The 72,089-nt window shown below is 36.2% G+C and overlaps 1 long non-coding RNA gene, 1 other non-coding gene and 1 pseudogene across 3 annotated transcripts; all 3 read left to right on the top strand.

Moving 5' to 3' along the window:
* Positions 1-29,793: 29,793 nt before the first annotated feature.
* LOC150032262 (U5 spliceosomal RNA) lies at positions 29,794-29,911 on the top strand. The gene has a single exon (XR_016525652.1). It is a non-coding gene; the product is annotated as a U5 spliceosomal RNA (small nuclear RNA).
* A 28,531-nt stretch (positions 29,912-58,442) lies between these two features.
* LOC150032261 (U5 spliceosomal RNA) lies at positions 58,443-58,573 on the top strand (annotated as a pseudogene).
* Positions 58,574-58,767: 194 nt separating this feature from the next.
* LOC150032260 (uncharacterized) lies at positions 58,768-62,481 on the top strand. Of its 2 annotated transcripts, XR_016525132.1 has the most exons (3): positions 58,768-58,987; positions 61,654-61,743; positions 62,177-62,481. It is a non-coding gene; the product is annotated as an uncharacterized LOC150032260 (long non-coding RNA). The 2 variants fall into 2 exon arrangements; XR_016525131.1 differs by lacking the exon at positions 62,177-62,481 and having other exon boundaries at positions 58,815-58,987; positions 61,654-61,918.
* Positions 62,482-72,089: the final 9,608 nt, after the last annotated feature.

The following is a 72,089-nucleotide window of genomic DNA, read 5'->3' as shown; positions in this document are numbered from 1 at the left end:
ATGGTATTGAGGATCCATTGTCTTATAAGCAAGTAATGGAAAATGTTGACAAAGATGAATGGATTAAAGACATGAATCAAGAAATGGAGTCCATGTACTTCAATTCTATAGGTGTAAATAGTTCTATAAGAGGAAAAGAGGTGTAGATGGAAAGGTACAGACTTTAAAACCAGATTTGTGGCAAAGGGTTATACCTAGGTTGAGGGAGTGGACTATGAAGAAACTTTCTCACCTGTTGTCATGTTAAAGTTTATCAGGATTCTCTTGTCCATAGCCACATATTATGACTATGAGATATGGCAAATGGACGTCAATACTACCTTTTTGAATGGTAATCTTGAAGAAACTATCTACAAGATTTAGCCAGAAGGATTCATTGAGCAAGATTAAAAGAAAAAGGTTTACAAGCTTAATTGATCCATTTATGGACTGAAACAAGCATCTCGATCTTGGAATATAAGATTTGATACTGCGATCAAATCTTATGGCTTTGATCAGAATGTTGATGAGCCTTGTGTTTACAAGAAAATGATCAATAGCTCAGTAACTTTCCTCGTGTTGTATGTGGATGATATCCTACTCATTGGGAATGATGTAGGTTTTTTTACTGATGTTAAAAAATGGCTAGCTGTCTAATTCAAAATGAAAGATTTGGAAGAGGTGCAATTTGTTCTAGGGATTCAAATTATAAAGGATCATAAGAACAAAATGTTGGTCTTGTCTTAGGCATCATATATTAACAAGATGCTTATCAGATATTCGATGCATAATTCCAAGAAGGGTTTATTACGTTTCAAGTATAGAATTGTATTGTCTAAGGAACAGTGTCTTAAGACTCCTCAAAAGGTTGAGGAAATGAGATGGATTCCCTATGCATCGGCTATTGGTAGCCTTATGTATGCAATGTTATGTACTACACCTGACATTTGCTATACAGTAGGGATTGTCAATCGATATCAAGCCAACCCAGGATTAGATCACTAGACGGAGGTCAAAACAATCCTCAAGTATCTTCGGAGAACGAGGAACTATATGCTCGTGTATGGAGATAAGGATTTTATCCTTACAGGATATACAGACTCTGACTTTCAAACTGATTCGGATTCTCAGAAATCCACATCAGAGTCAGTGTTCATTCTAAATGGAGGAGCTATAGTATGGCGAAGTATCAAGCAAGGATGCATCGCAGACTCCACTATAGAAGCGGAATACGTAGCTACTTGTGAAGCTGCTAAAGAGGTTGTTTGGCTTAAGAAGTTCCCTACTGATTTGGAAGTTGTTCCATATATGTCTTTGCCCATCACACTTTATTGTGATAACAATAGTGTTGTGGCAAATTCTAAAGAACCTAGGAATCACCAAAGAGGCAAGCACATAGAACGAAAATATCATTTGATCCGGGAGATTGTGCATCAAGGTGATGTGATTATCACAAAGATCGCATCAAAGTAAAACGATGTTGATTCGTTTACAAAGGCTCTCATGGCTAAAGTGTTCGAGGGTCATCAAGAATGTCTGGGTCTATGGGATATGCGACACATTGTCTAGGGCAAAAGAGAGATGTTACTGAGGTATAATGTATGCCCTGGTTTATTGTATTTTGTATTTTATTTGTATTATACATTAACCTCTCTAAGCTTTAGGACAAGTGGAAGATTGTTGGGAATGGTGTCCTAAATCTTCTTGTAATCTCGTAGTTTGTAAACGCTATAAACATATTGTTGTTAATAAAATAGGTGTTATTTTATAAGTATATACTCAATCCAATAAACTAAGATCCAAGGTTATTTCATGTAATTTAAACAAGTATGTAGAGACATACAAGTGGATCTTGTTTAAATAATAACCTAAATGGTCTGTAGTGGATAGATAAGGTTGGGTACCTTATCCTTGTGACACTACGGATACCGCCTGCTTTGTAGGTGTTACAAGTGTTGTAAAGTGCTACAAATGATCTGATCTTGATCATTCATGTGAAAACATGGGAGCAGGGGTATCCTATACAAAGAGTTTGTATAAGATCAAACCACGAAATGATTAGTCTCTTTATATAACGCTGTTAATAAAGGTGGTCATTTGATTTATATGTGAACTCCTGCTCATGAAGGCGGTCCTTTGATTTATATGGGTGAGAGTGGCCAGATTGCCAACTCAACAAGCCTACCATTTTGGGGATGAAGGATCTCTTACCGAAGAGTTCCATGAGCGCGTTTGGATTGCTCAATTTCACAGTGACCGAAATACATAAAAAAACATTCAAACGCACAGTTATGCAAACGTACAATCAATTAAAGGCATGCTTTGGACAAAAATAAACAAGGGAGAGAGTTGCCATACTAGTTGAAGACGTTCTTCAAACTTCGGAACTCAACGTAGTTGAAACCTCTACCCGAGCAACCAACGACCAGCAGATGCGTCGACTGACGCAGCACGAACAATCGCAAACTCAGGAACGCAATGGGGACGACACCACCAGAAAAGATCCCCAAGTATTCTCGGAGTGAGAACCCAAAGCGTGGTCTTTGGTGAATTTGGTAGAGGAAGGAGGAAGAACAGATCGTGTAGGCGATAAGCAAGTTGGAGGGAAAAAGACGCTATTGTATAGAAAGATACTTATTGTTTAGGAGAAACTACACGATCGTGTAGATTTTACTGAACGGTCGTTTAGGAAAAGGTATACGATCGTTTAGGTAACATGGCACACTATATGATCGTTTAAAGAAGCTATCCGATCATTTAGGACTTAGTGTGCAATCGTTTAGGTGCGAGATGGATGATCGTTTAGGCGTAGAGCGACTATCGTATAGGCTCTCGAAATTTGGGGGTGGGGAAGGTCTGAGTAGATGGGATCAAGATTATGCAGTATTAAAGAAAATGCGTCCATTTTCATAAAAATAAAAAAAAAATATTGCAAAACTCCAATGTCAGCAAAAGGGAAAACCTTAAAACTGTCCCAACCTGATAGGAGTTTAGTTGTGAAAGGAGCTTGCTCGTAGTTGGATGTTCGTATGACACCCGTAGGAGCAAGCCAAAACGAAGGTGGGTTTCCAAAAACAACGCAGTATGGAAAAAAAATAGAATGCAAGAGACAACTCCTCTAAATGTCATGAGTTAAAGTTGAAATTGGCACACAACCGTAGTTGGATGTCCGCATGACACCCGTGGGGATACACCAAAACAAAGAGTGTAACCATGACCAACAGTCTCTAAATAAATAAATGACGCAAAGTTTTGCTCACCGTATATAGATACATCAAGTTGTTTTGACAAAGAAGAGATAAACATTCTATTTTGAAAACTAAAAAAGCATTTTTTGAGCAGAATTTTGTCATATAGAAGAATAAAGTAGAGCTTGCTAAGAATTAGCAAGAATAGAAGAAAATTGCGATGTCAAGTAATGTGCCTAAGTGTAACATTCGGAGCAACCAATCGTCGCAAAAATATAGGATAGGAATTGAGCATGATTGCCTTAGTAGAAGATATGCTTGAGGACAAACAATATCTAAATTTGGGGGTGTGATAACTTGTAGAAGTACAAGTTATTCATGTCACCTTATCTAGATATTGTGGCCAAAAGTTAGTGAATATGCGCCAATTGTATGAAAATTAGCTTAGAATTACAATAATTACACCATAAGAATGGAAGACAAGCCGAGTTTTACTCTGTTTTGCAGGAAACCAAGTCACCGCTTACGCTCAAGGCTCACGAGAAGCTGATCAACGCATCTCTGTCACATTGCGCCCGTCAATCAATGAAGAGACGATTACTGCAATGATGGCGCAATGCTACAGTCGATCCAGAGCTGACTTTCAACCGCATGCGGTAATAAAAATAACATCGCATGCGAACTCAAGATCGAAAGATGCAACTGAGCAATGCAAAAGTGGAGGATTGAGACACATGTACAACTAACGGTTGTGCAGACCTGACAATCTGATTGCATAACAGAAGGAATAATATCCCTCCATCTTTGGAATTACCATAACAATTAGTGGGGACCACAAGGTCGGAGTCAAAGACCTGCACCTATAAATACCCCATATATTTCATGGAAAACTTATGCTACTTGATACGGGGCAAATTGTTACTAAAGTGTTGAGAGAAAAGGCTGAGCTGAATGCTTAATTGAAGAAATTCGGGAAGAAGACGAGACACGGCCGAGAGGTAAGCCTCAGATCTAATCTCCCGAATACCTGATTGGAAGCTCTGTGTAAATACCCCTGCTACCGGTGGAGCAAGCCTGAGAGGGAAGCTCTTCCTACCATCAGATCCATACTAACTGGCAAGCAGATCTCCATCGAATCGATGCATAGACGTTGGCGCTTGTTTGTAGTTGTTCTATTTCTTTCATCGTTGTATTTCACTTTCTCTTTATCTCCTCATTCACACACCATGTATCAAACGCTTGATAGACATATTAAATATTTCGATAGCTTTCATATACCATTCTCTGTCCATTTCCATTCCTCCATTAATCACTTTCTCTATGATGTCTTTTTAATCTCCTGATAGTTAATATGAATCAAATAAGTACTTAATCTGTGTTAAAGGTATAAAATTTGTTTAGCTAAGGCATGTTAGACGGCATCTTCACCTTTGAGAGCAAAAGTGAAGATGCCATTCTGATCTATCAAGAGAGGGTTAGAAGAATGCGTTAACTAAAGCGAGTAGTACTTCCAGACATGGAAGCAACCTTGAGTTCATTACACTAGTCTCTGTCTCACCACAGACATGTGGGAGCGTAGTCGATCGTTGAAAGGTGTACGCGAAGGGAAGAGCAGAACCATATTTATAGCTTCAGCTCAATTAAGGACTAGCGTTGTTTATATTATTTATCTTTCTCTTTCTATTTTGTTCATAAGACTCGTCGCCGCATCCCAGTTCTTTTCATAACCTTCGCAGCCAGCCTTGACCCCAGCAACTTGTATCATCTAGCTTAGGTTTATTGTATTTCATTTTACTATCGCATTTTTACTACTTTCATTTACTTTACCGCAATTTTATATAATTGTACAAACCACACTTTTAAAGATTGAAAAATTGGTCGCATATATCACGAACATACCACAATAACTTCAAACAGTCCTTGTGTTCGACCTCGGATCACACTGAGAAACTTGCGGTGGAGTTACACTTGGTTCCATCGTAAGGAAACTTGTGACAACGCACGGAATACTACGTAAACATCCATAATTAAAGGATATCTTGCAATAGTATCGCATAGAACATCATCAATCATACACATCAGCATTTTTCCACATCAATTGCGTCATATGCATCCATGCGTTGTGTGACTAAGATCAATTTTTGCGTAACAATGAACCATAGTTTTTTTTTCTATTTTATGGTACTTAATGTAAATCATATTTACATTAAACCTCCACTTGATGTATCTCATACATCACACCAATTATATCATATATAAGCAAATTTTCTCTTGTCAGTTTGAACACTTCAAACTAACACCAAAAACTAATTCTCAACTTGAATCTATTGAGCTACCAAGGGTACCTTATGGACCTGTAGCTTGAAGCTCCAACGGTATGTGAATAACTTATTAAAATCTTTAGTCACAGGATCCACCATCCTTTAACTTTTAGGTGCTCTACCAAAGATCGATAACTACACTCTCCTTACTATAGATATATTTTGTGTCCATATCAACCAATCAACAGTGCAATAACCCTTCACAGATCACTCATAAGTACAGTTGGGCCAATTTACTGTTATGCCCCTGTTGTTACATCTAACTCTTTAAGTACCACTGATTCCTCTAATGAATATAAATCATAGTCCTACATAGTACTATGATAACTGAGTCCTCTCTTCCAAAAAGAAGTTGTGGCCACTATATTCAAGACCTGAAATTAGCCCTTAAGGAGCAATCTATCTACTTACCCCTACTTTGGGGAAGGAGTGAATTTCATCTTATGTAACTGAGTTCCCAGCTCCTAAATATGACAAATCTCCAAAAAGGTAGGCTTATTGAGTTGGCAAACTGGCCACTCTCACCCATACTAATCAAAGGACAACCCTCAAAGGCAGGAGTTTCCAAAAACACTCAGGATTGAGGTCATGTCACCTATGGTCATTTAAGTGAGATTTAAGTCTCAAGTATCAATGACGTTATATAAAGAGACTAGTCATCTTGTGGTCCGGTCTTATACAAACTCTTTGTATAGGACACTCCCACTCGCATGTCTCCACATGAATGGTGAGGATCAACCATCTGTAATAGTTCACAACATTTGTAAACCTCTACAAAGTGGGTCGTATCCGTAGTGTCACCAGGATCAGGTATTCAGGTATCCTTCCTTAATCCTTATACTACAGTTCTTTTTAGGTTATCACTTAAGGCATGATCACTTGTATATCTCATATACAAGCTTAAGTTTACATACAATAACCATGGAGCTTTGTTTAATGGATATGAGTAAATGCAAAATAAAATAACTCTTATTTTATTCATAACTATGTGTACAGTTTACAAACTACGAGACTCCGAGAGAATTAGGACACCAATCCCAACAATCTCCCACTTGTCCTAATGCCTTTGGCGACTTATGTACAATACATGAAAAATACAAGTATAATATATAATAAACTAGGGCATACTCTGTACCCCAGTATCTAGGGTATATTCTATACCTCAGTATCATCTCCCACTTACCCTAGACAAGATGCACCATGTCTCATAGACCCAGACTCTCAAACACTTTAGCCGTGAGAGCCTTTGTAAACGGATCAGCAACGTTGTGCTCCGATGCAATCTTTGTGACAATCATATCACCGTGATGCACAATCTCCCTGATCAAATGATATTTTTGTTCTATATGCTTGCCTCTATGATGACTCCAAGGTTCCTTCAAATTTCCCACAGGCCCGCTGTTATCACAATAAAGAGTGTTCGGCAAAGACATATTTGGAACAACTTCCGAATCTGTAAGGAATTTCCTCAACCAAACAGCCTCCTTAGTTGCTTCACAAGCGACTACGTATTCGACTTCCATAGTGGAGTCAGTGATGAAGGAAATCAGACATGAGGATTTCCATGAGCAGCAATGATCGTTCCAAATTCCATTCGAAATTGAACATTAACAATTACAGTCACAAAACGAAAACCAACAGGTCATGCACAACTCGAAATTACAACATGCTTATAAGATAATCAAGGGAAAGATACATACCTTTGAAGATTCATTCTTCAAACTCCCTAGATTATGAATGCTTGTTCAGTCTTCAAGACAGTAATACACGAACGCTCGAACACAACGACCGCAACACAACATGATCAACAGCAACCACCACACGAACAATGCAAACATACAACGAACGGCCTCTAAAACCTCGAACTCAATCGAGTTGAGTGAGGACACCACCAAAATGGTTACCTTGGTATCCACAATGGACTTGGATAGAGGAAGAGACTGAAGGAACAACAATCGTGTAGACGATTGAGCAATTGGGAGATAGAAAGTGTCTATCGTATAGACAATCGTTTAGTGAAACAATTTCACTTGACAGCCTATCGTATAGACAATCGTGTAGAAGAAGGCAGCCTATCGTATAGACAATGCCCTATAATCATTTAGCTACGACTAGCTGAATGAACTATGATATAGTGACACTCCATGATCATTTAGTCTCTTTATGTGCTATCATTTAGTGAAACAATTTCACTTGACAGCATCTCCGTGAGTTTCTTTCCGAATATAACTACTAATTTTAGGAAAACATTTTTCCTTTTATCTCACGGTTACCATAAAACCACCAATAACCTCCCACTCAAATGGTTATTAGAGAAAAAGAGATAATTATCAAATAATTAATATTATTATAAATAAATATGATAACCAACTTACCATATTATATTTATAACCTATAGTTTTAATATTTCATCTCATGAAAAATATAAACCATAGTTCTTTTTCTTTCTTATGATACTTAATGTGAATCATATTTACATTAATCCTCCACTTGATGTATCTCATACATCACACCAATTATATCACATATAATTGAATTTTCTCCTATTAATTTGAACATTTCAAATCAACCCCAAGAACTAATTCTCAACTTGAATCCATTGAGCTACCAAGGGTACCTTATGGACCTGTAACTTGAAGCTCCAACGATACGTAAATAACTGACTAAACTCTTTAGTCACGGGATCCACCATCCATTAACTGCCAGATACTCCACTAAAGACCGACAGCTACACTCTCCTCACTACAGATATATTTTGTGTCTATATAAACCAATCAATAGTACGAGAATCCTTCACAGATTGCTCATAAGTACAGCTAGGCCAATTTACCGTTTTGCCCCTGTAGTTACATCTAACTCCTTAAATACCACTGATCCCTCTAATGAACATAAGTCATGTCCTATTATGACTGAGTCCTCTTTTCCAAAGAGAGGTTATGGCCAATATGTTCAAGACCCGGAATCAGCCCTTAAGGGAGCAATCTATCTACTTACCCCTGCTCTAGAGAATGAGTGAATTCCATATTGTGTAACTGAGTTCCCAGCTCCCAAATCAGACAAATCCCCAAAACGGTAGACTTGTTGAGTTGGCAATCTAGCCACTCTCACTTGGACTAATCAAAGGACCGCCCTCAAAGGCAGAAGTTCCTAAAACACTCAGGATTAAGGTCATGTCACCTATGGTCGTTTAGGTGAGATGTAAGTCTCAAGTATCAACAATGTTATATAAAGAGACAAATCATCTTGTGGTCTGATCTTATATAAGCTCTTTGTATAGGACAACCCCGCTCGCATGTCTCCACATGAATGGTCAGAATCAACCATCTATAGTAATTCACAACACTTGCAAACCTTGTAAAGCGGGTCGTATCCATAGTGTCACCAGGATCAGGTATCCCTCCTTAATCCTTATACTACAGACCTTTTTAGGTTATCACTTATGGCATGATCCACTTATATATCCCACATACATGCTTAAGTTTACATACAATCACCATGGAGCTTTGTTTATTGGATATGAGTAAATGCAAAATAAAATAACTCTTATTTTATTCATAACAATGTGTACAGTTTACAAACTACGAGACTCCAGGAGAATTAGGACACCAATCCCAACAACCGATGCATCCTTGCTTAATGCTTCGCCACACTACAGCCCCTCCATCATAGTGAACACTGACCCTGATGTTGATTTCCGAAAATCTCTATCATTCTGGAAGTCAGAGTCTATATATTCTGTAAGGATCAAATTCTTATCTCCATACACGTGCATGTAGTCCCTCATTCTCCGAAGATATATGAGGATCGTTTTGACCATTGTCCAGTGATCTAATTCTGGGTTGGACTGATAACGAATGACAATCCCTACGACATAGCAAATGTCAGTTCTAGTACACAACATTGCATACATTATGCTTCCAACAACTGAAGCATAGGGAATCCGTCTCATTTCCTCAACCTCTTGAGGTGTCTTAGGACATTAATCCTTAAACAAAACGATTCCATGCTTGAAGGGTAACAAACCCCTCTTGGAATCCTACATCCTATACCTGATCAACATTTTATCGATGTACGATGCTTGAGACAAGGCTAAACTCTTGTTCTTATGATCCCGAATGATCTAGATCCTTAGAATATACTGTGTCTCACCCAAATCTTTCATTTGGAACTAGGCAGCTAGCCACTTTTTAATGTCAGTTAGAAACCCTACATCATTTCCAATGAGTAGGATATCATCCACATACAGTACTAGGAAAGCTACTGAGTTGGTGATGATTTTTTTGAAAACACAAGGCTCATCAACGTTTTGATCAAAGCCAAATGGTTTGACCGCACTGTCAAATCTAATGTTCCACGATCTAGACACTTGTTCCGGCCCGCAAATGGACCTATTAAGCTTGCAAACTCTTTTTTCTTGATCTGGAACAATGAACCCCTCTGGTTGAGCCATGTAAATGGTCTTCTCAAGATTACCATTAAGAAAGGTAGTCTTGACGTCCATTTGTCATATCTCATTATCATAAAATGTGGCTATGGACAGGACTGATAGACTTCAGCATGACAACAGGTGAAAAAGTTACCTCATAGTCCACTCCCTTAACCTGGGTATAACCCTTTGCCACGAGTCTAGCCTTAAAGGTTTGCATCTTTCCATCTGCACCTCGTTTTCGCTTGTAGATCCACTTACACCCTATAGGTTTTACCCCATCAAGCTGATCCACAAGTTTCCATACGTTATTGAAGTACATAGACCCTATTTCTTGTTTCATGGCCTTAATCCATTCATCTTTGTTAACATCCTCCATTACTTGCTTAAAAGACAATGGATCCTCAACCCCATCATCAGAAAGATGTTCTGGGCTTCAGTCAAACCCATGTAGCATTCTGGTGGGTTCATTACCCTCCAACTACATCGAGGCAGTCTCAACTCTTAAGCTGGTTGACTAGATGTACCAACATCAACAACTCTTGTTGATCTATCGATCTGTTCAACAACTTTTGTTGAACCCTCAGTAGTCTCACTAGAAATCTCACATAAAACAAGCTTACTTCATGGTTTATGATCCCAGATGTGGCCTTCTTACAAGAAGATAGCATTTGTAGAAACAAACACTTTGTTCTCACTAGGATCATAGAAGTACCCACCCCTCGTTTCCCTGGGGCAGCCTACAAAGAGGCAAACTTTCGAACGTGGTTCCAACGTCTTCGGGTTAGTCACAAACACATGGGCTGGACACCTCCAAATCCTGAAGTGGCGTAAACTACCTTTACGACCTCTTCACAACTCAAAAGGTGTTTCAGAAACACTTTTCAAGGGAACATTGTTCAGAATATAACACGCAGTCTCCGCTGCAAAACCCAAAACGAGTCTAGAAGATGAGCATAACTTATCATAGACCGAACCATGTTCAACAAGGTTCTGTTTCTCCTTTCTGATACACCATTATACTGAGGTGTACCCGAGGCCGAGAGTTGGGACGTAATTCCATGTTCTATCATATAGTTTTAGAATTGAGGGTTCATATACTCTCCACCACGATAAGATCGTAGTGTTTTTATTTTCTTACCTAACAAGCTTTCAACATCAGCTTTATACTCCTTGAACTTGTCAAGAGTTTCAGAATTACGTTGTATTAAGTAGAGATACCCGTACCTTGAATAATCATCTATGAAAGAAATGAAATATTCATACCCACCTTGAGCTCTAACACTCATCGGACCACAGAGGTCTGAATGTACGAGCTCCAAGGCTTCATTGGCTTTGTAACCTTTTCCAGTGAAAGGTCATTTGCTCATATTGCCTTCGAGGCATGATTCACACACCAGAAATAGAAGTTCATGTTTCACCAACTGCTTAATCCTATTGAGGTTGATGTGACCTAACCTTATATGCCAAAGATGGGTACTTTCCTTAGGAGAAACCTTTGGTCTTTAGTTGTTGTCACTGTACTGAACATTTCAGTATTAAACAAGGCTTTTATGACTAACGACCTTAGTACATATAAATTATTCTCTATTGAACCAAAACCAATCTCCATACCATTCTTGAAAATAAACACTTTACTCTCAGAAAAGGAGACGATATAACCTTGTTCAATGAGACAAGAAACCGAGATTAAGTTCGTTTTAATATGAGGAACTACAAAAACATTATCTAGTAACAGATAACGTTTCTTGTCCAAAAATAACTTCAGCCTGCTTACAACAACAGCTGAAACAACCTCACCAGTACCGACTCGAAGAGTCATCTCTCCCTGTGGCAACGTTTTCTAGGAATTAAATCCTTGATAAGAGGAACTGACGTGGTTAGTAGCACCCGATCCAAGCAGAATCATCATTCTCTACCAAACACGTCTCTAAGACCAATAATCATATTTACTGCCTTTAGACATCCTCCTTTTTTGAAGAGTAGTGGGATCAGCATCAGAATCTAAATAAGCTCAAGTTCCATTTCAGAGAACACTTCTCATCGAAGAACTTTAACAAAGTCAACAACATTTGCTTTCTCTTCCTGGATGTTATCTTAGTAACTAATACTATTGGTATTTTCATCCATCCCTTTGTGCTTAAAAAGTAAGAACTAACGTTCAAAAAATTCTTACAACGAGTCCATGATCTCACGAGTAAAGACCATGTTCTCAACCCTTTTGGCCAAAGCATCAGGTATGCTAGCCAATATGTGAATTCGGGCCAATGAATTAGCCTTCATTCATACCTCATATTCAATACAAACACTTCGCGATGCATCAAGGGTCGGAACTTGAGGACATTCCTCAACCATGACAAACTTGAGGTCCTTTACCATGAAATAAGTTTTAACGGACTCTTTCCACTATATGAAATCGGTCAAACTAGAGGCATTGAATGAAAAATCAAATATGTTGCTGAAAAAACAAACACATTGACCTATATTAGGTTTTAAGTAAATACTCGTTGAAAAACATACAACATCTAATATGATTTAGCAAAACTAACATGAACCTCGTGTGACATCTAGTTTCGCAATGACACTTCCAAGGTTTAGGACAAAAGCCGCTGAAGGGTGGTCAATTTATCCCTCCTATGAATTGAGACATTCTTAACCAGCCATTAATATCAGAATAACTCTTGTTCCTATAATGACTAGACGTCATTGATTTGGTTAAGAAATCATTAACTTACTTAACAATTTCCCATAAGTGTGGCCTGCCATTTTAGGCCCTAGAGTTCCCCCAAGCAGCTAATCCGAAGGGAAAAATCCAATTGGGGATAAAACTAAAATGACCCTATCCATTTCAAGATTTCACCTTGATATTGACCAATTGCATAAAACCCATCTAAAGGGGGACGCTCCCAAGGCGCCACGAGGGAGTGCAAGAATGATCTCACGGTGCGAACCAATGAAGGAGACCATAGGACGTGTTGACACACACCCTTCACCCACTTACTATAAACACTCTCTCCGTCCACCTTGATATTGACTTATCCAAACACCATCCGAAGGGGGATGCTCCCAGGGCACCATGAGGCCAAGCATGAATCTCAAGCATGAACATTCAGGGAGAAATGTGAGTGGAATCATTGACATATATATCTCTTCCTCCCACTGAGTATTTTATAACCTAGGGTTAGTTTACTTAGAAAAAAACACGGCTATGAATTTTAACTAAGTGACTTTTTAGGTTTGCCTAAGAGTAACATTTACCTTGGAAAGTTGAACAACTTTTGATCATCATCCATTAAACCCTTTAATGGAGTCTTTGATCAATTGTAGCATGCTTGCAGAAAAATCTATCTAATTCACCTTTCCAGGTTGGTTCCCAAGTAGGGGTATTCCATTTCTGTCAGCTTAAGTACCCCAGCCTAGATAGAACCCGCCTTAGACAAAAGGTCCCTTATAGATAAATTTAATACAATTTTAATCTTTTATGCCAATCAATTTATTCCTATTAAACCGATTTAAAAAGATTAAACTTAGGTTGCTAATCCCATTAGAACCTTGAACTTAGGTCTATCTCAATCCAATTTTAAAACCCTTTTAAAACATGAGTTTGCCTAAGTTCGCATGCAACTCTTTCTTATCGATTTTAGTTCTAATTTCCATTATAACGCTTATAACAAAAACAACCAAAACCATCCACAACGTGAAGCAAACACATACAAGGCATTCACAATGCTTACAAATTAGCCTAAGTTCATGCTCCATGCATTGTTCATTCATTTCTAATTTTATATAACACTTATAAAACCAAGAAATGAACCAAGAAAACATGCTTCCATTCACCCTTAAACTATAATGCTTATAATATAAAGATGATATATGAATATACTTACTGCATGCATAAATATAACTCTTACATTTCATGATGCATGCACATGCTTTCTTGTAATTTCATCATGCCATATTATAACACTTATAATACATGATGCATGAATAATTGCACAATCTAAGGTGGGTTTCAAATCTACATGTCATACACTATGCCATATAAACCACATACATCTCATGTATATTAAGAAAAAGTTGATGAATCGGGATAATTAGCCTCAAATCCAAAATCCAAAGCTAACTATTACAAAAAGCAAAGAGTCTTCGATTCAAACAGGCGAACTGTATCTTGAACTGTCCGAGCGAAGGAACATGTCTCCACTGATCATGTACCAAACTCCTTGTGATCGCCTACATGAAAGATAAACGCTTTACTCGATCATTTACCAATGCTTCCTGAGCCAAACGATCATGTACCTTTACTATGCGATGAAGCATGAGGCACACGATCGTGCAGCGCGTAATGTACAACGAAAGCTTTAAACGATCATCTAAATGACAACGATGCGGTGAAGCATAATTGTCTAAACGATCGCTGAGCAAGCACGAGGTATTGCATGGGTGATCGTGTAGTCAATAACTATGCGATGAAGCATACTAACTATATGATTGTTTAGTGTGCGCGCCATTTATGAAACGATGAGCATCAAATGCTCCCACTCGATCATTTACCTCCAGCGTCTACGCGATCAGGCAACCAACCTTGCATGATAGAGTAAACGCTTTAGCCCATCGTTTAGCATTAGCTAAACGATCGTTTAGTAAATACTGCACGATTGCATAGAAAATTCTACGCGATCGTTTAGCCAAATCCTAACGATCGTTTACCTTAGGCTACACGATACGACAACTTTTGGTCTTCTTCCTCACTGAGAACCACATGCTTCAAAATTTATCACGAATGACTTAACAAACTCAAATACTTTGAATTACATACTTGATTGCTTGTTAATTATGTCTAAATACACAGGGGCCCTTACAAATTAACATTTTATAATCGACCAGAAAGCTTTACAAAGAAGTAATTAACCTGTAAACATTCATCAACACCATCCACAAATGCATTTAACATTTAAACGCAATGCAGAGTACCCACCACGTCTGTAAAAAAAGTTCAAACAGAAATGAAATTTGGAATATTAGAACAACTAGGCTCTGATACCAATTGAAGGAAATTAGACATAAGGATTTCCATGAGCAGCGAAAGGATCATTCCAAATTCTATTTGAAATTGAACATAAACAATTGCAGTCACAAAACAAAAACCAACAGGTCATGTACAATACGAAATTACAACTTGCTTGATGAAAAGATCAAGGGATAGAGAATCATAACTTTGAAGACTCATTCTTCAAACTCCCTCGATCACAATGCTCGGAAAGTCTCCAAGACAATAATGCACGAGCACTTGAACACAACGATCGCAACACAACACGATCAACATCAAACACCACATGAACAACACGAACCTACCGAACGGCCTCCCGAACCTCGAACTCAATAGAGTTGAGTGAGGACACTGCCACAATGGTTACCTTGGTATTCTCGATGTGAGAATCCAGGAGTTGTGGACTCTGTATGATCTTGGTTAGAGGAAGAGACTGGAGGAACAACAATCGTGTAAACAATTGAGCAAGTAGGAGATGACACAGTCTATCATATAGAAAATGTGCTCAATCGTGTTGAAGATGGCAGCCTATCGTATAGACAATGCCCTACGATCGTTTAGCTATAACCAACTGAATGAACTATCGTATAGTGACACTCCACGATCGTTTAGTCTCTTTATGAGCTATCGCTTAGTCAAAAATTTTCACTTGATAGCATTCCGTGAGTTCCTTTCCGAATTGAGTAACCTCTTATTTTAGGAAAACATTTTTCCTTTTTATCTCACGGTTACCATAAAACTACCAATAACCTCCTACTCAATTGGTTACTAGAGAAAAAGATAATTATCAAATAATTAATATTATTATAAATATATATGATAACCAACTTACCATATTATATTTATAACCTATAGTTTTGATATTTCATCTCATGAAACATAGAAACCATAGTTCTTTTTTCTGTTTTTTGGTACTTAATGTAAATTATATTTACATTAAACCTCCACTTGATGTATCTCATACATCACACCAATTATATCATAAATAATCGAATTTTCTCTTGTCAATTTGAATGCTTCAAACTAACACCAAGTACTGATTCTCAACTTGAATCCATTAAGCTACCAAGGAGACCTTATGGACCTGTAGCTTGAAGCTCCAACGGTACGTGAATAACTGACTAAACTCTTTAGTCAAGGGATCCACCATCCGTTAACTGCCAGGCACTTCACTAAAGATTGACAACTGCACTCTGCTCACTACAGATATATTTTGTGTCCATATCAACCAATCAATAATGCGATAACCCTTCACAAATCGCTCATAAGTACAGTTGGGCCAATTTACCGTTATGTCCATGTAGTTACATCTAACTCCTTAAGTACCACTGATCCCTCTAATGAACATAAGTCATAGTCCTATTATGAATAAGCCCTCTCTTCCAAAGAGAAGTTGTGGCCACTATATTCAGGACCCAAAATCAGTCATTAAGGGAGCAATCTATCTACTTACCCCTGCTTCGGGGAAGGGGTGAATTTCATCTGGTGTAACTGAGTTTCCAGCTCTCGAATCAGACAAATCCCCAAAAAGGTAGTCTTGTTGAGTTGGCAATCTGGCCACTTTCACCCATACTAATCGAAGGACTACTCTCAAAGACAGAAGTTCCCAAAAACACTCAGGATTGAGGTCATGTCACCTATGGTCGTTTAGGTGAGATGTAAGTCTCAAGTATCAATGTCGTTATATTAAGAGACTAGTCATCTTGTGATCTGGTCTTATACAAACTCTTTGTATAGGACACCCTTGGTTGCATGTCTCCACATGAATGGTCAGGATCAACCATCTGTAGTAGTTCACAATACTTGCAATCCTTTACAAAGCAGGCCGCATCCGTAGTGTCACCAGGATTAGGTATCCCTCCTTAATCCTTATACTACATACCTTTTTAGGTTTTCCCTTAAGGCATGATCCACTTGTATATCTCATATACATGCTTAAGTTTACATACAATAACCATGGAGCTTTGTTTATTGTATAAATGAAAAATAAAATAACTCTTATTTTATTCATAAGAATGTGTATGATTTACAAACTACGAGACTCTTGGAGAATTAGGATACCAAACCCAACAATCTCCCACTTGTCTTAATGCCTCGAGAGACTTATGTACAGTACATAAAAAATACAAGTACAATATACAATAAACTAGGGCATACTCTATACCCCAGTATCATCTCTCACTTGCCCTAGACAAGATGTCTCATGTCCCGTAGATCCAGACTCTCCAGATAACTCTCAAAACTTTAGTCGTGAGAACCTTTGTAAACATATTAGCAACGTTGTGCTCCAACGCGATCTTCGTGACTATCACATCACCGCGATGCACAATCTTCCTGATCAAGTGACATTTTCATTAAATATGCTTGCTTTGCAATGACTCCAAGGTTCCTTCGAATTTGCCACAGCCCCGCTGTTATCACAATAAAGATTGATCGACAAAGACATATTTGGAACAACTTCCAAATCTGTAAGGAATTTCCTCAGCCAAACAGCCTCCTTAGCTGCTTCACAAGCGGCTACGTATTCGGCTTCCATAGTGGAGTCAGCGATGAAGGAAATCAGAGTTGCCTACTTTCTCTCAATATGCTTTCCTCATTTGACTGCGAGGTTCTTTAGAGTTGCCTACTGCACCACCGTTGTAACAATATAAGGTGATGGGTAAGTCCATATTTGGAACCACTTCCAAATCGCTTAGGAACTTCGTGAGCCAAACTGCTTCCTTTGTTGCTTCATAAGCAACTACATACTCAGCTTCCATAGTGGAATCTATAATTCATCCTTGCTTAATGCTACACCATACTACAACTCCCCCGTTCTGGGTAAACACTAATCTTGACGTGGATTTTCTATCATCCTTGTCAGTTTTGAAATCAGAGCTGGTGTATCCTACAAGGATCAAATTCTTAACTCCATACATTAGCTTATAGTTCTTCGTTCTCCTAAGAAACTTGAGGATGTTCTTAACTGCAGTCCATAGGTCTAACCCTATATTAGACTGGTACTTACTAACTATTACCACTGCATAACAAATGTCTGACCTAGTGTGGAGCATAGCATACATTAAGCTGCCCACAGCTGAGGTATAAATAATACGTCTCATATCCTCAACTTCTTGAGGTGTCTTAGGACACTATTCCTTAGACAAGTGAATCCTATGCCTGAAAGATAATAAACACTTCATAGAGTTCTGCATCGAATATCGAGTCAATATTTTGTCGATATAAGTTGCTTGAGACAAAGCTAGCGTTCTGTTCTTGCGATCTCTAATAATTTGGATCCCAAGTACATACTACGCCTCTCCCAAATCTTTCATTTGAAGTTTGGTTGCCAGACATTCCTTAATGTCAATAAGGTACCCTATGTCATTCTTAATTAGTAGGATAGTCCACATAAAGTGTTAATAAAGCTACTTTATCATTGATGATTTTCTTGTAGATATAATATTCATCGATGTTTTGATCAAGACCAAAGGATTTGGTCGTTGTATCAAATATAATGTTCCAAGATTTGAATGCCTGTTTAAACCCATAAATGGATGGATTCAACTTGCAAATATTTTTCTTCTGACTTTGGGCTATGAACCCCTTGGGCTGAGACATAAAGATATATTATGCAAGATTGCCATTCAGAAAAGAAGTCTTGACATCCCTTTGTTATATCTTTTAGCCATAATATATGGCTATGGACAAGAGAATTATTATAGACTTAAGCATAGCAATAGGGGAGAAAATTTCCTCATTGTCAACCCTTTCCCTCTAAGTATAACCCTTGCTACAAGTCTAGCTTTGAAGGTCTGTACCTTTCCAGCTACATTTCTCTTTGTTTTATAGATCTATTTACACCCTATGGGTTTAACCCTTTCAGTTGGATCTACAAGCTCCCATACTTAATTGGAGTACATAGACTTCATTTCAACACCATCATATTGTATGACAACCTGAGTTTCAGTTAAACCCAAGTAACGGTCAGATTGTATCAACACCTCCCACTGTGCCAAAGTACTCTCAATGATTGAGAAAGACGAGACTACCTAAAGTGTTGGCTTTTCAGTACCTCTTGATCAAAGACTAACTACATCAACAACCCTTGTTGTCCTTCAGTAGCTTCACTTAATACTATTTTGCTTCATGGTTTATGGTCTCTCATGTGCTATTCCTCTAAAAATGTAGCATTTCTTGATACAAACATCTAATTTTCTTGAGGGTCATAGAATAGATCACCTCTCGTTTCCTTAGGGTAACCAACAAATTGGCATAATCTTGAACGAAGTTCCAACTTCTTAAGATTTGTCAGTAACACATGTGCAGAACAACCGCAGATTCTGAAGTAATGTAAACTCGGTTTACGCCCCCTCCATAACTCAAAAGGTGTTTCAAAAACACTCTTCGAGGGAACATTGTTCAAGATATGAACTATAGTCTCTACTACATACCCCCAAAATGAGTTAGGAAATTGAGCATAGTTCATCATAAAACGAACCATGTCTAATAAGGTTCTATTTCTCCTCTCTGATATACCATTTTGTTGAGGTGTACTAGGTGCTGAAAGTTGGGATTGAATTCCATGTTTTATCATATAGTCCTGGAATTCTAAATCCATGTACTCTCCATCCTAATCAAATCGAAGTGTTTAACTGTTTTGCCTTACAGGTTTTCAACTTCAGCCTTATACTATTTGAACTTTTCAAAGGCATCAAACTATTGTTCTATTACTAGATAATTAAGTTCAAGTTCTCTTAATTATATGTTAATTATCCTAATTACAAGTATAAGTTCTTTTAAGTATGTGATTATAATGTTTGTAGTAATTGAAGATTATGGAAGTTAAAATGGGTATGCGTATAAGGTGTAGGTGAGTAAAAATTTCTATGTCTTGAAATGGGGTGCTCTCGGGTAGCCGTGGTATGTATTAGAAAAGATGGATACGACATTAGCTGTGGTATGTATTACCGAGGGGAATGTAAACTTGGGAATTGGTAGGAGACTTAAGTCTTCATTATAAACACTTAATTAGTGAGCTACATGTTATGCTTAGAGGCCTTAAAAATGAGTCAAGTATGCCAGCTGTCAATTTGAGCAATTCCATGAGCATGTAGCCTTAGTATGAAAAGGAAGTTTGATGTTGAAGAGCTCGATTTGGGCATGTCGAGCGTGCTAAGGGAGTATAGTTGCTATTGATTTGAAGCTTGAGATGTGAAGAAGCTAATTCAGAGCTGTTGGAAGAAGATTTCTATGTAATTGAGTGGAAGGTTGAGGAATTTCTTCAAGAGTTCAAGAATCTCAGGCCACGTGGTTGAGTTGTAAGAATTGGTGAATTCAAAGCATGAGGGAAAAGAATCAGAAGCTGGAATTCTAAGTTATGGTAGTGAGGATGTTAAAAAATAATTTCTTAGAAAGATGAGATTATACCTGGAATTTAAGTTATTTAAGTTGAAAGTGAAAATCTGAAATTTTGATTGGATGAACAAGCAGGCAGCTGCAATCCATGCATATGAAGGCAACCGAATAGCAAATGTGAAGTGTGGATAAGCCATTATCGCATAGGCGAAGCCAACACATTTTGACGCATAGGGGTATCTTGTGTGAGTTGACACACACACTAGTTGGTTGCAAGGTAAAAATTTGTTTAAGTGTGGTTATGCATTAAATACAATATACTAAGGATACATCGCATAGTCAAGGAAAGAACTGATACGTCGAACTAGGGTTGAAGATTAGCATGCGTTATTTTGAATAATAAGATAAGCTTGAGAGGAAGCTAAGGCATTAACCAAAGACTCTTATTATTCTTACAGGATAGACACATATAGAGGAGGCCTAACAATCCTTTAAGGAAGTAACCCAAAGTACTGTGAGTGACTAGTTTCAAAATATTTTCTAAGTGTTTTATTTATGAATGTTAAATGCATAATTGCTCTTACTTCAATGTTCAACGCATAATTACTCTTACTTCAATGTTCAATGTATAATTGCTCTTACTTCAATGTTCAACGCATGCTTTTAGTAATGAAAATTGAGTTTAACGTATGAATGATGTTTCTAAAGGCAGTTTGTATATGAAATATCCATGCGTTTTACTTGAGTTTTCATGTCATGACGTAGAATTTAAATGAATTATCCATTGGTTCCCATAAGTTTGAAAGCATGCTATTTAATGATGTTAACATGAGTGATGATATGAAAACCTACTCCTAAGCTTTGGTACTGAAGCTATGCTAAGGTACCCAGTTATATGACGATCCTTGCTGCCGAAGGTATGGTAAGGCAAGTAGGATCCGATTTAGCTCTACGTGCACGTAAGACTTATGTTATCGACGTTGATGAGATCGAGCAAAAGAGCTCTCTCAACTAAGGTTAGTAGGGATTGAGAAAAACGGCTCTCCCACATGTTAAGGCAAAGGAGTAGAGGAATTCTACACGATTTATTGATAAGTTTTAAATAAGGGTTTTCATGTTATGTTTTCTTTATTTCTTAATTGTTATTTCTGAACCCTGGTATGTTAATGAGAATGTATTATTATTAAGATGTTTATACTATGAGTTATTGAAGCATGTTTTCTTAAAAGAAGTCACTTACTAGGCTTCTAGCTCACTTTTTTTAATGTTTTCCTCCCTAGGTAGCGGTCGACGTCCCGAGGCTTAGCAGTTCTGTCAGTCAGTCACTTCCCAGACCCTTAGAAAATTGAAGCTTGGGTGGCTTATCATGTTTTATTAATCTAGTCTTTATGCTCATGTCATTGAGGGAACATGGTAGACTTGTGTCGAACAGTGATTGTAATAGACTTGGTTTGCTGAAACTCTTATGCATGTTGAAGTTGATATTTTGGTTAACAGTAATCTATATGCTTTAAATTTTTGTTGAGATTCTGTGTAAAGTGAATTATGAACTACTAAACAGGTGTAATAGATGCGAAGGACACAGGTTTACAAGAGTATGTTGGGCAATAATTGTCATGGGAGTGTTGGCAACTGCTGTCTTCACATCTCTTCTCGAATTAGGAGGGTAGTCTGGAGAGGGGTGTGACAAGTTGGCATCAGAGCATAAGATTTTGAGAATAGAGTCATGTATTAGATTAGGAGCATATGAATAATGTTATGAGCCTAATAATGTACATGTTATAAGAACCAAGCTTCAAGAAAGTGACGGACTGACTTGAAGGATGGCTAAAAGAAATTGTGACCCTACTGGAAATCCCATAGCGCGAAAGGATCCAGATTCAATTAGAAGACTAGTAGTACAGGAAGTAACATAAGATCGAGAGTTCCTCAGGTCAAAGTAGATCCTCAGATGGAGGACAGAGGATTTGATAGAATCATTCAGAGACTGGCAGCTAGTGTAGGATCTATACCAATGGATTCTGAGAAGAAGTATGGCATTGAAAGAATGAATGCACTGAGTGCCAATGCTTTTGATGGTACTACTAACCCTACAGATGCTGAGGCATGGTTAATCTAGATAAAAAAATGTCTCCAAGTAACCGGATGCCCTGAGGACTGTAAGGTCAAGTTAGTAGTATTTTTGTTATAGAAACGGGTAGAGCAGTGTTAGAGGGTGATAGATTCTAAAAGAAATAAATAAGAAGATATGAAATGGGACGATTTCAAGAGGATTTTTTAAGATAAGTATTATCTTATTTCATACCATGAGGTGAAGAGGAGCGAGTTCATGAAGCTCGTTCAAGGTAATATGACAGTTATTGAGTATAAGTGGACCTATACGGAGTTATCCAAGTATGCTTCTACGATTATAGCTAAAGAAAAGGACAGATGCAGACATTTTCAGAGTGGTTTGATAAGGGAGATACCAACTCTTATTACAGCCACAACTAAGTGGATGGATTTTCCCCAATTAGTAGAGACTATGATGAAAATGGAGGAGAGCCTGATAGTGAACCATCAAGATCGGAAAGTCTCCAGATGGGAAAAGAGAAAATTTACTCCACGAGAGTCTGGCAGGAGAGATTTTAAACCCCATTTTAGTGGGGGTAGCAACCTCTCAAGGTAGTACAACAGGAAGTCAATAGAGGAGAGGTATACAGAGATCCGACCAGACAGTTGGGGGATCTAGATCAAGACGTTTAAGGGAGCTAATGACCATAAGAAGCCTCGATGTGCTAGATGTTGCAAATTGCATTCAAGACAATGTTATAAGGGGCAAAATATTTCCTATCAATGTGGACAGCTTGTGCATTACAGGAAGGAATGTCCCTAATTGATTTCAGGGGCGCAGATTGAGCAGAAGGCAACATTTCAGACAGTGATGTAGCTTAAGGTAGGCACAGCAGGTGATGAGGGCACTAGTAATGCCAAACAAAAGGGTGTAGCGGAATGACCTCATCAGCAGGGCAAGGTTTACGCTATGACCCAACACGAGGCTGAGGATGCACTAGATGTCGTTACTAGTATGGTCTTTATTCATGATAGACCCACACATGTATTATTTGATCCAAGAGTGACTCATCCATTTATTTATAGTATGTTTGCATTAAATATTGATAGGATGCTAGAAACTATGCTTATGGAGTTAGTTATTTCTACCCATGTTTGTGATGTGCTGATAGGTAATAATTACTATAGAAACCATGTACTTCTCATAGAAGGACAAAACATGGAGATTGATTTGATTCCCTAAGAACTATTAGAGTTTGATGTTAATATGAGAAGTTGTTTAAATATTGTGCATCTATTGATTGTCAAAGAGAAAGAAGTGATATTCAGATTACCAAGTTAGGCAGAGGTAGTGTTTACAAGGGAAAGGAAGATGTTTCCTACTTGTCTGATTTTAGCAGTAAAGGCTAGGAAGCTATAGCATATTTGGCCCATGTAACGGTTTCTCGATCAAGAAAGATAAAACCAAAGGATGTTCCTGTAGTGTAGGAGCTCATTAACGTCTTTCCTGAGGAGTTATCAGGATTACCACCTGATAGAGAGGTGGAGTTTACTATAGATTTAGTACCAGGGACAACGTTCATCTCATAGACACCATACAAGATGGTGATACTTGAGTTGAAGGAACTGAAAGCTCAACTACACGAATTAGTAGATAAAGGCACACTCAGATTATGTTTTGACTATAGATAGTTGAACAAGGTAACTATATGGAAAACCATTCGTTACCTCGTATCGACGATGTGTTTGACTAGATGAAAGGAGCATCAGTATTCTCAAAGATGGATTTGAGATCAGGCTACCACCAATTGAAGTTTAGGGAGTCAAATATCCCTAAGAGAGCTTTCCAAACTAGATAAGGGCATTATAAGTTTCTGGTTATGCCATTTGGCCTAACTAATGCCCCAGCAATGTTTATGGATTTGATGAATAGGATATTTCATCCATACTTAAATTAGTTTGTAATTGTGTTTATAGATGATATCCTGGTTTATTCAGGTAGTAAAGAAGAACACACGAACCACCCGAGGATAGTATTGCAAACACTAAGTGAAAAATAGTTATATGTTAATTTTAGCAAATGTGAGTTTTGGCTTGATCAGGTGGTGTTTTTAGGACACATGGTGTCTACAACACGTGTCACCGTTGATCCTTAGAAAACTGAAGCTATAGTTAGATGGGAATAACCTACCTTAGTAACAGAGGTACATAGTTTCCTTGGTCTAGTAGGTTACTACAGTAGGTTTGTAGAGGGTTTCTCGAAGATAGCTCTTCCATTGACCAATTTAACTAGAAAGGATGCAAGTTTGAATGGACAGATAACTGTGAAGGGAGATTCCAAGACTTGAAGCAAAGATTCGTGACTGCACCAATCCTAACTCCTCTAGTGCTAGTTCGAGATTTACTGCAATGCATCCAGATAGGGATTAGGATGCGTGCTAATGCATGATCGTAAGGTTGTAGCTTATGTATCTAGGCAACTAAAGAAGCATGAGGGTAATTACCCTACTCATGATCTAGAATCAACAATTGTTGTGCTAGCATTAAAGATTTGGAGGCATTATTTGTAGGGTGAGAAATGCCATATCTTTACAAACCATAAGAGTTCAAAATATATCTTTGATTAGAAGGAATTAAATCTGAGACAAAGACAATGGATGAAGTTGAGATTATGATTGCACCATTGACTACCACCCAGGTAAGGCTAATGTGATAACATATGCTTTGAGCAGGAAGTTAAGCTATTTTAGAGATATGTTGAGTTCTTTAAGGGGAAGGTTATTACAGGAGTTCAAAGAAGCTAATGCAGCACTGACAATAGGTTGTTTGGGAGAAATGATAGCTCATTTTCAGGTAAGACCTACATTAGTAAATGATATCCTGGTAGCTCAAATGGCAGACTGCAATCTCATATGTGGATTGAAGAAGTTAGACAACAACAGAGATCAAATTTTGTTTGGAGATAGGATAGAGCCTCGATGAAGGATAACAGGTTATGTGCACCTAACAATGAGCTGCTAAAAAATGCAGTGCTAGAAGAGGCACATGATTCAGCCTATGCTATGCACCCATGTAGTACCAAGATGTATAGAATATTAAAGAAGTCTTATTGGTGGTCGGGAATGAAGAAGGATACGGCTAGTTATGTAGATAGATGTTTGATCTGTCAATAGGTTAAGCTAGTGCGTCAGAGACCTACAAGATTGTTGAACCCACTTCTAGTACGTGAATGGAAATGGGGAGCATGTGACCATGTATTTTCTGTTTGGTTTACCCATGACACTTAGCGATTATGACGATATTTGGGTAATCGTAGACATGATGACAAAAAATGACCAAGTTTTTTTGCTCATTAGAACCATATCTACCTTTGACTACCTGGCTAAGTTATACATTGACCGAGTTGTGAGACAATCTAGGGCTCTAGTATCTATTATATCACATAAAGATCCATGATTTACCTCAAATTTCTAGCATAGTTTGCAAAAGGCACTTAGTACTAAGCTACATTTTAGTACAACCTTTCATCCATAGATGGATGGACAGTCAGAATGAACGATTCAGACCCTGAAAGATATGTTGAGAGCTTGTGTATTACAATTTAAAGGTAGTTTGGTTACACATTTACCATTGGCGGAATTTGCTTATAAAAATAGTTACAATTCCAGCATTGGTACGACATCGTATGAGGCTTTGTATGGAAGATCTATAGAACTCCAGTGTGTTGGAATGAGGTTGGTCAAAGGTAGTTGATAGTACCAGAAATTGTTTAGACGACATCAGGAAATGTTAAGTTAATAAGAGAAAATCTAAAAATAGCTCGTGACAAACAAAAGAGCAATGCAGATTAGAGATGAAAAGAGTTAGAGTTCGAAATTGGAGATCGAGTATTCCTAAAATTGTCTTCATGAAAAAGGATACTAAAATATGGTAAGAAAGGTAAGCTGAGTCTCAGATATATAGAACCTTACGAGATAATTAAACGCATGAGGCCTGCAGCTTACAGGTTAGCATTACCTATTGAGTTATCTAAGATACATGATGTTTTTCATGTATCTATGTTAAGGAAATATGTACCTGACCCTACTCATATTCTCCAAGACTAGCTAGTGCAATTAAAGGAAAATTTGTCTTATGAAGAGGAACCAATTCATATTTTAGACAAGAAAGAGTAGGTGTTGAGAAACAAGACTTTTCTGCTAATAAAGTCTTGTGGAGGAATCATGAAGTTAAAGAAGCTACATGGGAATGGGAAGCTGAAGATCGGATGAAAAACAGATATCCACACTTGTTCACGTGAGGAGTTCAGAGTAAATTTTGAGGACAAAATTTCTTTAAGGGGAAGGTAAATTGTAAACCCCTGAACTTAGTGAGATTAAGTCTTCAGCTTAAACATTTAATTAGTGAGCTAGGTGACATGCTAAGAGGCCTTAAAAATGAGTTAAGTATGCTAGTTGTCAATTTGAGGAGTTCCATGAGAATGCGACCATAGTATAAAAAGGAGTTTGAAGTTGAAGAGCTCAGCTTGAACACAAACGTTTCCTCGAACAATCTTGAACACGATCACGAGAGTAACCTTGTTATTCTCATAGATTCCAATAGAATGATAAGTGGAATCCAATTATTGGAAGAGGGTGAGGAGAAAAACTTTTTGGGAGAGTACAGGGGATTTCTTTTATGACTTAGGGAAAAAATTGCACAATGAATGCTTGCAATTCTGTTGTGTTCTGTGTGTCCCCAAAAGGGTCATAAGAAAGATTTTATATAGAGAATGGTCACCTCTTTTCCTAATATTTTACCAATTTTTCCTTGTGTACAATTAAAATAACATTTATTCAATTAATTAGCACAATTAATTAAATGACATTTATTTAATTAATTAGCACATTAATTATTAATTAACATATTAATTTAATAACTATTTACACAATAAATCTAATTTAACGTATATATATTTTTAATTATCATAAACATCATATGTATATGTGAAATACCTCTCTATTAATATTCTTTATGAATTTAATTCACTTGAATTATTTATTTGAATCTTATTCAAATGTTTCTTTCCAATTTAATTTGAATTATAGATCATATCCATAATCAATTACATATTAATCACATTAATATACGATTTACTCAAATTGATTTGAAGAATTCAAATCATCCCTCTTTAATATCCATTGTGAGCTAACAAGAAGACCTGGTGGAGATAAAAAACTCTAACAATATGAGATTAATTAGCTAAACTCATTAACCAAGTTAATCAAATATTCGTTAACTGTGGGTACACTCCACTAGAGACCGACAGCTGCACTCTTTTCACTACATATATATTTCTGTGTCAACGGATATAGACCAATTACAGCAAGTTAGTCATTCACGAGTGTTCTTAACTCCAACTGGATTAAATTACCGTTTTACCTTTGGGTTACTTCTAACTCCTTAAGTACCAGTGCTCCTCTAATAAACAACCTATTTATGGTCCAACCAATAAACAAAAATTCCTCTCGAGTCAATGAGAGGATAGGGTCCTTTGTTCAAGTCCTGGAGACATCACTTAAGGGAACATTCATCTACTTACCCTGAAGATGAGAATGAGTGAATTCCGTCTTGTATTATTAAGTTCCTAGCTCCCCACTAGGTCTTGTCCTCAAAATGGAAGGCATATTGAGTCGGCGAACTGGCTACCCTCACCTATATAAATCAAAGGACAATCCCTCATGAATAGAAGTTCATAATATACTTAAGATTAAGACTAAGTTGCCTAAGTCACCCTATTGAAATAGGAACCTAACTAGTTAACCTCTAGTGGTTACTATTTCACCATCCGATCATATGCAAACTCATTGCATGGGATACCTTCACTTGCATATCACCTACATGAATGCGTTGGATCATTGTATTTATATCAAATACAAAGTGGATCGTATCCATAGTGTCACCAGGATAAGGTACCTAGCCTTATCCCTATACTGTAGACCTTTTAGCCGGTATCTTGAACATTGGTCCTTATATATCTTCACATACAATTTAAGACTCATAAGGCAACCTTGGATGTGAGTTTATTGGATTTTAAGGTTATTAAGACAAAATAGAAAACAATACAATAACATTTATTGAATTAATTTTCAACACGTATCACGTCACTTTCTCGATAATAATCTTAAGCTGCATTCTCATTTGTTTTTGCTTTGGCCTTGTTGACAGCTATATAAAACACGCGAAGAAAAGTACTTGCTTGATCTACAAAGGGTTTAAGGCCCCCAGTTTCTTTTCCTGGATCTTTGTGCTACCATACTTGCCCAACTTTGAATCCTCTAAAAAGAACATAATTTCAAATCATGGGATTATGGGCTTGTGAATGAAAATTTCACATGCATAACTTATTTATCATCTTACAGAATTTTGGTTCTTCTTCCCCTTCCCTCTTTAGATGGATTGTTCATCTTGTGTAAATCTGATTTTCGGTAGTAGATGTTTATGATATCGGTGTTCAATATTGATTGCTGATGCTTGTTACCCTGCCCTTCTTCATCACCAACAAAAAGAGAAAATAATCTATTTAACTTCTTATGAAGTCTTGTAATTTAAGAACATTCTCGTATTTCATCTCTTTTCACTTGCAGTTTCTCCTTGGCTGTCATTTTCTCATCGTCAAGCTTCTCAAAATCCTTCTTTCTTTGGTAAGTCTCTGTTGTTGAACATTGAAATGGTTGAAATACTCTAATGGGATCGAGTAAAGTTGGTTGTGAAAAAGCAATATTCATGCATTGATCGCTAGTATATGAAGATTGTTTAAGTAGAATATGTTGACGTGGTTTGGTAAAACATAAGTGTGTCATACAGGTTACGACGGTTGAAGGTTCTTGCTCTCAAGTGCAAAGTAGAGAGGATGATGAATGAGAATCAGAGAGATGGTTGGTGGAGAAAGAGTTGCTCTTTCTAATTCGAAATTTTGCAATTGCTAGATAAACAAGTAGACCGCATAATCAATTCGATAATTGGATATGCTTATTTTAGTATATATGTTAACAGATAAAAGTTCTACTTAACAAACTTAAAAAAGATAAGATGTAATTTAAAAATGAATTAAACAAAATGAAATCACGAGATTTAAAAATTTTGGAAGAACTAAAAAAAAAAGGAAAGAAGTTTATGTGTCTTGAAGATAAATGGGAAAATAAAACTAATTCATTAACATAAAGTAATTAGCTGTATCAAAAAAAATATACATGATATTTTTAGCTATCTATTCCAATTTTCCTTAAAATTGTAGGAAATAGTATAAAAGGGGAAAGTGGAATTCTGTTTTGGGCCATCAAAGTGGTTGGCCCGTTAACAGTAGTAAGCCAAGTAGTTCCCACATCGGCAAAGTTGTAAAAATGGGACACGCGTTGGACGGTATAAAATGCCGTTGCAGTGGAATTGTCGAAATCACGGAGCCGGGCGGTGAACACAGAGCGAACTATTCTTTCGCCTTTTACTAAAGAATACCGTGTGTTCGTCGCATACACCGGCATACGCCTATTTTTGGAGGATTTTCTCTTCGTAGAGAAATTCCTACAGTCATAGTTCAAGCTTTTGTACTTCAATCTTTAATTCTACGTTGATAATTTGACTTTCTGGCAAAAGTGCCTACACAGATGACATGTTTTCTACATTTATCTCAAATATTTATCAAATTTGATTTTATCTTTAATAATAAAAAAATATTATCTAAGTTTACATAGGTCTTTCAATAGAATCTTGCAATATATGTTCCAGGAACATCATTTCTGCCGACGAAAATATATTTTTGTGGGAGAAATTTATGTGGTTTTAGTGGAATCCATGAAATTGAGTTTCCGTCGATGCGAATTTTAATTTCTGTCTACGCAACTTGCATGAACATATAATTTCAGTATCTATTGACGAAAAGTGTGTATGGACATAATCCTTTTAAATCCCAAATTTTATTCTCTCGGCAATTTCTTAAAACCCTACCCCATTTTCATTTTTCCCCACACTTTTTATCTCCCATTCCTTTCCCTCTTCGTTCTCACACAACCCACGTTCCACTCGCTCGCCACTATGCACAACCAACGTCAGTTCGCTCGCCTCTGCACTTTCTCTCATATGTCAACTCAATTTCACTGAAATGGTGAGCAAAATCTCAATCTCTCTTTATGTTTCATTCGACATTAGACTTGAAAGCTTTTTATCATCTTTGTCTCCATCGTTTCTACGTTCTTATGATCCACATATGTCTTTCGTTTGTAATGCCTGTTACTTTTGATTCTTGCAAATTAATTGGAGTTACTACTTGCTTCTTATTGGACTTGTGTAAATCATTTCAATTTTATCCTTGAAATTGTATTATGGATATACTATATTGTGATTTCGTGTTACCTAGTATTTCATTGAGGGTTCACATCCCGAGTTTTGGTTTTGGAATTATTGCCAAAACATTTTCATTCGAGATTGAAAGCCACATTTAGGCATTTTGAGGTATTTTTTAGAGTTAAAATATATCTTAGACACTTATTAGAAAATTTCTAGTTGATTTTGATTACCAAATTAATACTAAGACACTTTTTAGAGAATTTCTAGTGGGTTTTGATTATCAAATTGCCCTTAAATATTTTAAGTTGTTTTGAGAAAGTCTCACTTAATCACTTTTTGGAAACTTTATAGGTTGGTTTTGACATTGAAAGTCACATTTAGGCATTTTTAAGGTTTTTTTCAGAGTTAAAATGTCACTTAGACAATTTTTAGGTTCGGTGAAAGGTTTCACTCACACATTTATAAGCTATTTTTAGATTTGAAGTGTCATTTAGGTACTTTTTAGGTAATTTGTAGTTAGTTTTGAAAATCAAAATGATATCTAGGAACAATTTATAGGTTGTTTTGAGAGTCAACAAGTCTCTTTGACACTTTTTATGAACTTTTTAAGTTGTTTTGAGAATGAAAGTACCACTTACTCTTTAGGTTGGATTGTTTTAGTTTTGTTCTTTTTTTGCTAGATGGCATCTATATGATCCTTCAAAGTAGACAACAAACTCTATAAATCTTTAGACTTTAGAGTTTTTTCAATAATTGGTCAATATAACTTGTTGATGGGGTAGTTAAACCATTTGTCACTTTCTTTGTTGTGAATTAGTTAATTTTTGTATTTGTTTAAAATTGAGTTGTATATATAACAATTATGATTTTATTTTGTGTATGTACTGATAAAAGAAAATTATTATTGATTTGCATGTGCATAAGTAAAAAAAAAAAGTACATGTATTTTTATTTTTCAATAACAAAACCATGGCAAATATTTAATAACTGACAGTTACTAATAAAAAGTAGGTGAAAACCGACATTAAAGATGATTTTCAATGTCGGATGAAAATCGACATTGAAGATAGTATTCAATGTCGGTTGAAAACTGACATGACATTGAAGATAGTTGACATTGAAATCTTGGTCATCTAAAATGTCGGTTTTTAAATTGAAATTAAAGACCTTTTATTACACGATCTTCGATGTCGAATTTTAACCAACATTATATCCCTATAATGTCTATTTTAAACGACTTAAAGTCCAATTTTATAGTAGTAAAAAAAGGTTTTTTTGTCCTTGAGGTGAAATTTGAGTTTTGGCTTATTTCTCTCTATTTTAGTGATTTAATTTTGAGCAAAGTTTTCACTCGATTCCATTTCTTTTTCGATGAGTGCACATCTGAGAAGGGTATTGTGTTAACCTTGAGGAGCAACCGATTTTTTGTAATTTAGCACCAAGGTCGTGCCGATTTTTCTTTCAAGACAATAGATCTTCTACGGCACAACAATGATTGAGATCCAAAATTGACGACGACTAACAACATTTTATGCACTTTGTGAAGCTTGATAGGATTTTTCTCATCAGTGCACTTGTGCTTTAAAACACACCGAGTTCTACTTGTTATTTACAACTCTGTTTTTCATGATTTTATTGGGAGACAATTTATCAGTTCATAGATTTTATCTCTTGTCAAGCTTCGTAATCCTGGTTCATTAGATTTATTTATTTATCACTTTTTAGGCAAATATCAATTTATATCCCTAAAATTTGGGTATTTTGTGAATTTAAATCCTGAACTAAGAATTGTATAAATTTAAACAGTAAACCTTTGAATTGTATCAATTTAAACCCCAAATTAATAATTATATCAATTTAAACACTGAATTTCGATAAGTGTATCAATTTAAATCTTAAACTTTCATAATTATATCAACTTAAACTCTCTATTATGTTTTATTTGGATAGATTTATGAAAATTTAAGGTTTAAATTAATATATTTATAAAAGTTCAGGGTTTAAATTGATACACATAAGAAAATTTAGGGTTTAAATTGATATAATTATTAGTTTGATACAACTCTCAAAATTCAGGTCTAAATTGATACAATCCCTAAAGTTCAGGGTTTAAATTGATACAATTCTTAACATAGGATTTAAATTGATACAACCCCGAAAATTTAGGGGTATAAATTGATATTTATCAAAACTTTTTTTTTTTTACGAAGCATAACTATTTCATTAAGACCACATTTGATAACTATTTGATTTTTATTGTTTTTAAAAAATTAAACCTATAATCAGTTTCCACTTCTGAATTTCTTCATTTGTTATCTATTTTTTATTAATAGTTTAAAAACCAAGCTAAATTTTGAAAACTAAAAAAAAGTAGCTTTTAAAATTTTATTTTTGTTTCTGAAATTTGACTAAGAATTCAAGCATTGTACCTAAGAGCGATGCAAATCATTATAAAAAATTGGGAAGAAATAAGCTTAATTTTCAAAAATAAAAAACAAAAAACGAAATGGTTATCAAATATGACCTAAGTTACTTAGGAAATTTTCCTTCTTTAATGAAATTTCCTGATCTTGAGAACATTTTTAGAGCTTGCATAAAGAAAACCACTCAATTCACTATTTTGGATCATAGGCAGGAAAAATTACTATAATGTTTTATGGTTTTGTATTTCTTTTCTAAATCTTAGGATTTTTTTAAGTCTGAATGTATTCCCTCGTATTCTTCCTTTCTGCTCAACATAGTCAAATCATAGGGTTTTCCTTTTTCTTCTATATTGTAATTCAGTTCTCACTTAAAATTAAGATTGATTAAAAAAATATATGTCGATTCAAGATGCATTTGATAATATTTTTTTCTTTTGAAAAGATAAGTTTGTGTACTAGTAGTTTTTTTTTTTTTTTTTTATTATTTTAAAGAATTAGGGATTTTTTGGAACAATATTTTACTGTTCACAATTAAGAAAATAGGAACAATATTTTACTGTTCACAATTTTTTTTTTTTTTACTAGGCAGTTATTAGTTGGGCATTGCCTTGCTTCATTAGTAAGGGTTTATTATGTAACAAAGAGTAGAACCAGTTACCCATATAACTATCCTATATACTCGACATCTATCTTGCTTCATAAGATAAGTAAGGTCTTTTCCAGTTTTTCAATATAGATTCTTAATTGTTAGTTTCTCCTGCCCAAGCAATTAAACTTTTTCCTTTGATTATTTTATTTTATTCTTTTTTAGATCGATGAAGACAATCTTCAGGAAGTTGTAAAGATGGGATTTGACAGGAATCAGCTGGTGGAATCTCTTTGTAACCGAATTCAAAATGAGGTGCATCATTAATTAGACTTATTGTCTTAAGAAATTTGAAATTCTTCCTTGCCAATAGTTACTGATGATCATTGTTATTGAGAATATATCCAAGGCTACTGTTGCTTATTATTTGTTCTTGGACAATCAATTCCATGTTTCTAGTGGCTATCTTGGAGCTGAGTTTCAAGAGACTATGGTATTCTTGTTTCTTGTCCCTACTTTAAATTTCTAGTCTGAGAAACACGTATTTCCGTTTTATACTATTAGAAAAAACTACCCAACCACCCTCTAGAGTGCATCTTGCTGAAGATGTTGAGGAGCAAAAGAAAATAAGTAATCTAGTAACTGTTGGTTTCTTGCTTTTTCTATAATGTCAAAAGATGTAACCTAGAAACTGATGCTACCAAATATATGAAATATGATTGTACTCTTTGGTCTAACTTGGCAGTCTCGAGCTCATCCTCGTGAAATTAAGACTGAAGTTCTTAAAGCCCTACGAGAGCTCAATGTGGCTTGAAAGAGAATTGGACACTACGATATGAAATATAGATGGTTACCTAGAATTCCAAGCCAACATGAAGGCATGATTAACAACCCTGTGCATAGTAATCATTACTTCGGGAATGAATTGACCATCATTAAAAATGACGGTGGTGTAAAATTACCAAACGTTATTAAGTGTCAAGCGCATGTATTTTTCTTTCTATTGGGCCATTTGAAAGAAATTTACCAATTTATCAGACTGTTCCATCTTCTTGCGTCGATTGAAATGCATTTCATATTTTTCAATAGAAACTTCCATCCATTCCTGAACCCACTACACCTGTAGAGACTAAGACCTTTGATTAATACATTTCCTAAGCTTGATTTATTCTCGACTTGTTTCATAAATGAGTTATTGTTATTTCATGTTGTGAGAGTTTTTGAACCTAACTTAGATGGCCAAACAGAATGCAAACAATCAAAAGAAAAAACTGAAGCAGTCGCCTGAGGTTTTTTGCTGAAGCCGAAATCGTGCCCCTTGGTTGGCTTGTAGACAAAAGCAGCCTCTTATAGCTCGTTCCGTCCGACGAGTTTGTCAGGGAGACAGGTGGTCTCGGTTCCGGTGAGATTGAAGGCAGTAGCTGCGACGTGAGCGTGGGTGACGGGTTAGAGATCGTATCGATCTGGGCAGTCCGATTCCGAGCAAGTGGTCGGATAGTTCCGGTTCAGTGTGGGTTTGCTGCAGATCTGGTTTTGGTGGTTCGTCGGTCAGAGGCGGGTAGCACACAGTTTTGGGCTGTTTTGCAGCGGGTTGTTCTCAGTTTTCAGAGGCGACGTTGTGTGCAAATCTCTCGGTATCAGTGGATACTGAAATTACAGATTGGTGAATTTGTTGATTATCTGTAATTTGTAAAATTCCTTTATTGCTCATTAATAAATTAGTTCAAGCTGGTTCTCAAAGTGGATGTAGACCAAACTGGTCGAACCACTATATATCTTGGTGTTCTTTACTGCTTTCGATTTATTTCTGCTGATTTTTTTGCGTTCTATTTGGCCATTTAAGTTAGGTTCAAAAACTCTCACAAGTGGTATCAGAGCTTCAGTTGATCCAAAGAGGTTGTGCAGTAGTGTGTGCTGACATATTCTTTGTTCAGGTTTTTTTGTTGGATTTAGTTTGACGGATGGCTTCGATGTCTACACTGTTCGAAGTTGTTAAATTTGATGGGAAAGGTGATTTCGGGTTATAGAGGAAAAAGATTAAGGCTATTCTGGTACAACAAAAGGTAGCCAAAATCTTAGACGAAGATAACATTCCACCAACAATTACAGAAGCTGAAAAAAGGGATATGGATGAGATGACCTATTCAACAATAATTCTGTATCTGTCAAATGGAGTGCTTAGGCTAGTAGATGAGGCCACTACTACAGCGGAGTTGTGGAAAAAATTGGAAAGTCTTTATTTGACTAAGTCCTTGTCAAATAAATTATATCTAAAGGAAAAATTCTTTGGATATAAGATGGACTCAAGTAAAGGCTTAGAAGAGAACCTAGATGAATTTCAGAAGATTATAGTTGATCTCAATAATATCAGTGAGAAGATGTCGGATGAAAATCAAGCAGTTATTCTTCTGAATTCTTTGCTAGAATCGTATCGAGAAGTTAAGGCAGCTATTAAATATGGATGGGATTCATTGTCCATGGATATAGTGTTGGATGCCTTGAGAACGATAAATCTCGAGATTAAAAAGGAACACAAGGATGGAGAGTTACTCATGGCCAGAGGTAGAAATGAGAAAAAGAACGGAAAAGGAAAAGGGTCGAGATCCAGGTCGAAATCAAAGGGGGAAAAGCAAAAAGTGGTTCCTATGTCATAAAGTAGGACACTTTAGAAAGAATTTCCCTTTGAATAAGAGCAAGGAAGCATCAAGTAGCAAGCATACAGGGGATTCTAGTGCAGCAAATATTACTGATGAGTATGATTCAGCAGAGGTTTTGATGGTGTCCAGCAGGGACATTCAGAATGCTTGGATCATGGATTCAGGGTGCACGTTTCACATGACTCATAATCGGGATTTCTTGATTGACTTTCAGGAAAATGATGAGGATCAATTCTGCTTGGTGATAATGGTGCTTGTGATGTAAAAGGAATTGGGTCAGTTCGAATTGCAACACATGATGGTATGATCAGAATTCTTACAAATATAAGGTATGTTCCAGAACTCAAACGAAATCTAATTTCTTTGGGCGAATTAGATAGAGCAGGTTATTCTTATAAATTTGAGAATGGAGTTCTGAAGGCTATCAAGGGTTCTTTGGTCAAGCTGAAGGGGACCTTGAGGAATGGTCTTTATGTGTTGGAAGGTACTGCAGTTTCAGGTAGTGCTGCTATTACATCTGGGAAAGAAACAGATAAATCTATCTTATGGTATAACAGATTGGCTCATGTGAGTGAAAGAGGTCAACAAGGTTTGCTTGGAGGAGTTAAAGACATTGAACTCCCATTTTGTGAACATTGCATAATGGGAAAGTCTACCAGAGTGAAGTTTGGGACAGGGAAGCATTCTACTAAAGGGATTTTAGATTATATTCATTCAGATTTGTGGGGTCTTACAAAGGTACCTTCTATGGGAGGTTTGAGATACTTTATGTCAATCATTGATGATTTTTCAAGAAAGGTGTGGATGTATCCACTAAAACAGAAGGATGAAGATTTTGGGAAATTTCTTGAATGGAAAAGGCAGGTTGAGAACCAGACAGGCATGAAGGTAAAATATTAGAGGACAGATAATGGTTTAGAATTTGTGAATCACAAATTTGATAAATTTTGCAAATCTGAGGGAATTACGAGGCATTTCACTGTTAGTACACTCCTCAGCAGAATGGTTTAGCTAAGAGGTTCAACAGAACAATTATGGAGCGTACAAGATGTCTCTTAACAAATGCTTCATTACCCTTGAAATTTTGGGGGGAAGTTGCCTAAACAGCTTGTTATCTTATCAATAGGAGTCCGTCTTCTGCTTTAGGCCTAAAGACCCCTCAAGAGATATGGACAGGAAAAGCTCCAAGCTTGGATCATCTCAGAGTGTTTGGATGTTCAACTTATGCTCATGTTAAGGAAGGGAAGTTGAACAAGAGGGTAATGAAATGTATGTTTATTGGCTACCCTCAGGGTGTTAAAGGATATAAACTTTGGTGCTTGGAAGAGGGCAGAAATAAATGCATTATCAACAGAGATGTGACCTTTAATGAAACCGAGATGCCATTTCGTGTGAAAGAGCAGCAGAAACAACAGATAGTTGATCAGGTTGAGGCAGAGGTTGGAATTGATTCTAAAGCACAACCATCAGTTAGTTCAGGTGATTACAGTGATCAGTCATCCAGTTCTGATGGTAGACAGCCTCAACTGTAGAGAACTTTGATTGATGAGGGAGCTTTTGGTGAAGAAAGCTCAAGTGGCAGTGGCCTACAGAACTATCAGCTTACACGTGAAAGGCCTCAGCGGGTGGGGCAAACTCCTATGAGGTATGGTTATGCTAATTTAGTTTCTTATGCTCTTACTTGTGTAGCTGACAGTATTGAAGCAGAGCTTCTTACTTTTGAGGAGGCTATTGTATCTGATTCGAAGGAACAATGGAATGATGCTATGGAAGCAGAGTTGTTCTCATTGCAAAAGAATCAGACATGGTCATTGGTTCTAAAGCCTCCTAATCAGAAACTCATTCAGTCAAAGTGGATTTATAAAATCAAGCCAGGTACAGGAGGTGACAGCAAGCCTAGGTATAAGGCTAGACTGGTAGCCAAGGGCTACACTCAAAAGGAGGGAGTTGACTTTCATGAGATTTTCTCTTTGGTGGTGAGGCATTCATCCATTCGATTAATTTTATCTATTGTTGTTCACTTTGATATGTTTGTTGAACAGATGGACGTTACCACAACTTTCCTTCATGGTGAATTGGAGGAAGTGATCTACATGGCTCAACCTAAGGGCTATGAAGTGAAATGAAAGGAAGACATGGTTTTTTGTCTTCACAGATCCATCTATGGACTGAAGCAATCGCCGAGACAATGGTATATCAGGTTTGACACCTTTATTCTGAAGTAGGGGTTTCACAGGAGCTCTTATGATGCCTACGTGTACTGGAAACTATTTATCTACTTCTGTATGTAGATGATATGATTCTGGTGTTTAAGGATTATTCTGAAATCTGTGATCTCAAGAAATGATTGAGTAGTGAATTTGAGATGAAAGATTTAGGTGAACTGAAAAGGATCCTAGGCATGGATGTGAAAAGAGATAGGGAGAAAGGTTTGTTAACCATTTCGCAGGAGAGTTATGTGCATAAACTACTTGAGAAGTATAATATGTCTGGTTGTAAGGAAGTTTTGACACCCTTAGCATCCATTTTAGGCTTTCTTCATCTCAGTGTCCTGTTATTGAACAAGAAAGGTTAAAGATGGCTAATATTTCCTATTGTAATGCTGTTGGAAGTATTATGTATTTGATGATTTGTACTAGGCCTGACTTGGGATATGCTATGAGTATGATAAGTAGGTTTATGTCAAATCCTAGGAAGGAGCATTGGAATGCAGTTAAATGAGTGATTCGATATTTGAAAGGTAGTGCCAGTATATCATTGTGTTTTAGTAGGGATTGTGATAAATCAGCACTGTTGGAAGGCTTCACGGATGCCGATTATGCTGAAGACCTTGACAAAAGAAGGTCTCAATCAGGTAACATTTTTCATTTGTTTGGTAATGTGGTCAGTTGGAAGGTTGCTCTACAGTCAGTTGTTGCCTTGTCTACTACTGAGTCAGAGTATATTTCAGTGGGTGAAGCTGTGAAAGAGGCAGTGTGGTTGAAAAGAATAGTTGGTGAGTTGTTGTCACAGAAGTTCATTCCTATCGTCCGTTATGATAGCCAGAGTGCTATTCATCTTGTGAAGAATCCATCTCATCACGAACGGTCTAAGCATATCGATGTCAAATTTCATTTTATCAGAGAAGTTGTGGCCCTGAAAGATGTTGAACTGGTCAAGGTTCATACAGTTGAAAATTTGTCAGATATGTTAACTGAGGTTCTTCTAGCCCATAGGTTCAAATACCTATTAGATGGGCTGAATATTAAATCTGGATGATAGGAAGATTGAAGAATCGGCTTGACACTTAAATATTCTTGTTATGAGGGAGATTTTTAGAAAATAACAAGGTATTTAAGTGGGTTATATTGGGTTTTTTGGAAATTTAAAGGCCCAATGGCATTCTTGTAAATAATGAGTAATGGCATTCTTGTAATTATCCCTTTCTTCTCCAAAATTAGAGGATTGTCGTGTAACTCCTTTAGCAGGAGAGAAAGGCAGCCGCAAGCGAGAAACAAAACCGGAAAACAGTCGCCTAAGAAGAAAAAATCGAAGCAATCGCCTGAGGTTTTTTGCTGAAGCCGAAATCGTGCCTTGGTTGGCTTGTAGACGAAAGCAGTTGCTTGTAGCTCAGTTCCATCCGACGAGTTTGTCAGAGAGACAGGTGGTCTCGGTTTCGGTGAGATTGAAGGCAGTAGCTGCGGTGTGAGCGTGGGTGATGGGTTGGAGATTGTATCGATCTGGGCCGTCCGGTTCTGAGCAAGTGGTCGGACAGTTCCGGTTCAGCATGGGTTTGCTGCAGATCTGTTTTTTGTGGTTCGCCAGTCAGAGGCGGGTAGCACATAGTTTTGGGCTATTTTGCGGCGGGTTGTTCTCAATCAGAGGCGACGTTGTGTGCGGATCTCTCGGTATCAGTGGATACTGAAATTACAGATTGGTGAATTTGTTCGAAAGGAGGCTCGATGGTCGTTTGTTCGAGGGGAGGATTGTCGGGAATGCCACCAAAGTGGAGCATTGGAAGTAGTCATGGTGTAATCCGTGGTTGAACTCTATCGGAGAGGTGGTATGCTCGGGTGAAAAAGAGTTAGCCTAGATATGAGTTAGACGGATTGATGACTGGAGGCTTGGTGGTCCTTTGTTCGAAGGGAGGATTGTTGGGAATGCGACCAAAGTCCCACATTGGTTAGATTAGTGGAGGATCATGGGTATATAAGTGAGAATGACTATCTCCATTGGTATGAGGCTTTTTGGGGTGAAACTAAAAGCAAAACCATGAGGGTTTATGCCCAAAGTGGACAATATCATATCATTGTGGAGATAGTTTGAGAATCGTTGTCTCATCAAGTGGTATCAGAGCATGCTCCTAAATTAACCATGCTTAGTAGAATCCTCGGTGCCGAACAAAGATGGAGCCATGCTCGGTAGAATCCTTGGTGCCGAACAAAGATGGAGCCTTGGAAGTAGTCGTGGTGGGATCCGTGGTTGAACTATATTGGATAGGCGGTATTCTCGGGTGAAAAAGGAGTTAGCCTAGATTTGAGTTAGATGGATGGATGACTGTTTGTGGGGAGGCTCAGTGGTGTTCGAGGGGAGGATTTTTGGGAATGCCACCAAAGTGGAGCATTGGAAGTAGTCATAGTGTGATCCGTGGTTGAACTCTATCGGATAGGTGGTTTGCTCGGGTCAAAAGGTGTTAGCCTAGATATGAGTTAGACGGATTGATGACTGGAGGCTTGGTGGTTCTTTGTTCGAAGGGAGGATTGTTGGGAATGCGACCAAAGTCCCACATTGGTTAGATTAGAGGAGGATCATAGGTATATAAGTGAGAATTACTAACTCCATTGGTATGAGGCCTTTTGGGGTGAAAACAAAAGCAAAGCAATGAGGGTTTATGCCCAAAGTGGACAATATCATACCATTGTGGAGATAGTTTGAGGGTCGTTGTCTCATCACATGTTTAATATAAAACTCGTGTCACATCACTTTCTCGATAACAATCTCAAATTTCATTCTCTTTCTTTGATCTATAGAGGGTTCAAGGCCCCCAATTTCTTTTCTTGGATCTTTGTGCTACCTTCATTGCCCAACTTTGAGTCCTCTAAAAAGCACATAATTTTAAATCATTAGATAATGGGCTTGTGAATGAAAATTTCACCGGCATAAATTATTTATCATCTTACAGAATTTTAGTTCTTCTTCCTTTTCCCTCTTTAGATGGATAGCTCAGCCTTGTGTAAATCTGATTTTCGATTGTAGAAGTCATCGATCTTGATGTCCAATATTTATTGGTGATGCCTATTACTCTATCCTTCTTCATTACCAACAAAAAGAGAACAATCTATTTAACTTCTTATGAAGTGTTGTAATTTAAAGGAATTTTTGTATTTCATATTTCTTTTAAAAGGATCAGATCCCATAGCGGAAGCATTGTGAAACCCTTGCATCTCGCAAATCAATTTTTACATAAACAAAAAAAGAAAACTAAAACAGAATATACGTAGAGCAGACATGTAAATAGCATGCTGTAGGAAAATGATGTAACCATTCTTACCTTTGTAGATTCCAAGCTCCTAGAACGATCCTCTAGATGTTCCACCGAATGACTCTTCCAACGATCTTGAACACAAATGTTTCTTCGAATAATCTTGAATATAGCCATGAAAGTAACATTGTTATTCTCAAAGATTCCAATAGAAGGTTAAGTGGTATCCACCTATTGGAAGAGGGTGAGGAGGAAAACCTTTTGGGAGAGTAGAGAGCATTTCTTTGCGGCTTAGGGAAAAATTGCACAATGAATGCTTGCTAATTCTATTGTGTTCTGTGTATCCCAAAAAGGCCATAAGGAAGACTTTATATAGAGAACAGTTAACCCCTTCTCCTTGTCTTTTTCCAATTTTTCCTTGTGCACAATTAATTAAGTAAACTTATTTAATTAATTAGCACATGAATAACTATTTATACATTAAATCCAACTTAACTTCTATATATTTAGTTATCATAAATATCATATGTATATGTGCAAGACCTCTCTATTAATTAATTCTTTGTGAACTTAATTCACTTGAATTAATTATATGAATCTTATTCAAATGTTTCTTTCCAATTGAATTTGAATTATAGACCGTATCTATAATCAATTACATGTTAATCATATTAATATAAAGTTTTCTTAAATTGATTTGAGCATTTAAAATCATCCCTCTATAATATCATTTAGTGAGCTCAAGGGACCTGGTGGACACTCATCTACTTACCCCTCTTAGGCCAATGAAAAGGTAGAGCTCTTTATTCAAGTCACCGAGATACCACTTAAGAGAACACTTATCTACTTACCCAAAAGAAGGGAAGAAGTGAATTCTATCTTGTATTATTATGTTCCCAGCTCCTCACTCCATCTTGTCCCTAAAATATTGAGTCAGCGAACTGGCCACCTCACCCATACAAATCAAAGGCCTGAGAATGGACTATCAGTTAAGAGCAGATGGAGTGCTACTAAACGAAGGTAGAATATGTGTACCTAATGCCTTAGCACTTAAGTAGGCTATTTTGGAAGAGGCACATAGTTCAATTTATGCTATGCATCCAGGCAGTACGAAGATGTATAGAACTTTAAAGAAATCGTACTGGTGGCCTGGTATGAAAAGAGAGATAGCAAAGTATGTTGACAGATGTTTAGTGTGTCAGCAAGTTAATCCTGAACGATAAATGCCAGCGGGATTGCTTAATCCACTCCCAGTGCCAAAGTGGAAGTGAGAGCATGTTACGATGGATTTCTTGTTTGGTTTGCCTAAGACACCAACAAGCTATGACGGTATATGGGTAATTGTTTATTGATTGACAAAGACAGCTAAGTTTTTACCCGTTACGATTACTTTTACCCTAGACAGGTTAGCTAAGCTATATGTTGACAGAATTGTGAGTCCGTTTGGAGCTCTAGTTTCAATTGTATCAGACCGAGATTCTAGGTTTACATCGAAGTTCTGGCCTAGCTTGCAGAAAACTATGGGTACCAAACTATATTTCAGTATAGCTTTTCATCCACAGACGAGTGGTCAATCTGAGTGGACGATACAGACACTAGAGGACATGTAGAGGGCATTTGTATTGCAGTTCAAGGAAAGTTGGGATACGAATCTATCGTTGATTGAATTTTCATATAACAACAGTTATTATTCGAGTATTGGACTGAATCCGTATGAGGCTTTGTACGGGAGACTATGTAGGACTCTAGTATATTGGAATGAAGTGGGAGAAAGAAAACTATTAGGCCTAGAACTTATTCAGCAGACGTCAAATAGTGTTAAGATTATAAGAGAAAATCTTAAAACAGCTCGAGACAAACAAAAGAGTTATGCAGATAAGCGGAGAAGAGAATTAGAATTCGAAGTTGGTGATAAGGTATTTCTTAAGTTGTCCCCGTGGAAAGAAACCATTGGACCTTACGGAATAATAGAGCGAGTTGGCCCAGCGGCGTACATGTTAGAGTTACCTCCAGAGTTATCTCGTATACACGATATGTTTCATATGGAGATGCTAAGAAAGTATGTGCCAGATCCTACCCATGTGTTACCTGAACAACCAGTGCAGTTGAAAGAAAATTTGTCATACGAAGAGGAACCAGTGAAGATTCTTGACAGGAAAGAGTAGTTCTTGAGGAACAAGACCATACCTTTAGTAAAGGTATCATGGAGAAACCATATTTAACGACCCGACCTCTTAGGACTTAAGTTAGGCCGTTACTAAAAACATGCATGCATGGAACTCAAAACAACACTCTATTATGGCGAAATAAATGCTATTTAAATAAGGTAAATTCAAAAGACTTTCATTAAATTCAAATATTAAAACAATAGTAGGGTACCCAGAAATCATAAATGATAGTAATTAAGTTTGAAAAACGATTCTTAAAAGTATGTTTTAAACATTAAAACTAAAAGTTAAGAGAAACATGAAAAGAACTCTAAATTTTATGATGCGGATTTCGCTTGTCCATCGCCGGTATATCTCTACCCTTACCTGAAACAACAACATAAGAAAGAATGAGTATAAAATACTCAGTAAGTAACCCCACTACTGGGGTCAGGCTGGGCATATATGTCCTCTAGATACCCACCTCTTGTGAAACATATAAACTGCTCTAGTCCTCATGGGAAAAATATACACATGAAACAAGAAGGAGACTGAGTCCTATCCTAATGTAGTTAAGTATGCCCACTACCTCTGGTGAATCCCGAAGGAGACAAAAACTGATGAATTTCAAAGGAGACATAAACTGGTGAATTCCGAAGGAGACACAAACTGGTGAATCCCGAAGGAGACACAAACGCGTGAATCCCGAAGGAGACACAAACTGGTGAATCCCGAAGGAGACACAAACGCGTGAATCCCGAAGGAGACACAAACGCGTGAATCCCGAAGGAAACACAAAATCTAATGGGCATCTATCTAATCAGTAAGGACATTTTCACAGTCTCATCATCATAATCATCACTGTACAAATCTATGACATACATATAAACCTCAATATCATGGCTCTACAACATACACATATACCTCAACATCGTGGTTCTACAACATACATGTATACCTCAACATCATCAGATCAAATACAACCACATGGAAGCACATAACATCTTATACTAGCATTCAAGTGTCTATGTGCATAAATAAATAATTCAGGTCTCGTACCAGAACATACTTTGATCATATTATACTATTAGTCTATCATGCTGTCATTCTGCCATAACATTCATTTATCATGCTAGCATACATCTAATGCCTAGCCCGTGGGTAGTTCTTGTAGTAAGATTACTTACCTCAAAGTTAAATCCAAAGAAGCCCAAGCAAACTTATCCTTTTCAAGACAAGTAACACCTAAGATAAATCCAATATTTAAATCAATATTTTGGGTCTAACTCCAATTAACCAAATTATTCAAAGACCTCCAATTTTACTTTACCTAAACTATAGTTCGGTCTAAACTTATTTCCAAAACCCACTTCTGTTGGTTACCTGAACATACACAAAGTTCAAAATTAATAACTTAATTCTCCACAATTAATCTTAATTCAAAATAACCACCCAACAACTTACTCCACACTTACCAAAGTTCAAAAGATAATTGGCCTTTACTTTGATGAGCAACACCCTAAACGTCTCAAGTCTTGAATTTAAAATCCAAACCAAGGAGATGTTAACAATTTTAACCCAAAACCAAAACATATAAAATTTAATCTAACCATCCCTAAACTGATTGGTGTTCAAGAGTAACCACAAGCATCGCAAACCTTATACAGAACACCTGTAGAACAACCTTGAATCCAGTGGATGGTCACTTCAACAATTTCCAACTCTAATCTAAAGTCAAATAATGCAACCAAGGTTAACTCTCATTCCAAACTTAATGGGCATCCAAAAATCCTTTAAGAAACCCAACCCAACAAGAAAAGATCTTACCCAAATCCAAGATTACCTTGAGATCACGCAGTGGCGGCGAGTGAACCCAAGCAATGGCTGAGGCTTCGATGGTGATAAAAACATTGATGACTGAATGTGGACGGCTGGCTGGGGTGTTGAATGGCCTCACGGAGGCTAAGACGAGAGTGAGGCACGTGGCTAGAGGGCGTCAAGCGACGGTCGGATGACTCCACTTGACGGACGACCTAGCATGAGGGCTGGGCAAGCAGATCGGGCAACAGATGCACGGATTCGGATGGTAGGCTTTGAACGCGATCGGGCGTTGCCGAACGGTGGGCGTCAGCTGGGAAAAACCTCGACAGCGGGCGACTAGGGTTGGACCGGCGGCATCTGGATGACGGGCTGAGAAGATCAGCTGCTGGTCGAGGTCGACAGCGGGAGTGACACGGTGCAGTGAGGCGTCGATGGCAGCTGGAGGAAAAAGAAATTGAGGGAGGGGCGCCGGATGCATGAGGAAGAAAGGGGGGTTTGATTTTTTTTATAAATAATAATAATAATAATAATAATAACTAAAAAAGGAAATAAGTATAATTATACTTTATTCTTTTTCCCACTTTATACTATTAAATTCCTTTCCTTTTCAAAAGAAAATTAATTCCTGCCATTAATTTTCAAATTGAATAATTTCACGCCAACAATTAAATTCCGCAATTACACTTGACTTCCAAAATTCCAAAAATACCCTCAACAATAAAAGGAAATACTGAAATTACATAGAAATATAAAAAAAGTTTTGGGGGGTGTTAAACCATAGCACTGAAGAAGCTACATGAGAAGCTGAAGAGCAAATGAATAATAAGTATCTGCAGTTGTTTAATTGACGGACTTGTAGCAAAATTTCGAGGACGAATTTTTCTTAAGGGGAGGTAAAATGTAAACCCTGAACCCTAATTTCCCTACTTGGGTATGTTCCTACTGAAACTATTATGGTGAGTAGGTTAATGTGAGAACTAATGTTTAGTTGTAGGGAAAAGGGTGAAGAGTTAGAAGAAATGTGTAAGTTTGGAAGCTTGACTCTTGGGTGAAGCTAGAAAATTGGCTAAGTGTGTAGCCCATGCATTGGCTTTGTGTTAGGTGTGGGAGTTGAGCCATGGGCATTGGCCTTACCTATTTGTTGAGGTTAGTTGGGCTCTTAAGAAAGCCAAGTGTGGCTGAGTGAGGAGAAGCCATGCGTTGGTTGTGCATGCCAAGAAAAGTAGTATGAGAGCAAGCAATCCTATGCATGGGCAAGACATGCAGAAACCAAGTCTTGTGAGGTTAGTATCGTGCGTCAGGATCGGGTGTGCACGCGCATGGGCGCTAGGCATTGGAGCGTTGCGCACGGATGATCGTATAGCTTCTTATGACGCTAGACGATAAGCTAGGCAATGCGCTAGACGATGAGTTAGACGATAGCGCTACACGATAGGCGTAAGCGCTAGACAATGGTCGTGATGTGCTAGACAATGGGCGTAAGCGTACACGATGAGCGAGAGCATCAGCAGGTGCAAAGCTAGACGATTGAGGCTTTGTCTAGGCGTTGAGCGCAAGGCGCTGGCTACTCAGTGTACGTTAGAACTATGCGTTGGAGTATGGCTGGCTGTGCGCTGGTCAAGCTTGGCATGCAATGAGTAGAGCTTGCGTTGATCAGGCTTTGCAAAGCTGAAAAGGCTGGAGTGGTGATGATTGAAGCCGAGAGGAGGCCAAAGCATAAAGTACATGCGTTGGAATAGTTTGCGTGAGAACTATGGTGTGAATTGAACCTAGTTGAAAGCATACGATAGTAGGTGAATCAATCAGTCTTAACCATCGATTAAGAGGCACCAGTTGTTCTAAGCTTCGAAATTAAATCCACTTGAACTGGAAGTGTCATGTAAACATTTATGAAAAATGGTGGGTGGTAGTATAAAAGGGAGGACGAACTTCAAAAAGTCAGTTTGAATAATTCCTCCGTGTAAATTGACAGTTCTTGGTGTCGTTGAAAAGCACTGAGAGTCTAGTTTTAGAGGTAGTGTTTTCAAAAGAAGATCTCACCGGAATAAGACCGGAAAAAAAAGAAAGTGACAAGAGGTTCAGTTCATTGGTGAATCTGGTCCGTCGATGAAGAATTGAGGCTCCAGAACAAATTCCAAAGAGTTTGAAGCTGAAATTTTAAGGTAAGCTTTCTATGACAATTGTACAAGTTTGTAGAAGGAAATTTCTTGAGATGAGCCTTAGAATTTTAGTTATTAATGAAGTAAATCAAATCTGGAATTCTATGAACAAATAGAGCTACTTGGGTTGAGTAAGTTGGCAGCTCACAGTAGGTGCTCGGGCAGACTAAAGGTTGAGCACTCCTATGCGTTTGACCTACTATTTGGGTTGAGGAGGTTGCGTTGAAGTCTTGGACGCATATATGCCTATGTGAATGACCATGTGTGGCTGAAGGAACACTTAGAGCAACTATTGATTGCATAGTGGGCATGCGTTGGTGAAGTGTGTTGTCCGCATAGCAAGAGCCAAAGTCTCAAGGAAATTTCTAAGTACTTGACCTATAGCCAGGCAGCAAGAGTCAAATCCTCCGAAGATAGCTCTACATCTGCTCTGCCACTTATAGTCAAGAGTTCTAGTAACCCGTCAGCTAGGTGCTTACTGTAAATATTTATACACATCTTGTAGTTGTTACATGTAGGGACTAAGTTTGGGAGTTGGGACTTATGAGACTTGTGTTGTAAATTCTGTATATGTTTTGAGTTTAATGGTTAATGTTTGTTTGGCCTTAGTAGCAGTCGCGGTGTTTGAGATTGCATGTTGTTATTAGATTATTTAACAAGAGTTAGTAGGCAGTAAGTGTCATAAAAGGATTGATAACTACTGCAGTCATTTCCTTACCTGAGCTAAGATAGTAGTCTGAGAGGGGGTGTGATAGCAGTTGGCTACTACACCACTGTTGTCACAATATAACTTGATGGGAAAGTCCATATTTGGAACCACATCCAAATCTCTTAGGAACTTCCTGAGCCAAACTACTTCCTTTGCTACCATACAAGCAACTACATACTCAGTTTCCAATAGAATCTGCAATTTATCCTTGTTTGATGCAACGCCATATTACAGCTCTCATGTAAAGGGTAAACATTGCTCCTGTTGGGTTTTATGTCCTAAATCACATGGTTTATAAACAATAAAACTTATTCTGAAAATTCAAAAAGTTATTATTGAATATATGAATTGCTTATTTCATTTTAGAAATAAATCCAATAAACTAGGATCCATGACTATTACATGAGTACTTGAACTTTATGTGGATACATAAAAGTGGATCGGGTTCGAGTAAATAGTCAAAATGATCTATAGTATAAGGATAAGGATGGGTGCCTTATTTTGATAACACTAGTGGATGCGACTCACTCTATAATTGTTATAAGGAGTTGTAATGTGCTGCAGACGATGTGATCCTAATACCACGAAATAAGTCATTCTTACTTTATAACGTTGTTTATTGTTTAAGACTAACTATTTCAAAACAATGACCTAGGTAACTTGACCTTAATCCTGAGCTAAATATGAACTCCTATTTATTCGGGATTATCCTTAGATTTGCACAGGTGAGGGTTGGCTCAACAGCGCTGGCTTAATAAACCTCCATTTCAGGGGTAAGAACTAGTAGATAGTTGGGGACATAGGGTGCTAGATGGAATTCACTCCTACCCGCTTTCAGGGATAGTAGAGAGGTTGTTCCCTTAAGTCTAACTCCAGGTCTTAAACAAGGGGCCCCACCTTCTCATTGGCTCGAGAGGGACTCAGTTTATTGATCGAATCACAAACCAATTATTCATTAGAGGATCAGTGGGGCTTAAGAAACAAGAGGTAATCTTGAGGGTAAAACAGACATTTGACCCAGTCGTTATTATGAACAACCTGTGAAGGGTTAACTTACTAATCATGGTTATATCGAGTGGACATAATATATCTACAATGAGGGGACTGCAGACATGGGCTTTAGTGGATAACCCATTAGTTAACGAATGGGTGTTAATTTGGTGTAAAGAGTTTAGCTCAGGAAATAGTTAATTTCAAAATTAAACGCATAATTATATCACATATAATTACTAAGTCCCTAAATTCTAATCTGTAGGCTCACAAGGTCCCCCTACTAGTTCATAAATAGATTAACCTTAGAGTAGCGTAATAAGTTATTTGAAACGTTCAAATTAGAATTCAGGGAATTAGTAATTATATGTGATATAATTATGCGTTTAATTTTGGAATTAAATAGAATTGGAGAATCAATTAATATTTAAATATGATTTAAATATTAAATTCATGAATAGGAATTCATGATGGTGGAATTTGTGTAAAATTAATTTAATATTTGATATTAAATTAATTAGAATTAATTAAATTATTTAATTAATTATTTATTATTAATTTTATTAGAAAATTAATTAATTAATTAATTTTGTAAAATTAATAAAGTTATCAATTTTGAACACAAAATTGATTTTGGAAATCAAATTTGTAAAACAAAAATTGAAAACAACAAAATGGAAAAAGTGGGAAATCTTCATTTTCTTCTTTGTAGTAGCTCACTCATTTTCTACCAAATCCTTGAGTCAAATTTCCAAGCATGAGCTGCTCTTCATGCAACAATCTTCATTGCATGATAGTCCTGCAATAAATAGGGAAGATTGAAGTGGACATGCAAACTGATGTACTTCATGAGTTTTTGCTGAAAAGCTTGAGAGGTTGAAAAAAGTGTTCTTCAAGTTGCAGCAGTATGCTTGTTCTCCAAATTCTCTTTATTCAAGCTTATTTTGAGTCCCACAGCTCAATATAAGGCTCCAAGAGAATAGTAGGGAAGACCTTGAGGTAGTTTACAAGTTCCACAGACTTGCAGCTGAATTCGAGATTCAAGTGGTTTTACAAAGGTATGTCATGAAACCCTTTTATTAGTTTATGAGCATGCTTAATTTATAGCCAAAATTAATAAATTAGAATGTTTATTGGTCCTTGTTGCTTCTGCTGCATGCTGGTATACTCCAACAGATCTTGACATGGGTTTCCTAGAATTCTTGTTAGTTTTGAAATCAAAGGTTATGTATCCTACAAGGATCAAATTCTTAGCTCTATACACCTGCTTATAGTCCTTCGTTCTCTTAAGATACTTGAAGATGTTGTTAACCACAACCCAGTGGTCTAACCCTGTATTGGACTAGTACCTACTGACTATTATAATTGAATAATAAATGTTTGACCTAGTGTAGAGAGTTGCATACATTAAGCTGCTCACAGCTGAGTATAGGGAATATGTCTCAAATCCTCAACTTCTTGAGATGTCTTAGGATACTGTTCCTTAGACAAGTTACCCCATGTCCGAAAGATAATAAACCCTTCATAGAGTTATGCATCGAATATCGAGTCAACATTTTGTCAATATAAGTTGCTTGAGATAAAGCCAACATTTTGTCCTTGCACTCCCTAATAATTTGGATCCCAAGTACATACTACGACTCTCCCAAATCTTTCATTTGGAGTTTAGCTGCCAGCTATTCCTTGATGTCAGTAAGGTACCCTACATCATTTCCAATGAGTAGGATATCGTCCACATAAAGTACTAAGAAAGCTACTTTTTGTTGATGATTTTCTTGTAGATACAAGGTTCATCGATGTTTTGATCAAAACCAAAGGATTTGATCGTTGTATCAAATATAATGTTCCATGATCTGGATGCTTGTTTCAACCCATAAATGGATGGACTCAGCTTTCAAACCTTTTTCTTCTAACTTGGGATATGAACCGACTGAGACATAAAGATATTCTCTTCAAGATTGCCATTAAGAAAAGCGTCTTGACATCCATTTGTCATATCTCATAGTCATAATATGTGGTTATGGACAAGAGAAATCTTATAGACTAAAACAAGCAATAGGGAAAAAAAATGTTTATAGTCAACCCCTTCCCTCTGACTAACTCTTTGCACAAGTCTAGCTCTGAAGGTCTATACCTTTCCAGCTACATTTCTCTTTCTTTTATTGATCCATTTACACCCTATGGGTTTAACCCCTTAGGTGGATCTACAAGCTCCTATACTAAATTGAAGTATATAGACTCCATTTCAAGGTCCATGACTTTGACCTATTGGTCCTTGTCTACATCATTCATTTAGGACAATGGATCCTCAATACCATCATCTAGTAAGACAACTCGAGTTTCAGTTAAACCCAATTAACAGTCATATTATATCATAAACCTCCCACTGCATCGAGGTACTCTCAAAGATTGAGAAAAACGAGACTGACCTGAAGTGTTGGCTTTTCAGTACCTCTTGATCAAAGACTAACTGCATCAATAACCCTTGTTGATCATTCAGTAGCTTCACTTAATACTATTTTGCTTCATGGTTTATGATCTCGCATGTGGTCTTCCTCTAAAAATGTAGCATTTGTCGATACAAACATCTTATGTTCTTGAGGGTCATAGAATAGACCACCTCTCATTTCCTTAGGGTAACCAACAAATTGGCATAATCTTGAACGAGGTTCCAACTTCTTAGGATTTCTTAGTAACATACATGTGCAGGACAACCATAGATTTTGAAGTAATGTAAAATCGGTTTATGCCCCCTCCATAACTTGGAAGGTGTTTCATAAACACTCTTCGAGGGAGCATTGTTCAAGATGTGAACTGTAGTCTTTACTGCATACCCCCAAAACGACTTAGGAAATTGAGCATAACTCATCATAGAAAGAACCATATCTAATAAGGTTCTATTTCTCCTCTTTGATACACAATTATGTTGAGGTGTACCAGGTGCTGAAAGTTGGGATTGAATTCATGTTCTATCATATAGTCTTGGAATTCTAAATCCATGTACTTTCCACCTTGTATAAACAAAAATAGTAAACTAAAATAGAATATACATAGACCAAACATATAAATAGCATGGTGTAGGGAAATGATAGAACTATTCTTACCTTTGTAATTTCCAAGCTCCTAGAACAATCCTCTCGATTTTCCAACAAACAACTTCTCCAATGAACTTGAACACGAACGTTTCCTCGAACAATTTTGAATACGACCACGAGAGTAACCTTGTTATTCTCAAAGATTATAATAGAAGGATAGGTGCTATCCAACTATTGGAAGAGGGTGAGGAGGAAAAGTCTTTGGGAGAGTAGAGAGGATTTCTTTTGTGGCTTAGGGAGAAAATTGCACAATGAATGCTTGCAAGTCTGTTGTTTTCTATGTGTCCTCAAAAGGGCCATAAGGAAGATTTTATATAGAGAAGGGTCACCCCTTCTCCTAGTTTTTTTCCAATTTTTTTCTTGTGCACAATAAATTAAATAACGTTTATTTAATTAATTAGCATATTAATTAAATAACTATTTATATGTATATGTTCAACACCTTTCTATTAATTAATTCTTTGTGAATTTAATTCACTTAAATTAATTATTGAATCTTATTCAAATGTTTCTTTCCAAATTAATTTGAATTATAGATCGTATCCGTAATTAAATTCATATTAATCATATTAATAAATAATTTCCTCAAATTGGTTTGAACCATTCAAATCATCTCTCTTTAATATCCTTTAGTCAGCTAACCTAGTGGAGATCAAAAGCTCCAACGATATAGATTAATTGGCTAAATTCATTAACCAAGTTAATCGATATTTCTTAACTGTGGGTGCACTCCACTAAAGACCTACAAATGCACTATTCTCACCATAGATACATTTCTGTGTCCATGGATATAGACCAATAACAGTAAGTTAGTCCTTCACGAGTGTTCGTAACTCCAACTGGATCTAATTACCGTTTTACCTTTGGGTTAATTTTGCCTCCAATAACAGTAATTTTGACTCCTCTAATGAACAACCTATATATGGTCCAACCAATAAACAAAAAGTCCTCTCGAGCAAATGAGAGGGTAGGGCCTTTTGTTCAAGTCCCGGAGACACCACTTAAGGGAACATTCATTTACTTACCCTGAAGATGAGAAAGAGCGAATTCTGTCTTGTATTATTATGTTCCCAACACCCCACTCGGTCTTGTCCCTAAAATGGTAGGCATATTGAGTCAGCGAACTGACCACTCTCACCCATACAAATCAAAGGACAATCCCTCGTGAACAGAAGTTCATAATATACTCAAGATTAAGACTAAGGTGCCTAGGTCATCCTATTGAAATAGGAATCTAACTAGTTACCGATGTTATATCTAGTGGTTACTATTTCGCCATCTGATTATATGCAAACTCATTGCATGTGATACCCCCACTCGCATATCACCTACATGAATGGGAAAATAGGAAAGAAGTTTATGTTTCTCGAAGATAAATGGAAAAATAAAACTAATTCATTTATCTTTTTTTTTTTTTTTTGCTCCTTTTAAGGACAAAAAAACCATGGGAGCGCAACGAGTAGGAACTGAGCAATACGCCTGCAGAACCCAGAAAGTGGAAACCCAACGCGAAGGGTTTGGATTCGCCTCTCTCGTATATCCTTTTATATAAGAAAAATAGTTAGGCGCATCCGAACATTGTTTATTTTTATGCATTTTAACTAAATTGTTCCATCATATTTTTTATCTAATAAATCTTACTTTTTTTTTCTTTTTTGAAATATTTTAATATTTTTTAGATGTAAGTGATGAAAAATGATCCAAAGATAGCTGATGCTCTAGATGCACCAAAGTATTATCCTTTATATATAAATTTCTTCCAATACCATTTTTTCATTTTTTTCAATCATACAAATTGGGATGGAAGATTTGAATCAAGCACTTATTAATCTCAATATTTTTTAAATTTTAAATAAATTGTAATATAGTTTAATTATTTTGGTGCATCTATTTTTAGATGGTTATTTTTTAATATGGAATTATTGCAAGATCACATAAGATATTTCTTAGAGTTTGAAGATTTGATTTAGAATGAGCATGAAATGGAAAACTTCTTTCATATTTAGGAGGTTTGAATCTAGCTTCAACCCCTACCAGAACTAAAAATATTAATTTATTGTACATGTTTTACATTATTTGTTATTTAATTAATTTTTAAAATGAAGAGAAACCGATAATTTTTAATTCTACGTTGATAATTTGACTTTCTGGCAAAAGAGCCTACACAGATGACATATTTTCTACATTTATCTCAAATATTTATCAATTTTGATTTTATCTTTACTAATAAAAAAAATATTATCTAAGTTCATATAGCTCTTTTAATGTTCAAGAAAAATCTTGGATTCATTACTAAAGTAGATGTCTCCAATCATGTAGTTGATTTATATACTCTGCACTCAAGATATACAACTTCAAAAAAAAAAGGTCTAGAGAATTATTTGTTGCACAACATACAACAGAGAGTTTGAATTTCCTAGATATTCATGCCTCAACCTGTATTTGTTTTCTCAATATTAGCTTCATTTTCCTCTGTTATTTTAAATTCTCCCATCAATTTTAAGGAGATTCATAGATGGAGTCTACTATTGAGAAACCAAATGAGAATGTCAGAGATCTCAATAAGCAATTTTGATTTAAAAAGCACACTTTAAGAGATGGAAAGTGAAAATGTTGTTCTACCTTAATCTTCTCAAAGTGGCCTATGTCCTCTCAGAAAAAAAAAAAAAAAAAAGATTAATACTGAAAGCATGGATCTTAAAGAGTTCATGGGACACCAAGAGAAAATTTATAAGTATGAGAAAGATAAGTACATATGTTGGTATTGTCTTTTAAAATTTCTTATTGATCATTTTTATGATTATTATGATATACATTCACATCTATCAAGAAAATATGGAAAGCTTTCCAGAGTAAATATGATACTAAAGAAGCAGACGCAAAAAAAAAGAAATATGTAGCAAGTCGCTTCTTTCGCTTTCAAATGGTAGATGGAAAGTCTATAGTAGAGCAATGTAGAAGAGTTTCAGATGATAGTGGGTGAAGAAGAATCTGAAGGGATTAAGATCAAAGATAATCTTATTGTTGCCAACATAATTGATAAGCTTCCACCATCATGGAGAGAATTTCAAAAAATATACATCATAAGCAAAAGAAAATCTCTCTAAAAGTATTAATTACTCGCATTTGCTGGAATGAGGTTGATGGAACACTAGTTTGCTGGAATGAGGTTGGTGGAAGACAATTATTAGGGTCGGAGTTGGTACAGATGACTTTGTACAGTGTTAAGTTAATAAGAGAAAAATTTGAGAACTCAAGATAGACATAAAAGTTATGCAGACAAACAAATAACAAACCTAGATATGAGGAACACATGTTAAGTTAATCATGTCAAGTCCCCCTAATCATGTTTTTAATTCTTGTAAGCATGTAGCTATAATGTTAGAAATAGTTGAAATAGTATGGAAGATTTAATGAGTATGTGTGTGTAGGTAGAAATGAGGAAAAATCACTCAAGTGTTGAAGGGAGTGCTCTCGGATAGTAAATGGCAGCCAACACTTAGAAAAAAAATTGGAAAGGCTAAGGCAAATGGAGGCATACATGCAGTCAAGTTAAAGGGAGGTAGGAAGTTTCCTAAGTGTTAGTAGTTGTGCTCTCGGATGAGATAAGGGAACTAACACTTAGATGGAAATAACAAACCTAGATATGAGGAACACATGATCTTCTATAGGCTTAAGTGTCTAAGGGAGGAAATTGGAAAAGTCTAATAGGAGGTATGTGTCAATGGCCATTTGGAGGCTAGTAAAGGCCAAAGATAGAGGGTATACGGGCAGCTAAATCTTCCTAAGTAAATGCATGGTAGGCTCAGAGTGATGATTAAAAAGAATTAGTAGGCTTGGTCCGAGGCAAGGACTAAGAGGTCACAAGGCGTGTGATGGCTGGTGGCGTTAAAGGCCTAAGCATGTGGCTACCAAAAGGCTATGCAATGAAAAAGAGTGTTGAGGCATATTAGAGGTTAAGAAGGGCTTGATGAGCGGCAGGCCTAAGCACGAGCATCTAAGACAAAGCCAGTGTATGTTTTGGCTAACGATGGAATGAACAAGGGTGTGCGATGTTAGCTGAGATGTGCGTTGGCCTAGGAAGAAGACTAGCTTGGACGCCAACCTGGGCGTTGGTGGAAGACTTAAGCATTTAGCTTAATCACTCAGTTAATGGACTTAGTGGTGTGATTAGAGGCCATAAATAAGTGTTTAGTGCGCCAAATGTCATCTTAAGGAAGCTATCTGATCATGCAGCCTTGTTATAAAAGAAAGTTCGAATGTGGAGCGATTTGGGCATTTCACTCGTGCTAAAGAAGCGGGAATTGCTACCTACTTGAAGCTTGAATAGTGAAGAAGGTAATCCAGGGTTATAGGAAGAAAATTCTAATGGAATTGAGCTGAAAGTTGAAGAATTTCCTCAAGTGTTCGAGATTCTTAGGCTACTCAGACAAGTTGTAATGATTGATAAATTTCTAGCTTGCGGAGAGGAATTAGAGGCCGGAATATTAAGGTAAGCTAGCTAAGATGTCTGAGAATAAGTTCTTAGAAGGATGTTTCATGAGATAAAGTATGGAATTTTAGTTATTCAACTGGAATTTAAATCTGGAATTCTTGGTTGGATGAACAAGCAGGCATCTGCCATCCATACATAAGCAAGCCACTGACTGACCTAGTTATAAATATGAATGACATGTGAAGGATCGACTTACTGATCATGGTTAAATCAAGTGGATAGAAATATATATATAGTGAGGAGAGTGCAACTATCGACCTATAATGGTATGTCTCCGTAGTTAACGAATATTGATTAATTCGGATTAAAGATTTGAACCGATTAATCTCAAATCGTTGGAGCTCATGATCTGTAGGTCCATAAGGTCCCTCTACTAGCTCGTAAAAGATTAAACCTTGGATTAAAATTTTAGAGTTTAGATTTGAAATGTTCAAATTCAATTTTAGGGTTTGGATAATTATATTCGATATAATTAACCTTTAAAGTTATTGAAATTAAACGTATTTAGAGTGTCCAATATATTCAAATATTGATTTTTATCTAAGATTTATGCATGCTTGTAGTAATGTCTTGTTAGTAAATGTTAAAAAGTCGGGTCATTACAATCACAAATGCAAAATAAAAAAAGTCATCACTCTACAAAGGGAGAACTATGTACGTTAAGAGACCATGAAAAGTGCATTTGAAGTGATATCAAGTTGCATCTTGATAATGCAAACCGTATTATACATTTCATAGGTTATGAGCCCAATTATGGCGTTTCATGATAAGTGATTTTTTTTAATCATAACTAGTAAATGATATAAATGACCATTATCTACTAATTAACGTGAAAGAATTTAGGCCAATTTTATTTCAGGAAACATAATCCATTAGTGCCAATATGAAAAGTGGATACCATTTGATTATGTTTGTTATTGTTGATTTGTGTTTTGTAATCATAATGAAATGTGGGCTCACTAAATTGATTATAACCGAACAATAATTTATATGATGATTGTTTAGGCGAACAAGACTATGTTGCCTCACAAAGACCATTTTTTTTATAATTATATACAAAATTTTTAAATGATGAATTAATTTGATAATTACATAATGAATTTCAATTTTAGAGTGGTGTGATGCAGACACTAACTTCATTCTATTTCCCACACCGGTAAAGTTTGAAAAATGTACACCAATTGCTATATATGAAAATGTGTTCAGTAGCAAATATTAATATTGGAGTCGGGCGTTCAGCACAAGGCGAACTATTCTTTCGCCTTTTACTAATGAATACCATGTGCTGTGTCGACGGCTTCTTCTACCAACACAATAAAAAATATTGACAAATATAATTTTCATTGACAAAATTTTTATGCGTGGACAAAACATCATTTCTGCCGATGAAAATATATACGTAGGGAGAAAATTATGTGGTTTTAGTGAAACCCATGGAATTAGGTTTCTGTCAATGACGCAACTTGCATGGACATATAATTTCAGTATCTACCGACAAAAAGTGTGTGCGAACATAATCTTTTTAAATCCTAAATTTTATTTTTTCTCCACAATTTCTTAAAACCCTACCCCACTTTCATTTTTCCCCACACTTTTTATCACCCCATTCCTTTCCCTCCTCACTCTCCTCCCTATTTTCTTTTTCTCTCATCATTCTCACGCAAACTCTAACACAACCCACGTTCCACTCGCTTGCCGCTACGCACAACCAACGTCAGTTCATGCACTGTATGCCCGTTTGCTCGCCACCACTGTTAATTTTGGTTGAGGCAAGCTCTTCTATCTCTCTTTTTTTTTGTCTTTTTTTTCTTTCTCTTAATTAAATCCCACTTTCTCTCATCTGTCAACTCAATTTCACTGAAATGGTGAGCAAAATCTCAATCTCTCTTTACGTTTCATTCGACACTAGGCTTGAAAGCTTTTTATCATCTTTGTCTCCATCGTTTCTACGTTCTTATGATCCACACGTCTTTCGTTTGTAATGCCTGTTGCTTTTGATTCTTGCAAATTAATTGGAGTTACTACTTGCTTCTTATTGGACTTGTGTAAATCATTTCAATTTTGCCCTTGAAATTGTATTATGGATATACTATAATTGGACTTCTTATTTCGTGTTGCTAATATTTAATTGGGAGTTCACATCCGCCCAAGTTTTGGTTTTGGAGTCATGACCAGAACATTTTCATTTGAGATTGAAAACTACACTTAGACATTTTGAGGTATTTTTTATATTAAAATATATCTTAGACACTTTTTAGGAAATTTCTAGTTGGTTTTGATAACCAACGTGACACTGAGAAACTTTTTTTAGAGAATTTCTAGTGGGTTTTGATTATTAAATCGTCCTTAAATATTTTAAGTTGTTTTGAGAATTGAAGTCTCAATCACTTTTTGGAAACTTTATAGGTTAGTTTTGAGATTGAAAGTCATATTTAGGCATTTTAAAGGTCTTTCTGAGAGTTAAAAGTGTCACTTAGTCACTCTTTAGGTACTTTTTAGGTTGGGTGAAAAGTTTCCCTCACACATTTTTAAGTTATTTTGAGATTTGAATTGTCACTTGGGTAATTTTTAGGTAATTTGCAGTTAGTTTTGAAAATCAAAATGATATCTAGGAACAATTTATAGGTTGTTTTGAGAGTCAACAAGTCTCTCTGACATTTTCTATGAACTTTCTAAGTTGTTTTCACTTAGACACTTTTAAGATATTATTTAGGTTGGATTATTTTCATTTTGTTTTCTGTTTGTTGAATGTATCTATATGACCCTTCAAAATAGACAACAAACTCTCTAGATCTTTAGACTTAGAGTTCTTTCAATAATTGATCAATATAACTTATTGATAGGGTAGTTAAACAATTTGTCACTTTCTTTGTTGTGAATTAGTTAATTTTTATGTTTGTTTAAAATTGAGTTGTATATATATAGCAATTATGATATTATTTTGTGTATGTTCCGATAAAGGAAAATATTGTTGATTTCCACATGCATAAGTAAAAAAAAAAAGGTATATGTATTTTTATTTTTTCAATAAAAAAACCATGGCAGACATTTAATAACGGACAGTTATCAATAAAATGTAGGTGAAAAACCAACACTAAAGATGATGTTCAATATCGGTTGAAAACCGACATTGAAAGTAGTATTCATTGTTGGTTAAAAACTGGCATGACATTGAAGGTAATTGACATTGAAATCTTGGTCATCTATAATGCTAGTTTTTAAACTGACATTAAAGACATTTTGTTAACGATCTAAATGGTTCTTTTTGTCCTGAGGTGAAATTTGAGTTTTGACTAATTTCTTTCTATTTTAGAGATTTAATTCTAAGTAAATTTTCACTCGATTGTATCCCTTTTTCGACGATGCACATCTGAGAAGAGTGTTGTGTTAATCTTGGGGAGCAACTGGCTTTTTGCAATTTAGTACCGAGGTTACACTGATTTTGCTTTCAAGGTAATAGATCTTCTGCGACATAACAATGATTTAGACCCAGAATTGATGACGACTAACAACATTTTATGAACTTTGTGAAGCTCGAAAGGATTTTGCTCATCAGTGCACCTTGTGCTTTAAAACACAACGAGTTCTACTTTTAATTTTACAACTCTGTTTTTCATGATTTTATTGGGAGACGATTTATCAGTTCATAGATGTCATCTCTTTTCAAACTTTGTAATCCGGGTTCATTAGATTTATTTATTTATTACTTTTTAAGTAAATATCAATTTATTCCCTAAACTTTGGGTGTTGTATGCATTTAAACCCTGAATTAAGAATTGTATCAATTTAAACCTTGAACTTTGGAGTTGTATCAATTTAAACCCCAAATTAATAATTATATCGATTTAAACCCTGAATTCTTATAAGTGTATCAATTTAAACCTTGAACTTTCATAATTATATCAACTTAAATCCTCAATTATTTTTTATTTGGATATATTTATAAAAATTTGGGATTTAAATTAATATATTTATGAAAGTTTAGGGTTAAATTGATACACGTAAGAAAGTTTAGGGTCTAAATTGATACAATTGTTAGTTTGGAGTTTAAATTGATACAACTCTTAAAATTCAGGGTCTAAATTGATACAACCCCTAAAGTTTAGGGTATAAATTGATACAATTTTTAACTTAGGATTTAAATTGATACAAACCCCAAAGTTTAGGGTTATAAATTGATATTTGTCAAAACTTTTTTTAAGGAAGCATAACTATTTCATCAAGATCCTGTTTGATAACTATCTGGTTTTTATTGTTTTTAAAAATTAAATTGGTATTTTTACCTCCAAATTTCTTTATTTGTTATCTACTTTTTACCAATGGTTTAAAAAACCAACCAAATTTTAAAAGCTACTTCTTTTAGTTTTCAATATAGTTTCTCCTGCCCAAGCAATTAAACTTTTTCCTTTGATTATTTTATTTTATTCTTTTTTAGATCGATGAAGAAATTCTTCAGGAAGTTGTAAAGATGGGATTTGACAGGAATCAGCTGGTGGAGTCTCTTTGTAACCGAATTCAAAATGAGGTGCATCATTAATTAGACTTATTGTCTTAAGAAATTTGAAATTCTTCCTTGCTAATAGTTACTGATGATCATTGTTATTGAGAATATATTCAAGGTTACTGTTGCTTATTATTTGTTCTTGGAAAACTGATTCCATGTTTCTAGTGGCTTATCTTTGAGCTGAGTTTCAGGAGACTACGGTATTCTTGTTTCTTGTCCCTACTTTAAATTTCTAGTCTGAGAAACACGTATTTCCATTTTATACTATTAGAAAAAACTACCCAAAACCACCCTCCAGAGTGCATCTTGCTGAAGATGTTGAGGAGTAAAAGAAAATAAGTAACCTAATAACTGTTGGTTTCTTGCTTTTTCTATAATGTCAAAAGATGTAACCTAGAAACTGATGCTACCAAATATATGAAATATGATTGTACTCTTTGGTCTAACTTGGCAGTCTCGAGCTCATCCTCGTGAAATTAAGACTGAAGTTCTTAAAGCCCTACGAGAGCTCAATGTTACTTAAAAGAGAATTGGACACTACAATATGAAATGTAGATGGCTACCTGGAATTTAAGGCCATCATGAAGGCATGATTAATAACCCTGTGCATAGTAATCATTATTTCGTGGATGAATTGACCATCAATAAAAATGATGGCGATGTAAAATTACCAAATGTTATCAAGTGTCAAGCACATGTATCTTTCTGTCTATTGGGTCATTTGAAAGAAATTTACCAATTTACCAGGCTGTTCCATCTTCTCGCATTGATTGAAATGCATTTCATAGTTTTCAATATAAACTTCCATCCATTCCTGAACCCACTACACCTATAGAGAGTAAGACCTTTGATTAACACATTTCCTACGCTTGATTTATTCTCAACTTGTTTCATAAATGAGTTATTGTTATTTCATGTTTAACAAAAAGATAATGTTCAGCACGTGTCATGTCACTTTCTCGATAACAATCTCAAGCTTCATTCTCATTCGTTTTTGCTTTGGTTTTGTTGTCAGTTGTACAAAACATGCAAAGAAAAGTATTTGCTTGATATACAAAGGGTTCAAGGCCTCAATTTCTTTTCCTGTGTCTGTGTGCTGCCTTCTTTGCCCAGCCTAGCAGAAGCGTTGTGAATGCCTTACATCCCAAAAATCAATTTTTACGTAAACTAAAACAGAATATATATACAACAAACATGTAAATAGCATGTCGTTGGGAAAGGATAAAACCATTCTTACCTTTGTAGATCTTCATGCTTCTAGAACGATCCTCTCGATGTTTAAAAAATGGTAGGCATATTGAGTCGGTGAACTGGCCACCCTCACCCAAACAAATCGAAGGACAATCCGTCGTGAACAAGAGTTCATACTATACTCAGAATTAAAATTAAGTTTCCTAGGTCATCCTATTGAAATAGAAAACTAACTAGTTAACAGTACTACATCTAGTGGTTACTATTTCGCGGTTCGGTCTTATGAAAACTCATTGCATAGGATACTCCACTTGCATGTCACCTACATGAACGCGTTGGATCATTGTGTTTCTATCAAATACAAAGTGGGTCGTACCCATAGTATCACCAGGATAAGGTACCCAGCTTTGTCCCTATACTATAGACCCTTTAGGCTGTATCTTGAACATTGATCCCTGTATGTCTCCACATACAGTTTAAGACTCATAAGACAACCTTGGATGTTAGTTTGTTTGATTTAGGGTTATTAAGAAAAGTATAAACAACACGATAACCTTTATTAAATTAACATCTATAACTCTTTATTGATGAGAGTCAATTAATAACACTTACTATCTACGAATTTTAGGGCATAAAACCTAACAAACTCCCGCTTGAACTAAAACTCTGGTCAGTGGGTTGTACATAATATAAGAATCCAAAAGGTAGGATAATGCTAAATAAATACAATGAACTAGGGCATCCATATACCCAATACACATCTCCCACTTTCCCTAGATTATACAATGTACATGTCTCATGACCTAGATCCTCTAGATGACATTTGAACACTTTAGCCAAATAAGCTTTCATAAATAGATAAACAATGTTGTGCTCTAAGGCAATCTTTGTGACGATCACATCTCCTCCTTGCACAATCTCCCGTATCAGGTGATACTTCCTCTCAATATGCTTTTCTCGTTTGTGGCTGCGAGGTTCTTTAGAGTTAGCTATTGCACCAATATTGTCTCAGTATAAGGTGATGGGTAAGTGCATATTTGGAACCACTTCTAAATCGCTTAGGAACTTCCTAAGCCAAACTGCTTCCTTTGCTGCTTCACAAGCAACTACATATTCAACTTTCATAGTGAAATATACAATTCATCCTTGCTTGATGCTACACCATACTACATCTCCCCCATTCAGGATAAACACTAATTCTGACATGGATTTTCTAGAATCTTTGTCAGTTTTGAAATCAGAGTTGGTGTATCTTGCAAGGATCAAATTCTTAGCTCCACACATCAACTTATATTTCTTTGTTCTCCTAAGATACTTGAAGATGTTCTTATCTGTAGTCCAACGATCTAACCCTGTATTGGACTGGTACCTACTGACTATTCCCACTGCATAATAAATGTCTGACCTAGTGTAGAGCCTAACATACATTAAGTTGCCTACACCTGAGGTATAAGGAATATATTTCATATCCTCAACTTCTTGAGGTGTCTTAGGACACTATTCCTTAGACAAGTGTACCCCATGCCTAAAAGACAATAAACCCTTCATGGAGTTCTACATAGAATATCGAGCCAACATTTTGTCGATATAAGTTGCTTGAGACAGACCAACATTAGGTTTTTGTTATCCCTAATAATTTGGATCCCAAGTACATACTGCGCCTCTCCAAAATATTTCATTTGAAGTTCGGCTGCCAGCCATTCCTTAATGTCAGTAAGGTACCCTACATCATTCCTAAGGTGTAGCATATCATCTACACAAAGTACTAAGAAAGCTACTTTATCGTTGATGATTTTCTTGTAGATACAAGATTCATCGATGTTTTGATCAAAACAAAAGGTTTGATCGTTGTATCAAATATAATGTTCCAAGATCTGGATGCCTATTTCAACCCATAAATGGATCGATTCAGCTTGCAAACTTTTTTCTTCCGACCTTGGGCTATGAACCCTTCGGGCTGAGATATAAAGATATACTCTTCAAGATTATCATTCAGAAAAGCAGTCTTGACATCCATTTGTCATATCTCATAGTCATAATATGTGGCTATGGACAAGAGAATTCTTATAGACTTAAGCATAGCAATAGGGGAGAAAGTCTTTTCATTGTCAACTCCTTCCCTCTAAGTATAACCCTTTGCTACAAGTTTAGATCTAAAGGTCTGTATCTTTCCAGCTACATTTCTCTTTCCTTTATAGATTCATTTACACCCTATGGGTTTCAATCCCTTTAGGTAGATCTACAAGCTCCCATATTGAATTGGAGTACATAGACTCGATTTCAAGGTCCATGACTTTGACCCATTAGTCTTTGTCTACATCATTCATTGCCTATTTATAGAACAATGGATCCTCAACACCATAATCTAGTATGACAACCTGAGTTTCAGTTAAATCCAAGTAACAGTCAGATTGTTGGGATTGGTGTCCTAATTCTCCCAGAGTCTCGTAGTTTGTAAACTTTGTACACATTGTTATTAATAAAATAAGCATTATTTTATTTGCATTTACTCATATCCAATAAACAAAGATCCGTGTTAAGCATGTATATGATATATATAAGTGGATCATGCCTTAAGTAATAGCCTAAAAGGTCTGTAGTATGAGGATTAAGGAGGGATACCTTATCCTGGTGACACTACGGATACGACCTGCTTTGTAGAGGTTTACAAGTGTTGTGAACTACTACAGATGGTCTAATCCTGACCATTCATATGGAGACATGTGAGCGGGAGTGTTCGATACAAATAGTTTGTATAAGATCGAACCACGAGATGATTAGTCTCTTTATATAACGTCGTTGATACTTGAGACTTACATCTCACTTAAACAGTCATAGGTGACATGACCTTAATCCTGAGTGTTTTGAGAACTCCTGCCTTTGAGGGCGGTCCTTTGATAAGTATGAGTGAGAGTGGCAAGATTTCCAACTCAACAATCCTACCTTTTTGGGGATTTGTCTAACTGAGAGTTGGGAACTTAGTTACACAAGACGAAATTCACTCCTTCCCCGAACTAGGGGTTAGTGGATAGATTGCTCCCTTAAGGACTGATTCCAGATCTTGAACATAGTGGCCACATCCTCTCTTTGGAAGAGAGGACCCATTCATAGTAGGACGATGACTTATTGTTCATTAGAGGAATCAGTGGTACTTAAGGAGTTAGATGTAACTACAAGGGAAAAATGGTAAATTGGCCCAGCTGTACTTACGAGCGATCTATGAAGGGTTATCGCACTATTGATTGGTTGATATTGACACAGAAATATATCTGTAGTGAGGAGAGTGTAGCTGTCGTTCTTTAGTGGAGTGCCCGACAGTTAACGGATTGTGGTGGTGTCCTCACACTGAGAATACCAAGGTAACCATTGTGGTAGTGTCCTCACTCACTTCGTGGATCGAGTTAGAGTCAATTGGTTCGTGGAGGCTGCGTTCATTGTGTTCGTGCTGTTGCTCTTATAAAGTTACAGTAAACATACATTAATTGTCGAATGTAAAGATTACAGTAAACATACAACAAATATGCATTTAAAGTTAAATTACAACATACTTTTACAAGAAAAGGGTTCAAGATAAATTATCTTTGAAGAACCTTTTCTTCACGAATCCTCCTTCGAACATTCACGTACAACTTGAAAACCTTTTTCAAGAAAGAACTTGAACCAAAAATAGACACTACCACAATAGAATCCTCAATATTTTCAAGGTGAGAACCCACGAGTGGTGGGCTCTGACTATTTTGGTTTAAAGGGAAAAGGCTTTAGGTGGAGGAAGAAGATAATTGAGAAAGCTTTCACACAAGGCAAACTCACGGAACACTTCTGTAATTTCACCCAATCGTTCAACCAAATTGCAAATCGTAGAGGAAAAAGAAAAACCAATTTTTCTTTTATTCCTCTTGCCATAAAAGATAACTACCTCCACTAAAGTTGGTGGAGAGAAAAAATAGGGAAGGGAGTTGTAACTCAACTCCCTTTCTTATTATTCAAATAATAATAATATAATATAAATAAATATGATAACTAATTTATCATATTATATTTATATTAAATTATATGTTATATCAAATATAACATATATATAACCTATAGTTTTAATATTGTATCATATACAATATAAACTATATTTTCTTTTCTCTATTTTAGGACATTTAATATAAATCTCATTTATATTAAATTTAACAACTATGAATCCCATTCATAGAAAATATATTTGAATCCCATTCAAATATTTATTTCCTCCCATTAAGCTATAATGTATCAAATACATTATGACAATTATATCATATATAATTGAAACAATTTAATTATATCATATATAATTAAATCCCTCCAGTAATTTGAACAATTCAAATTAATCCAAAAACTGATTCTTAACTAAATCCTTTTGAGCTACCTATGGGACCTCATGGATCTGTAACATCAAGCTCCAACGGTACATGAATAATTAATTAAACTCTTTAATTATATTATTCACCATCCGTTAACTGTCGAGCACTCCACTAAAGACCGACAGCTGCACTCTTCCCATTATAGATATATTTTCTGTGTCCACTGGATATAACCAATCAACAGTACAACAACCCTTCACGAATTGCTCGTAAGTACAACTGGACCAAATTACCGTTTTGTGCATATAGTTACATCTAACTCTTTAAGTATCATTAATCCCTCTAATGAACGATAGATCATAGTTCTACTATGACTAAACCCCTCTCTAACCAGGAGAGGGTGTGGCGCCACATTATTCAAGACTCAGAATTAGCCCTTAAGGGAGAAATTTATCTACTTACCCCTACTTCGAGGAATGAGTGAATTCCATCTTGTGTAGTTGTGTTCCCAGCTCCCCAATCAGACAAATCCCCAAAATGGTAGGCTTGTTGAGTCGGCGATCTGGCCACACTCACCCATACAAATCAAAAGACTGCTCTCATAGGCAGGAGTTCACAACTCACTCAGGATTCAGGTCATGTTACCTATGGTCATCCTGATGAAATGTAAATCTCTTTTATGAACGACGTTATATAATCAGACTAAACATTTTGTGGTCTGGTCTTATACAAACTCCTTTGTATAGAATATCCGCTCGTATGTCTAATACATGAATGATCAGGATCAGATCATTTGTAACACTTTACAATAATTGTAGCGTCTACAAAGCGGGTCATACTCGTAGTGTCACTGGGATAAGGTACCCAGCCATATCCATCTACTACAGACCATTTAGGTCATCACTTAAACATGATCCACTCGTATGTCTCCACATACATGCTTAAGTTACAAAGATAATCTTGGATGTTAGTTTATTGGTTTGTGGTTAATGCAACTAAAATATCACATATTTTATAGACAAAGTGGATAAAATATCATATATTTTATTAATCACATAAATGAGTTTGTTCATACAATGTTTATTAACTATAGGGTCCTACGAGATTTAGGGAATTAACCCCAATGATTTGTGGGCTTTAGAACCTAAGGATGGACAATTCACTAAATGTAACTAGAGGTATGCGTCAAGGGCCTTTAGAGGTCAGTGAACTATGATGGATAGTATGCGAGCCTTTGGGTTTGCCTAGGTGAACGCATGGTAGACGAAGAGTGTTGAGGCGTGTTAGAGGTAAGGGACACGTTTATGAGCAGTAGGCCTAAGCACGACTGTCTAAGGGTAAAACCAATATATTGTTGGGATGTATGTCCTAAAACTCGCAGTTTATAGTATTAAACATATGATATTTACAATAAAGATGCTATTGACGTTTATTCAATAAAACTATTATTGAATATATAAATTGCACTAGTAAAGACTAAATCCAATAAACTAAGATCCATGGTTATTACATGAGTATTTGGACTTTATGTAGAGACATAACATGAATCAAGGTCGAGTAAATAGCCAAAACGATCTATAGTATACAAATAAGGTTGGGTACCTTATTCTGGTAACACTATCGGATGCAGCCCACTTTGTATTTAATACAAATTATGTGCTCCTGAATCGTTCATGTGATGACATGTAAGTGAGGCGTCCTATGCAAAAGTTTGTATAAGACCAGGACTAAGAAATAAGTCACTCTTACTTTATAACGTTGTTTATTGTTTAAGACGGACCATTTCAAATCGATGACCTAGATAACTCGATCTTAATCCTGAGCTAACTATGAACTCCTGTTTATATAGAATTATCCTTAGATTTGTAGGTGAGAGTTAGCTCAACAGTGTTGGCTTAATAAGCCTCTCATTTTAGGTGTAAGATCGGGTAGATAGTTGAGGATATATGGTGCAAGATGGAATTCATTCCTACTCGCTTTTAGGGATAGTAGAGAGGTTGTTCTCTTAAATACTGATTTCAGGTCTTGAACAAAGTGCCCCACTCTCTCATTGGCCCGAGAACTCAGTTTGATGATTGGATCACAAACCAATTGTTCATTAGAGGATCAGTGGGACTTAAGAAGTAAGATGTAATTTTGAGGGTAAACAATATTTGACCCAACCGTTATTACGAACAACCTGTTAATGGTCAACTTACTGATTATGGTTAAATCAGGTGGACAAAAATATATCTACAGTAAAGGGAGTGCAACTATTGGGCTTTAGTAGAGTGACCTGACAGTTAATAAATATTGATTAATTTAGTTTAAAGAGTTCAACCAATTAATCTCGGATCACTAGAGCCCATGATTTGTAGGTCGATTATGTCTCCCTACTATCTCACAAATGGATTAGACCTTAGAATAGAGTGATGAGTTAATTTGAAACATTCAAATTTGAATTAAGGAAGTTAGTAGTTATATACGATATAATTACATGTTTAATTATTGAATTAAACGAAATTTGGAGAATTGAACAATATTTAAATTTGATTTAAACATTGATTACATGAATAGAGATTCATATCCATGAAATTGGTGTTTCATGAATTTAATATTAGATATTAAATTAATTTAGTTAATTAAATAGTTTAATAAATTATTTATTTAGAATTAATTTTATTAAAGTTGATTATTAGAATTAATTTTTGTCAGAAATAATTTTACAATTTTTTTTCAAAATTGAAATTTGATTTCATATTAATTTATTGATGAAAAATCAATTAAAACTGAAATTGAAAATTCAATTTTAAGAATTGATTTTTAATTAAATAAAAATTGGAAATATTGGAAATATGAGCTTTAATGGGTTTTTCCCACTTTTGGCTTTCAAATTACTCACTATTCCACTAATTCAAACAAGGAGGTGCTGTCTTTATATTATGCAATATGATTACATGAAAAGATTGAACAGAACTAAGTGTTGTTGGCTGAGAAATGAGATATGCAAATAAAATTTTTTGGTTTTACTTTGAAGAAGACTTCTTCAACTATTGAAGCTGAGAAAACAATCCTTTTTCCTCTAAATTTTCCTCAAATTAGAACTCATTTTCATTCCCACAAATCAATCTAAGGTCCAAGAGAATAGTAGGGAAGATCAAGTGGTAGTTTATAAAGATTTGTTGAGGAGATTTGAGCTGGATTTGTTGAATTAAAGAGTTCTACAAAGGTATGACATAAACCTTTTTTATTATTTTATGAGCATGTTGTCTTAATTGCTAAAATTGATGAATTAGAATGCTTAATGATCTATATTTCTTCTGCTAATTGCATGATAACTCCATCACATATGTGTTGAACGTTGATGTATGAGCAAATGGCGATACGACATTAATCGTGGTATGCGTTGGCCGAGGCAGAAGGCTAGTAGGAATGTAAACTTGGGTATTGGTAAGAGACTTAAGTCTTCAACTTAAACATTTAATTCGTGAGTTAGGTGGCATGCTAAGAAGCCTTAAAAATGAGTTAAGTATGCCAGTTGTCAATTTAAGGAGCTCCATAAGCATGCAACCTTAGTATAAAAGGAAGTTTGAAGTTGAAGAGCTCAGTTTGGGCATTTTAAGCGTGCTAAGGGAGAAGAGTTACCACTAATTTGAAGCTTGAGCCGTGAGGAAGCTAATTGAAGGCTATTGGAAGAAGATCTCCATGGAATTGAGCTAAAGATTGAAGAATTTCTTCAAGTGTTCGAGAATCTAATGCCACACGGTCGAGTTGTACAAATTGATGAATTCCAAGTTTGTGGGAAAAGAATCAGAAGCTGGAATTCTAAAGAAGGTAGTGGAGATGTTCATAATAAGTTCTTAGAAGGAAGCTTTATGAGATTATACTTGGAATTTAATTTATTCAAGGTGAAAGTGAAAATTTGAAAATTTGATTGGATGAACAAGTAGGTAGCTGCAATCCAGGCATAAGCAAGCAACTGACTATCAAACATTAAGTATGGACAAGTCATTGTCGCATAGGCGAAGCAAGCACGTTTTGACGCATAGGGGTATCTTGTGTAAGTGCCACACACACTAGTTGGTCGTAAGGTAAAAATTTGGTTAAGTGCGGTCATGCGTTAAATACAATATACTGAGGATACATTGCATAGTAAAGGAAGGAAACGATGCGTCAAACTAAGGTTGAAGTTCAACATGCATTATTTTGAATAATAAGATAAGCTTGAGAGAAATCTAAGGCATTAACCAAAGACTCTTATATTCTTATAGGGCAGACGCATATATGGAGGCCCACAATTCTTTAAGGAAGTAACCCAAAGTACTGTGAGTGACTAGTTTCAAAATATTTTCTAAGTGTTTTATTTATGAATGTTCAACGCATAGTTGCTCTTTCTTCAATGTTAAACACATGGTTTTAGTAATGGAAATTGAGTTTAATGCATGATTGATATTTCTATAGAAAGTTTAATATGAAATATCCATGCGTTTTACTTGAGTTTTCATGTCATGACTTAATATTTAAATGAGTTATCCATTGATTCCTGTAAATTTGAAAGCTTGCTATTTAATGATGTTAACATGAGTGATGATATGAAAAACCTACTCTTAAGCTTTGGTGCCAAAGGTATGGTTACCAGTTATATGACGATCCTTACTACCGAAGGTATGGTAAGGTAAGCAGGATGCTATTCAGCTCTACGTGCACGTAAGACTTATATTATCGATGTTAATGAGATCGAGCAGAAAGGCTCTCTCTCAACTAAGGTTAGTAGGGATTGAGCAAAAGGACTATCCCGCATGTTAAACAAGGGAGTAGAGAAATTCTACAAGATTTGTTGATGAGTTTTAAACCAGGGTTTTCATGTTA

Source organism: Benincasa hispida, chromosome 12 (assembly GCF_027475165.1).
Source record: "Benincasa hispida cultivar pf3 chromosome 12, pf3_genome.v1.1, whole genome shotgun sequence".
Classification (NCBI taxonomy): domain Eukaryota; kingdom Viridiplantae; phylum Streptophyta; class Magnoliopsida; order Cucurbitales; family Cucurbitaceae; genus Benincasa; species Benincasa hispida.
The sequence above is the reverse complement of the archived record's forward strand: the minus strand, read 5'-3'. Positions and strand labels throughout refer to the sequence as shown.